Below are 72,089 nucleotides of genomic sequence, written 5' to 3'. Positions count from 1 at the left end.
ATACATGAATATATCACTGATTTAATCATTTCATTAGTACTTTGGGGTGAAAAATTGGGGAAAATAGTAGAAACTTCATAAAATGGGTTTTGAGAGTTGAATGTCGATTCGAAGTCGGATTTTGACAAATTTGGTGACGGGCCCGGACTCGGATCATCTAAATTTTATTCGGGCCATCAAATAAGACCTAAGGAACCATATTCACCTCCCCGCCATGATCGTTCCTCATTGTTTGCATTTTTCGGCTAAAATACTAGAATTCCGTACGATTCCCATATTTGCGTGTGCTATAATTGCCCACGCCTTCCCAATGGGTAGGGAATCCCGGACCCCGATCGCCTAAAATTTTTCTGAACCATCAAATACGACCTAAGAAACCATAGTCACCGCCCCGCCATGATCGTTACTCATATTTTGTATTTTTCGGCCAAAAAACTAGAATTCCGCCCGATTCCCATATTTTCGTGTGCTATAGCCCACGCCTTCCGAGTGGGCCGGGTCTCACGGACTCGAATCGCCTAAACTTTTTCCAGGCCATCAAATACGAACTAAGGAACCATAGTCACCGCCCTGCCATGATCGTTCCTCATTTTTTGCATTTTTCGGCCAAAAAACTAGAATTCCGCGCGATTCCCATATTTTCGTGTGCTATAGCCCACGCCTTCCGAGTGGTCCCAGACCCCCGGACCCCTATCGCCTAAAGTTTTTCTTGACCATCAAATACGACCTAAGGAACCATAGTCACCGCCCCGCCATGATCGTTCCTATGGTTTTGTATTTTTTGGCAAAAAACCTAGAATTCCGAGCGATTCCATATTTTCATTTGCTATAGCCCACGCCTTCCGAGTGGTCCCGGGTACACCGGACCCCGATCGCCTAAAAATTTTCCAGCCATCAAATACTACCTAAGGAACCATAGTCACCGCCCCGCCATGATCGTTCCTCGTTTTATGCAGTTTTCGGCCAAAACACTAGAATTCCGCCCGATTCCCATATTTTCGTGTGTTATAGCCCACACCTTCCAAGTGGTCCCGGGAACCCCGGACCCCGATCCCCTAATATTTTTACGGGCCATAAAATATGATTTAAGGAACCATAGTCACCGCCCTGCCATGATCGTTCCTCATTTTTTTGCGTTTTTCGGCCAAAAAACTAGAATTCCGCACGATTCCCATATTTTTGTGTGTTATAGCCCACGCCTTCCGAGTGGTCCCAGACCCCCGGACCCCTAGTGCTTAAAGTTTTTCCGGACCATCAAATACGATCTAAGGAACCATAGTCACCACCCCGCCATGATCGTTCCTATGTTTTTGTATTTTTTGGCAAAAAACCTACAATTCCGCGCGATTCCATATTTTCATTTGCTATAGCCCACGCCTTCCGAGTGGTCCCGGGAACCCCGGACCCCGATCGCCTAAAAATTTTCCAGCCATCATATACGACCGAAGGAACCATAGTCACCGCCCCGCCATGATCGTTCCTCATTTTATGCAGTTTTCGGCCAAAACACTAGAATTTCGCCCGATTACCATATTATTGTGTGCTATTGCCCACGCCTTCCGAGTGGGCCGAGCCCCCCGTACTCGGATCGCCTAAAGTTTTTTCGGGCCATAAAATAGGACCTAAGGAACCATAGTCACCACCTCGCCTTGATCGTTCCTCATTTTTTGCATTTTTCGGCCAAAAAACTAGAATTCCGCCCGGTTCCCATATTTTTGTGTGCTATAGCCCACGCTTTCCAAGTGGTCCCGGGATCCCCGGACCCCGATCGCCTAAAATTTTTCCGGGCCATCAAATACGACCTAAGGAACCATAGGAACTGCCCCGCCATGATCGTTCCTCACTTATTTTGATTTCCGGCAAAAAAAACTAGAATTCCGCCCGATTCCCATATTTTCGTGTGCTATAGCCCACACCTTCGAGTGGGCCGGGCCCCCCGGATTCGGATCATCTAAATTTTATTCGGGCCATCAAATAAAACCTAAGGAACCATATTCACCTCCCCGCCATGATCGTTCCTCATTGTTTGCATTTTTCGGCTAAAAAACTAGAATTCCGTACGATTCCCATATTTTCGTGTGCTATAATTGCCCACGCCTTCCCAATGGGTAGGGAATCCCGGACCCCGATCGAATAAAATTTTTCCGGACCATCAAATACGACCTAAGAAACCATAGTCACCGCCCCGCCATGATCGTTACTCATATTTTGTGTTTTTCGGCCAAAAAACTAGAATTCCGCCCGATTCCCATATTTTCGTGTGGGCCGGGTCTCCCGGACTCGGATCGCCTAAACTTTTTCCGAGACATCAAATACGACCTAAGGAACCATAGTCACCGTTCCGCCATGATCGTACCTCATTTTTTGCATTTTCGGCCAAAAAACTAGTTTTTTGCCCGATTTCCATATTTTCGTGTGTTATAGCACACGCCTTCCAAGTGGTCCCGGGACCCCCGGATCCAGATCGCCTAAAATATTTTCGAGCCATAAAATACGACCCAAGGAACCATAGTAACCACCCTGCCATAATCATTCCTCATTTTTTGCGTTTTTCTGCCAAAAAACTAGAATTCCGCGTGATTCCCATATTTTTGTCTACTATTGCCCATGCCTTCCGAGTGGGTCGGGCCACTAGGACTCAGATCGCCTAAAATTTTTTCGGGCCATCAAATACGACCTAAGGAACCATATTCACCGCCCCGCCATTATCGTTCCTCATTTTTTGCATTTTTCGGCCGAACACCTAGAATTCCGCTCGATTCCCATATTTTTGTGTGCTACAGCCCACGCCTTCCAAATGGTCCCGGGAACCTCGGACCCCGGTCGCCTAATATTTTTCTGGGCAATCAAATACGACCTAAGGAACCATAGTCACCGCCCCACCATGATCGGTCTTCAATTTTTGCATTTTACGTCCAAAAAACTAGAATTCCGCCCGATTCCCATATTTTCGTGTGTTATTGCCCAAGCCTTCCGAGTGGGCTGGGCCTACCAGACTCGGATCGCCTAAAATTTTTTCGGGCCATCAAATACGACCTAAGGAACCATAGTCACCACCCCACCATGATCGTTGCTTATATTTTGCATTTTTCGGCCAAAAAACTAGAATTCCGCCCGATTCCCATATTTTCGTGTGCTATAGCTCACGCCTTCCAAGTGGTCCCGGTACCCCCGGACGCCGATCGCCTAAAATTTTTTCGGGCCATCAAATACGACCGGAGGAACCATAATAACCGCCCCGCCATGATCGTTCCCCATTTTTGCATTTTTCGGCCAAAAAACTAGAATTCCGCGTGATTCCTATATTTTCGTGTGCTAAATAGCCCACGTCTTTTGAGTGGGCCGGGCCTTCCGAACTCGGATCGCCTAAAATTTTTTCGGGCCGTCAAATACGACCTAAGGAACCATATTCACCGCCCCGCAATGATCGTTCCTCATTTTTTGCATTTTTCGGCCAAAAAAATAGAATTCCGCCCGATTTCCATATTTTCGTGTGTTATAGCCCACGCCTTCCAAGTGGTCCCGGGAACCCCGGACCCCGATAGCCTAATATTTTTACGGGCCATAAAATATGATTTAATGAACCATAGTCACCGCCCTGCCATGATCGTTCCTCATTTTTTGCGTTTTTCGGCCCAAAAATAAGAATTCCGCGCGATTCCCATATTTTCGTGTGCTATAGCCCACGCCTTCCGAGTGGTCCCAGACCCCCGGGCCCCTATCACCTAAAGTTTTTCCGGACCATAAAATACAACCTAAGGAACCATAGTCACCGCCCCTCCATGATCGTTCCTATGTTTTTGTATTTTTTGGCAAAAAACCTAGAATTCCGCGCGATTCCATATTTTCATTTGCTATAGCCCACGCCTTCCGAGTGGTCCCGGGAACCCCGGACCCCGATCGCCTAAAACTTTTCCAGCCATCAAATATGACCGAAGGAACCATAGTCACCGCCCCGCCATGATCGTTCCTCATTTTATGCAGTTTTCGGCCAAAACAATAGAATTCCGCCCGATTACCATATTATTGTGTGCTATTGCCCACGCCTTCCGAGTGGGCCGAGCCCCCGTACTCGGATCACCTAAAGTTTTTTCGGGCCATAAAATAGGACCTAAGGAACCATAGTCACCACCTCGCCATGATCGTTCCTCATTTTTCGCATTTTTTGGCCAAAAAACTAGAATTTCGCCCGGTTCCCAAATTTTTATGTGCTATAGCCCACACTTTCCAAATGGTCCTGGGATCCCCGGACCCCGATCGCCTAAAATATTTCCGGGCCATCAAATACGACCTAAGGAACCATAGGAACTGCCCCGCCATGATCGTTTCTCACTTATTGCGATTTCCGGCAAAAAAAAACTAGAATTCCGCCTGATTCCCATATTTTCGTGTGCTATAGCCCACACATTCTGAGTGGGCCGGGCCCCCCAGCCTCGGATCATCTAAATTTTATTCGGGCCATCAAATAAGACCTAAAGAAACATATTCACCTCCCCGCCATGATCGTTCCTCATTGTTTGCATTTTTCGGCTAAAAAACTAGAATTCCGTACGATTCCCATATTTTCGTGTGCTATAATTGCCAACGCCTTCTCAATGGGTAGGGAATCCCGGACCCCGATCGACTAAAATTTTTCCGGACAATCAAATACGACCTAAGAAACCATAGTCACCGCCCTGGCATGATCGTTACTCATATTTTGTGTTTTTCGGCCAAAAAACTAGAATTCCGTCCGATTCCCATATTTTCATGTGCCCACGCCTTCCGAGTGGGTCGGGTCTCCCGGACTCGGATCGCCTAAACTTTTTCCGGGCCATCAAATATGACCTAAGGAACCATAGTCACCGTTCCGCCATGATCGTTCCTCAGTTTTTTGCATTTTTCGGCCAAAAAACTAGAATTCTGCCCGATTCCCATATTTTCGTGTGTTATAGCACACGCCTTCCAAGTGGTCCCGGGACCCTCGGACCCCGATCGCCTAAAATTTTTTCGGGCCATAAAATAAGATCCAAGGAACCATAGTAACCACCCCGCCATGATCGTTCCTCATTTTTTACGTTTTTCTGCCAAAAAACTAGAATTCCGCGTGATTCCCATATTTTCATCTACTATTGCCCAAGCCTTCCGAGTGGGTCGGGCCTCCAAGACTCGAATTGCCTAAAATTTTTCCGGGCCATCAAATACGACCTAAGGAACCATATTCACTGCCCCGCTATGATCGTTCCTCATTTTTTGCATTTTTCGGTCAAAAACCTAGAATTCCGCTCGATTCCCATATTTTTGTGTGCTACAGCCCACGCCTTCCAAGTGGTCCCGGAAACCTCGGACCCCGGTCACCTAATATTTTTCTGGGCCATCAAATAGGACCTAAGGAACCATAGTCACCGCCCCACCATGATCGGTCCTCATTTTTTGCATTTTACATCCAAAAAACTAGAATTCCGCCCGATTCCCATATTTTCGTGTGTTATTGCCCAAGCCTTCCGAGTGGGCCGGGCCTACCAGACTCGGATCTCCTAAAATTTTTCCGGGCCATTAAATACGACCTAAGGAACCATAGTCACTGCCCTGCCATGATCGTTGCTAATATTTTGCATTTTTCGGACAAAAAACTAGAATTCCGCCCGATTCCCATATTTTCGTGTGCTATAGCTCACGCCTTCCAAGTGGTCCCGGTACCCCCGGACCCTGATCGCCTAAAAGTTTTCCGTGCCATCAAATACGACCCAAGGAACCATAATAACCTCCCCGCCATGATCGTTCCCCATTTTTGCATTTTTTGGCCAAAAAACAAGAATTCCGCGTGATTCCCATATTTTTGTGTGTTATAGCACACGCCTTCCAAGTGGTCCCGGGAACCCCGGACCCCGATAGCCTAATATTTTTACGGGCCATAAAATATGATTTAAGGAACCATAGTCACCGCCCTGCCTTGATCGGTCCTCATTTTTTGCGTTTTTCACCCAAAAAACTAGAATTTCGCGCGATTCCCATATTTTCGTGTGCTATAGCCCATGCCTTCCGAGTTGTCCCAGACCCCCGGACCCCTATCGCCTAAAGTTTTTCCGGACCATCAAATACGACCTAAGGAACCATAGTCACCGCCCCGCCATGATCGTTCCTATGTTTTTGTATTTTTTGGCAAAAAACCTAGAATTTCGCGCGATTCCATATTTTCATTTGCTATAGCCCACGCCCTCCGAGTGGTCCCGGGAATCCCGGACCCCGATCGCCTAAAAATTTTCCAGCCATCAAATACGACCTAAGGAACCATAGTCACCGCCCCGCCATGATCGTTCCTCATTTTATGCATTTTTCGGCCAAAACACTAGAATTCCGCCCGATTACCATATTATTGTGTGCTACTGCCCATGCCTTCCGAGTGGGCCGAGCCCCCCGTACTCGGATCGCCTAAAGTTTTTTCGGGCCATAAAATAGGACCTAAGGAACCATAGTCACCACCTCGCCATGATCGTTCCTCATTTTTCGCATTTTTCGGCCAAAAAACTAGAATTCCGCTCGGTTCCCATATTTTTGTGTGCTATAGCCCACGCTTTCCAAGTGGTCCCAGGATCCCCGGACCCCGATCGCCTAAAATTTTTCCGGGCCATCAAATACGACCTAAGGAACCATAGGAACTGCCCCCGCCATGATCGTTCCTCACTTATTGCGATTTCCGGCAAAAAAACTAGAATTCCGCCCGATTCCCATATATTCGTGTGCTATAGCCCACACCTTCCGAGTGGGCCGGGCCCCCCGAACTCGGATCATCTAAATTTTATTCGGGCCATCAAATAAGACCTAAGGAACCATATTCACCTCCCCGCCATGATCGTTCCTCATTTTTTGCATTTTTCGGCCAAAAACCTAGAATTCCGCTCGATTCCCATATTTTTGTGTGCTACAGCCCACGCCTTCCGAGTGGTCCCGGGAACCTCGGACCCCGGTCGCTTAAAATTTTTCCGGGCCATCAAATACGACCTAAGGAACCATAGGAACTGCCCCCGCCATGATCGGTCCTCATGTTTTGCATTTTACGTCCAAAAAACTAGAATTCCGCCCAATTCCCATATTTTCGCGTGTTATTGCCCAAGCCTTCCGAGTGGGCCGAGCCCCCCGTACTCGGATCGCCTAAAGTTTTTTCGGGCCATAAAATAGGACCTAAGGAACCATAGTCACCACCTCGCCATGATCCTTCCTCATTTTTCGCATTTTTCGGGCTAAAAACTAGAATTCCGCTCGGTTCCCATATTTTTGTGTGCTATAGCCCACGCTTTCCAAGTGGTCCCGGGATCCCCGGACCCCGATCGCCTAAAATTTTTCCGGGCCATCAAATACGACCTAAGGAACCATAGGAACTGCCCCCGCCATGATCGTACCTCACTTATTGCGATTTCCGGCAAAAAAACTAGAATTCCGCCCGATTCCCATATTTTAGTGTGCTATAGCCCACACCTTCTGAGTGGGCCGGGCCCCCCGGACTCGGATCATCTAAATTTTATTCGGGCCATCAAATAAGACCTAAGGAACCATATTCACCTCCCCGCTATGATCGTTCCTCATTGTTTGCATTTTTGGGCTAAAAAACTAGAATTCCGTACGATTCCCATATTTTCGTGTGCTATAATTGCCCACGCCTTCCCAATGGGTAGGGAATCCCGGACCCCGATTGCCTAAAATTTTTCCGGACCATCAAATACGACCTATGAAACCATAGTCACCGCCCCGCCATGATCGTTACTCATATTTTGTGTTTTTCGGCCAAAAAACTAGAATTCCGCCCGATTCCCATATTTTCATCTGCTATAGCACACGCCTTCCGAGTGGGCCGGGTCTCCCGGACTCGGATCGCCTACACTTTTTCCGGGCCATCAAATACGACTTAAGGAACCATAGTCACCGTTCCGCCATGATCGTTCCTCATTTTTTGCATTTTTCGGCCAAAAAACTAGAATTCTGCCCGATTCCCATATTTTCGTGTGTTGCACGCCTTCCAAGTGGTCCCGGGACCCCCGGATCCCGATCGCCTAAAATTTCTTCGGGCCATAAAATACGACCCAAGGAACCATAGTAACCACCCCGCCATGATCGTTCCTCATTTTTTGCGTTTTTCTGCCAAAAAACTAGAATTCCGCGTGATTCCCATATTTTCGTCTACTATTGCCCAAGCCTTCCGAGTGGGTCAGGCCTGCAAGACTCGGATAGCCTAAAATTTTTCTGGGCCATCAAATACGACCTAAGGAACCATATTCACCGCCCCGCCATGATCGTTCCTCATTTTTTGCATTTTTCGGCCAAAAACCTAGAATTCCGCTCGATTCCCATATTTTTGTGTGCTACAGCCCACGCCTTCCAAGTGGTCCCGGGAACCTCGGACCCCGGTCGCCTAATATTTTTCTGGGCCATCAAATACGACCTAAGGAACCACAGTCACCGCCCCACCATGATCGGTCCTCATTTTTTGCATTTTACGTCCAAAAAACTAGAATTCCGCCCGATTCCCATATTTTCTTGTGTTATTGCCCAAGCCTTCCGAGTGGGCGGGGCCTACCAGACTCGGATCGCGTAAAATTTTTCCGGGCCATTAAATACAACCTAAGGAACCATAGTCACCACCCCGCCATGATCGTTGCTAATATTTTGCATTTTTCGGCCAAAAAACTAGAATTTCGCCCGATTCCCATATTTTCGTGTGCTATAGCTCACGCCTTCCAAGTGGTCCCGGTACCCCCGGACCCCGATCGCCTAAAATTTTTCCGGGCCATCAAATATGACCCAAGGAACCATAATAACCGCCCCGCCATGATCGTTCCCCATTTTTGCATTTTTCGGCCAAAAAACTAGAATTCCGCGTGATTCCCTTATTTTCGTGTGCTAAATAGCCCACGTCTTCCGAGTGGGCCGGGCCTTCCGGACTCGGATCGCCTAAAATTTTTTCGGGCCGTCAAATACGATCTAATGAACCATAGTCACCACCCTGCAATGATCGTTCCTCATTTTTTACATTTTTCGGCCAAAAAACTAGAATTCCGCCCGATTCCTATATTTTCGTGTGTTATAGCCCACGCCTTCCCAGTGGTCCCGGGAACCCCGGACCCCGATCGCCTAATATATTTACGGGCCATAAAATATTATTTAAGGAACCATAGTCATTGCCCCGCCATGATCGTTCCTCATTTTTTGCATTTTTCGGCCAAAAACCTAGAATTCCGCTCGATTCCCATATTTTTGTGTGCTACAGCCCACGCCTTCCGAGTGGTCGCGGGAACCTCGGACCCCGGTCGCTTAAAATTTTTCCGGGCAATCAAATACGACCTAAGGAACCATAGGAACTGCCCCCGCCATGATCGTTCCTCACTTATTGCGATTTCCGGCAAAAAAACTAGAATTCCGCCCGATTCCCATATATTCGTGTGCTATAGCCCACACCTTCCGAGTGGGCCGGGCCCCCCGAACTCGGATCATCTAAATTTTATTCGGGCCATCAAATAAGACCTAAGGAACCATATTCACCTCCCCGCCATGATCGTTCCTCATTTTTTGCATTTTTCGGCCAAAAACCTAGAATTCCGCTCGATTCCCATATTTTTGTGTGCTACAGCCCACGCCTTCCGAGTGGTCCCGGGAACCTCGGACCCCGGTCGCTTAAAATTTTTCCGGGCCATCAAATACGACCTAAGGAACCATAGGAACTGCCCCCGCCATGATCGGTCCTCATGTTTTGCATTTTACGTCCAAAAAACTAGAATTCCGCCCAATTCCCATATTTTCGCGTGTTATTGCCCAAGCCTTCCGAGTGGGCCGAGCCCCCCGTACTCGGATCGCCAAAAGTTTTTTCGGGCCATAAAATAGGACCTAAGGAACCATAGTCACCACCTCGCCATGATCCTTCCTCATTTTTCGCATTTTTCGGGCTAAAAACTAGAATTCCGCTCGGTTCCCATATTTTTGTGTGCTATAGCCCACGCTTTCCAAGTGGTCCCGGGATCCCCGGACCCCGATCGCCTAAAATTTTTCCGGGCCATCAAATACGACCTAAGGAACCATAGGAACTACCCCGCCATGATCGTTCCTCATTTATTGCGATTTTCGGCAAAAAAAACTAGAATTCCGCCCGATTCCCATATTTTCGTGTGCTATAGCCCACACCTTCCGAGTGGGTCGGGCCCCCCGGACTCGGATCATCTAAATTTTATTCGGGCCATCAAATAAGACCTAAGGAACCATATTCACCTCCCCGCCATGATCGTTCCTCATTGTTTGCATTTTTCGGCTAAATAACTAGAATTCCGTACGATTCCCATATTTTCGTATGCTATAATTGCCCACGCATTCCCAATGGGTAGGGAATCACGGACCCCGATCGCCTAAAAATTTTCTGGACCATCAAATACGATCTAAGAAACCATAGTCACCGCCCCGCCATGATCGCTACTCATATTTTGTGTTTTTCGGCAAAAAAAACTAGAATTCCGCCCGATTCCCATATTTTCGTGTGCTATAGCCCACGCCTTCCGAGTGGGCCGGGTATCCCGGACTCGGATCGCCTAAACTTTTTCCGGGCCATCAAATACGACCTAAGGAACCATTGTCACCGTTCCGCCATGATCGTTCCTCATTTTTTGCATTTTTTGGCCAAAAAACTAGAATTCTGCCCGATTCCCATATTTTCGTGTGTTATAGCACACGCCTTCCAAGTGGTCCCGGGACCCCCGGACCCCGATCGCCTAAAAATTTACCAGCCATCAAATACAACCTAAGGAACCATAGTCACCGCCCCGCCATGATCGTTCCTCATTTTATGCAGTTTTCGGCCAAAACACTAGAATTCTACCCGATTACCATATTATTGTGTGCTAATGACCACGCCTTCCGAGTGGGCCGAGCCCCACGTACTTGGATCGCCTAAAGTTTTTACGGGCCATAAAATAGGACCTAAGGAACCATAGTCACCACCTCGCCATGATCGTTACTCATATTTTGTGTTTTTCGGCCAAAAAACTAGAATTCCGCCCGATTCCCATATTTTCGTGTGCTATAGCCCACGCCTTCCGAGTGGGCCGGGTCTCCCGGATTTGGATCGCCTAAACTTTTTTTGGGCCATCAAATACGACCTAAGGAACCATAGTCACTGCCCCGCAATGATCGTTCCTCATTTTTTGCATTTTTCGGTAAAAAAACTAGAATTCCGCCCGATTCCCATATTTTCGTGTGTTATAGCCCACGCCTTCTAAGTGGTCCCGGGAACCCCGGACCCCGATCGCATAATATTTTTACTGGCCATAAAATATGATTTAAGGAACCATAGTTACCTCCCTGCCATGATCGTTCCTCATTTTTTGCGTTTTTCGGCCAAAAAACTAGAATTTCGCGCGATTCCCATATTTTCGTGTGCTATAGCCCACGTCTTCCGAGTGGTCCCAGACCCCCGGACCCCTATCGCCTAAAGTTTTTTTGGACCATCAAATACGACCTAAGGAACCATAGTCACCGCCCCGCCATGATCGTTCCTCATTTTATGCAGTTTTCGGCCAAAACACTAGAATTCCGCCCGATTACCATATTATTGTGTGCTATTGCCCACGCCTTCCGAGTGGGCCGATCCCCCCGTACTCGTTTCGCCTAAAGTTTTTTCAGGCCATAAAATAGGACCTAAGGAACCATAGTCACCACCTTGCCATGATCGTTCCTCATTTTTCGCATTTTTCGGCCAAAAAACTAGAATTCCTCCCGGTTCCCATATTTTTGTGTGCTATAGCCCATGCTTTCTAAGTGGTCCGGGGATCCCCGGACCCCGATCGCCTAAAAAATTTTCGGGCCATCAAATACGACCTAAGGAACCATAGGAACTGCCCCGCCATGATCGTTCCTCACTTATTGCGATTTCCGGCAAAAAAACTAGAATTCCGCCCGATTCCCATATTTCCGTGTGCTATAGCCCACACCTTCCGAGTGGGCCGGGCCCCCCGGACTCGGATCATCTAAATTTTATTCGGGCCATCAAATAAGACCTAAGGAACCATATTCACCTCCCCCCCCCCATGATCGTTCCTCATTGTTTGCATTTTTCAGCTAAAAAATGAGAATTCCGTACGATTCCCATATTTTCATGTGCTATAATTGCCCACGCCTTCCGAATGGGTAGGGAATCCCGGACCCCGATCGCCTAAAATTTTTCCGGACCATCAAATACGACCTAAGAAACCATAGTCACCGCCTCGCCATGATCGTTACTCATATTTTGTGTTTTTCGGCCAAAAAACTAGAATTCCGCCTGATTCCCATATTTTCGTGTGCTTATAGCCCATGCCTTCCGAGTGGGCCGGGTATCCCGGACTCGGATCGCCTAAACTTTTTCCGGGCCATCAAATACGACCTAAGGAACCATAGTCACCATTCCGCCATGATCGTTCCTCATTTTTTGCATTTTTCGCCCAAAAAACTAGAATTCTGCCCGATTCCCATATTTTCGTGTGTTATAGCACACGCCTTCCAAGTGGTCCCGGGACCCCCGGACCCCGATCACCTAAAATTTTTTCGGGCCATAAAATAAGACCCAAGGAACCATAGTAACCACCCCGCCATGATCGTTCCTCATTGTTTGCGTTTTTCTGCCAAAAAACTAGAATTCCGCGTGATTCCCATATTTTCGTCTACTATTGTCCACGCCTTCCGAGTGGGTCGGGCCTCCAGGACTCAGATCGCCTAAAATTTTTCCGGGCCTTCAAATACGACCTAAAGAACCATATTCACCGCCCCGCCATGATCGTTCCTCATTTTTTGCATTTTTTCGGCCAAAAACCTAGAATTCCGCTCGATTCCCATATTTTTGTGTGCTACAGCCCACGCCTTCCAAGTGGTCCCGGGAACCTCGGACCCCGGTCGCCTAATATTTTTCTGGGCCATCAAATACGACCTAAGGAACCATAGTCACCGCCCCACCATGATCGGTCCTCATTTTTTGCATTTTACGTCCAAAAAACTAGAATTCCGCCCGATTCCCATATTTTCGTGTGTTATTGCCCAAGCCTTCCGAGTGGGCCGGGCCTACCAGACTCGGATCGCCTAAAATTTTTCCGGGCCATCAAATACGACCTAAGGAACCATAGTCACCGCCCCGCCATGATCGTTGCTAATATTTTGCATTTTTCGGCCAAAAAACTAGAATTCCGCCCGATTCCCATATTTTCGTGTGCTATAGCTCACGCCTTCCAAGTGGTCCCGGTACCGCCGGACCCCGATCGCCTAAAATTTTTCCGGGCCATCAAATACGACCCAAGGAACCATAATAACAGCCCCGCCATGATCGTTCCCCATTTTTGCATTTTTCGGCCAAAAAACTAGAATTCCGCGTGATTCCCATATTTTCGTGTGCTAAATAGCCTACGTCTTCCGAGTGGGCCGGGCCTTCCGGACTCGGATCGCTTAAAATTTTTTCGGGCCATCAAATACGACCTAAGGAACCATAGTCACCACCCCGCAATGATCGTTCCTCATTTTTTGCATTTTTCGACCAAAAAACTAGAATTCCGCCCGATTCCCATATTTTCGTGTGTTATAGCCCACGCCTTCCAAGTGGTCCCGGGAACCCCGGACCCTGATCGCCTAATATTTTTACGGGCCATAAAATATGATTTAAGGAACCATAGTCACCTCCCTACCATCATCGTTCCTCATATTTTGTGTTTTCTGGCAAAAAACCTAGAATTCCGCGCGATTCCATATTTTCATTCGCTATAACCCACGCCTTCCGAGTGGTCCCGGGAACCCCGGACCCCGATCGCCTAAAAATTTTCCAGCCATGAAATACGATCGAAGGAACCATAGTCACTGCCCCGCCATGATCGTTCCTCATTTTATGCAGTTTTCGGCCAAAACACTAGAATTCCGCCCGATTACCATATTATTGTGTGCTATTGCCCACGCCTTCCGAGTGGGCCGAGCCCCCCGTACTCGGATCGCCTAAAATTTTTTCGGGCCATAAAATAGGACCTAAGGAACCATAGTCACCAACTCGCCATGATCGTTCCTCATTTTTCGCTTTTTCGGCCAAAAAACTAGAATTCCGCCCGGTTCCCATATTTTTATGTGCTATAGCCCACGCTTTCCAAGTGGTCCCGTGTTCCCCGGACCCCGATCGCCTAAAATTTTTCCGGGCCATCAAATACGACCTAAGGAACCATAGGAACTGCCCTTCCATGATCGTTCCTCACTTATTGCGATTTCCGGCAAAAAAACTAGAATTCCGCCCGATTCCCATATTTTCGTGTGCTATAGCCCACACCTTCCGAGTGGGCCGGGCCCCCCGGACTCGGATCATACAAATTTTATTCGGGCCATCAAATAAGACCTAAGGAACCATATTCACCTCCCCGCCATGATCGTTCCTCATTGTTTGCATTTTTCGGCTAAAAAACTAGAATTCCGTACGATTCCCATATTTTTGTGTGCTATAATTGCCCACGCCTTCCCAATGGGTAGGGAATCCCGGACCCCGATCGCCTAAAAATTTTTCGGACCATCAAATACGACCTAAGAAACCATAGTCACTGCCCCGCCATGATCGTTACTCATATTTTGTGTTTTTCGGCCAAAAAACTAGAATTCCGCCCGATTCCCATATTTTCATGTGCTATAGCTCACGCCTTCCAAGTGGTCCCAGTACCCCCGGACCCCGATCGCCTAAAATATTTCCGGGCAATCAAATACGACCCAAGGAACCATAATAACCGCCCCGCCATGATCGTTCCCCATTTTTGCGTTTATCGTCCAAAAAAGTTAATTCCGCGTGATTCCCATATTTTCGTGTGCTAAATAGCCCACGTCTTCTGAGTGGGCCGGGCCTTCTGGACTCGGATCGCTTAAAATTTTTTCGGGCCGCCAAATACGACCTAAAGAACCATAGTCACCGCCCCGCCATGATCTTTCCTATGTTTTTGTATTTTTTGGAAAAAAAACCTAGAATTCCGCGCGATTCCATATTTTCATTCGCTATAACCCACGCCTTCCGAGTGGTCCAGGGAACCCCGGACCCCGATCGCCTAATATTTTTACGGGCCATAAAATATGATTTAAGGAACCATAGTCACCGCTCTGCCATGATCGTTCCTCATTTTTGCGTTTTTCGGCCAAAAAACTAGAATTCCGCGCGATTCTCATATTTTCGTGTGCTATAGCCCACGCCTTCCGAGGGGTCCCAGACCCCCGGACCCCTATCGCCTAAAGTTTTTCCGGACTATCAAATACAACCTAAGGAACCATAGTCACCGCCCCGCCATGATCGTTCCTATGTTTTTGTAGTTTTTGGAAAAAAAACATAGAATTCCGCGTGGTCCCGGGAACCCCTATCGCCTAAAAATTTTCCAGCCATCAAATACGACCGAAGGAACCATAGTTACCGCGCCGCCATGATCGTTCCTCATTTTATGTTGTTTTCGGCCAAAACACTAGAATTCCGCCCGATTCCCATATTTTCGTGTGTTATAGCCCACGCCTTCCAAGTGGTCCCGGGAACCCCGGACCCTGATCGCCTAATATTTTTACGGGCCATAAAATATGATTTAAGGAACCATAGTCACCTCCCTACCATCATCGTTCCTCATATTTTGTGTTTTCTGGCAAAAAACCTAGAATTCCGCGCGATTCCATATTTTCATTCGCTATAACCCATGCCTTCCGAGTGGTCCCGGGAACCCCTATCGCCTAAAAATTTTCCAGCCATCAAATACGACCGAAGGAACCATAGTTACCGCGCCGCCATGATCGTTCCTCATTTTATGTTGTTTTCGGCCAAAACACTAGAATTCCGTCCGATTACCATATTATTGTGTGCTATTGCCCACGCCTTCCGAGTGGGCCGAGCCCCCGTACTCGGATCGCCTAAAGATTTTTCGGGCCATAAAATAGGACCTAAGGAACCATAGTCACCACCTCGCCATAATCGTTCCTCAGTTTTCGCATTTTTCGGCCAAAAAACTAGAATTCCGCCTGGTTCCCATATTTTTATGTGCTATAGCCCACGCTTTCCAAGTGGTCCCGGGATCCCCGGACCCCGATCGCCTAAACTTTATCCGGGCCATCAAATACGACCTAAGGAACCATAGGAATTGCCCCGCCATGATCGTTCCTCACTTATTGCGATTTCCGGCAAAAAAACTAGAATTCCGCTCGATTCCCATTTTTCATGTGCTATAGCCCACGCCTTCCGAGTGGGCCGGGCCCCCCAGACTCGGATCATCTAAATTTTATTCGGGCCATCAAATAAGACCTAAAGAACCATATTCACCTCCCCGCCATGATCGTTCCTCATTGTTTGCATTTTTCGGCTAAAAACTAGAATTCCGTATGATTCCCATATTTTCGTGTGCTATAATTGCCCACGCCTTCCCAATGGGTACGGAATCCCGGACCCCGATCGTATAAAAATTTTCCGGACCATCAAATACGACCTAAGAAACCATAGTCACCGCCCCGCCATGATCGTTACTCATATTTTGTGTTTTTCGGCCAAAAAACTAATATTCCGCCTGATTCCCATATTTTTGTGTGCTATAGCCCACGCCTTCCGAGTGGGCCGGGTCTCCCGGACTCGGATCGCCTAAACTTTTTCCGGGCCATCAAATACGACCTAAGGATCCATAGTCACCGTTCTGCCATGATCGTTCCTCATTTTTTGCATTTTTCGGCCAAAAAACTAGAATTCTGCCCGATTCTTATATTTTCGTGTGTTATAGCACACGCCTTCCAAGTGGTCCCGGGACCCCCAGACCCCGATCGCCTAAAACATTTTCGGGCCATAAAATAAGACCCAAGGAACCATAGTAACCACCCCGCCATGATCGTTCCTCATTTTTTGCGTTTTTCTGCCAAAAAACTAGAATTCCGCGTGATTCCCATATTTTCGTCTACTATTGCCCACGCCTTCCGAGTGGGTCGGGCCTCCAGGACTCGGATCGCCTAAAATTTTTCCGGGCCATCAAATACGACCTAAGGAATCATATTCACCGCCCCGCCATGATTGTTCCTCATGTTTTGCATTTTTCGGCCAAAAACCTAGAATTCCGCTCGATTCCCATATTTTTGTGTGCTACAGCCCACGCCTTCCAAGTGGTCCCGGGACCCTCAGATCCCGATCGCCTAAAAATTTTCCTGGCCAAGAAATACGACCTAAGGAACCATAGTCACCGCCCCGCCATGATCGTTGCTAATATTTTGCATTTTTCGGCCAGAAATCTAGAATTCTGCACGATTCCCATATTTTCATGTGCTATAGCTCACGCCTTCCAAGTGGTCCCGGTACCCCCGGACCCCGATCGCCTAAAAGTTTTTCGGGCCATCAAATACGAACCAAGGAACCATAATAACTGCCCCGCCATGATCGTTCCCCATTTTTGCATTTTTCGGCCAAAAAACTAGAATTTCGCGTGATTCCCATATTTTCGTGTGCTAAATAGCCCACGCCTTCCAAGTGGTCCCGGGAACCTCGGACTCGGATCGCCTAAAATTTTTTCGGCCGTCAAATACGACCTAAGTAACCATAGTCACCGCCCCGCAATGATCGTTCCTCATTTTTTGCATTTTTCGGCCAAAAAACTAGAATTTCGCCCGATTCCCATATTTTCGTGTGTTATAGCCCACGCCTTCCAAGTGGTCACGGGAACCACGGACCCCGATCGCCTAATATTTTTACGGGCCATAAAATATGATTTAAGGAACCATAGTCACCGCCCTGCCATGATCGTTCCTCATTTTTTGCGTTTTTCGGCCAAAAAACTAGAATTCCGAGCGATTCCCATATTTTCGTGTGCTATAGCCCACGCCTTCCGAGTGGTCCCAGACCCCCGGACCCCTATCGCATAAAGTGTTTTCGGACCATCAAATACGACCTAAGGAACCATAGTCACCGCCCCGCCATGATCGTTTCTATGTTTTTGTATTTTTTGGCAAAAAACCTAGAATTCCGCGCGATTCCATATTTTCATTTGCTATAGACCACGCCTTCCGAGTGGTCACGGGAACCCCGGACCCCGATCGCCTAAAACTTTTCCAGCCATCAAATACGACCTAAGGAACCATAGTCACTGCCCCTCCATGATCGTTCCTCATTTTATGCAGTTTTCGGCCAAAACACTAGAATTCCGCCCGATTACCATATTATTGTGTGCTATTGCCCACGCCTTCCGAGTGGGCCGAGCCCCCCGTACTCGGATTGCCTAAAGTTTTTTCGGGCCATAAAATAGGACCTAAGGAACCATAGTCACCACCTCGCCATGATCGTTCCTCATTTTTCTCATTTTTCGGCCAAAAAACTAGAATTTCGCCCGGTTCCCATATTTTTGTGTGCTATAGCCCACGCTTTCCAAGTGGTCCCGGGATCCCCGGACCCCGATCGCCTAAAATTTTTCCGGGCCATCAAATACGACATAAGGAACCATAGGAACTGCCCCGCCATGATCGTTCCTCACTTATTGCGATTTCCGGTAAAAAAACTAGAATTCCGCCCGATTCCCATATTTTCGTGTGCTATAGCCCATACCTTCCGAGTGGGTCGGGCCGCCCGGACTCGGATCATCTAAATTTTATTCGGGCCATCAAATAAGACGTAAGGAACCATATTAACCTCCCCGCCATGATCGTTCCTCATTGTTTGCATTTTTCGGCTAAATAACTAGAATTCCGTACGATTCCCATGTTTTCGTGAGCTATAATTGCCCACGCCTTCCCAATGGGTAGGGAATCCCGGACCCCGATCGCCTAAAATTTTTCCGGACCATCAAATACGACCTAAGAAACCATAGTCACCGCCCCGCCATGATCGTTACTCGTATTTTGTGTTTTTCGGCCAAAAAACTAGAATTCCGCCCGATTCCCATATTTTCGTGTCCTATAGCCCACGCCTTCCGAGTGGGCCGGGTCTCCCGGACTCGGATCGCCTAAACTTTTTTCGGGCCATCAAATACGACCTAAGGAACCATTGTCACCGTTCCGCCGTGATCGTTCCTCATTTTTTGCATTTTTTGGCCAAAAAACTAGAATTCTGCCCGATTCCCATATTTTCGTATGTTATAGCACACGCCTTCCAAGTGGTCCCGGGACCCCCGGACCCCGATCGCCTAAAAAATTTTCGAGCCATAAAATAAGACCCAAGGAACCATAGTAACCACCCCGCCATGATCGTTCTTCATTTTTTTCGTTTTTCTGCCAAAAAACTCGAATTCCGTGGGATTCTCATATTTTCGTCTACTATTGCCCACACCTTCGAGTGGGTCGGGCCTCCAGGACTCGGATCGCCTAAATTTTTTCCGGGCCATCAAATACGACCTAAGGAACCATATTCACCGCCCTGCCATGATCGTTCCTCATTTTTTTGTATTTTTCGGCCAAAAACCTAGAATTCCCCTCGATTCACATATTTTTGTGTGCTACAGCCCACGCCTTCCAAGTGGTCCCGGGAACCTCGGACCCCGGTCGCCTAATATTTTTCTGGGCCATCAAATACGACCTAAGGAACCATAGTCACCGCCCCACCATGATCGGTCCTCAATTTTTGCATTTTACGTCCAAAAAATAAGAATTCCGCCCGATTCTCATATTTTCGTGTGTTATTGCCCAAGCCTTCCGAATGGGCCGGGCCTACCAGACTCGGATCGCCTAAAAAATTTTCGGGCCATCAAATACGACCTAAGGAACCATAGTCACCGCCCCGCCAAGATCGTTGCTAATATTTTGCATTTTTCGGCCAAAAAACTAGAATTCCGCCCGATTCCCATATTTTTGTGTGCTATAGCTCACGCCTTCCAAGTGGTCCCGGTAACCCCGGACCCCGATCGCCTAAAATTTTTACGGGCCATCAAATACGACCCAAGGAACCATAATAAACGCCCCGCCATGATCGTTCCCCATTATTGCATTTTTCGGCCAAAAAAGTAGAATTCCGCGTGATTCCCATATTTTCATGTGCTAAATAGCCCACGCCTTCCGAATGGGCCGGGCCATCCGGACTCGGATCGCCTAAAATTTTTCCAGACCATCAAATAAGACCTAAGAAACCATAGTCACCGCCCCGCCATGATCGTTCCTCATATTTTGCATTTTTCGGCCAAAAAACTAGAATTCCGCCCGATTCCCATATTTTCGTGTGCTATAGCTCACGCCTTCCAAGTGGTCCCGGTACCCCCGGACCCCGATCGCCTAAAATTTTTCCGGGCCATCAAATACGACCCAAGGAACCATAATAACCGCCCCGCCATGATCGTTCCCCATTTTTGCATTTTTCGGCCAAAAAACTAGAATTCCGCGTGATTCCCATATTTTCGTGTGCTAAATAGCCCACGTCTTCCGAGTGGGCCGGGCCTTCCGGACTCGGATCGCCTAAAATTTTTTCGGGCCATCAAATACAAGCTAAGGAACCATAGTCACCACCCCGCAATGATCGTTCCTCATTTTTCGCATTTTTCGGCCAAAAAACTAGAATTCCGCCCGATTCCCATATTTTCGTATGCTATAGCCCACGCCTTCTGAGTGGTCCCAGACCCCCGGACCCCTATCGCCTAAAGTTTTTCCGGACCATCAAATACGACCTAAGGAACCATAGTCACCACCCCGCCATGATCGTTCCTATGTTTTTGTATTTTTTGGCAAAAAACCTAGAATTCCGCGCGATTCCATATTTTCATTTGCTATAGCCCACGCCTTCCGAGTGGTCCCGGGAACCCCGGACCCCGATTGCCTAAAATTTTTCCAGCCATCAAATACGACCTAAGGAACCATAGTCACCGCCCCGCCATGATCGTTCCTCATATTATGCAGTTTTTGGCCAAAATACTAGAATTCCGCCCGATTACCATATTATTGTGTGCTATTGCCCACGCCTTCCGAGTGGGCCGAGCACCCCGTACTCGTTTCGCCTAAAGTTTTTTCGGGCCATAATATAGGACCTAAGGAACCATAGTCACCACCTCGCCATGATCGTTCCTCATTTTTCGCATTTTTCGGCCAAAAAACTATAATTCCGCCCGGTTCCCATATTTTTATGTGCTATAGCCCATGCTTTCCAAGTGGTCCCGGGATCCTCGGACCCCGATCGCCTAAAAATTTTCCGGGCCATCAAATACGACCTAAGGAACCATAGGAACTGCCCCGCCATGATCGTTCCTCACTTATTGCGATTTCCGGCAAAAAAACTAGAATTCCGCCCGATTCCCATATTTTCGTGTGCTATAGCCCACACCTTCCGAGTGGGCCGGGCCCCCGGACTCGGATCATCTAAATTTTATTCGGGCCATCAAATAAGACCTAAGGAACCATATTCACCTCCCCGCCATGATCGTTCCTCATTGTTTGCATTTTTGGCTAAAAAACTAGAATTCCGTACGATTCCCATATTTTCGTGTGCTATAATTGCCCACGCCTTCCCAATGGGTAGGGAATCCCGGACCCCGATCGCCTAAAACTTTTTCGGACCATCAAATACGACCTAAGAAACAATAGTCACCGCCCCTCCATGATCGTTACTCATATTTTGTGTTTTTCGGCCAAAAAACTAGAATTCTGCCCGATTCCCATATTTTCATGCGCTATAGCCCACGCCTTCCGAGTGGGCCGGGTATCCCGGACTCGGATCGCCTAAACTTTTTCCAGGCCATCAAATACGACCTAAGGAACCATATTCACCGTTCCGCCATGATCGTTCCTCAATTTTTGAATTTTTCGGCCAAAAAACTAGAATTCTACCCGATTCCCATATTTTCGTGTGTTATAACACACGCCTTCCAAGTGGTCCAGGGACCCCCGGACCCCAATCGCCTAAAAATTTTTCGGGCCATAAAATAAGACCCAAGGAACCATAGTAACCACCCCGCCATGATCGTTCCTCATATTTTGCATTTTTCTGCCAAAAAACTAGAATTCCGCGTGATTCCCATATTTTCGTCTACTATTGCCCACGCCTTCCGAGTGGGTCAGGCCTCCAAGACTCGGATCGCCTAAAATTTTTACGGGCCATCAAATACGACATAAGGAACCATATTCACCGCCCCGACATGATCGTTCCTCATTTTTTGCATTTTTCGGCCAAAAACCTAGAATTCCGCTCGATTACCATATTTTTGTGTGCTACAGCCCACGCCTTCCAAGTGGTCCCGGGAACCTAGGACTCATGTCGCCTAATATTTTTCTGGGCCATCAAATACGACCTAAGGAACCATAGTCACCGCCCCACCATGATCGGTCCTCATTTTTTGCAGTTTACGTCCAAAAAACTAGAATTCCGCCCGATTCCCATATTTTCGTGTGTTATTGCCCAAGCCTTCCGAGTGGGCCGGGCCTACCAGACTCGGATAGCCTAAAATATTTCCTGGCCATCAAATACGATCTAAGGAACCATAGTCACCGCCCTGCCATGACCGTTGCTAATATTTTTCATTTTTCGGCCAAAAAACTAGAATTCCGCCCGATTCCCATATTTTCATGTGCTATAGCTCACGCCTTCCAAGTGGTCCCGGTACCCCCGGACCCCGATCGCCTAAAATTTTTGCGGGCCATCAAATACAACCCAAGGAACCATAATAAATGCCCCGCCATGATCGTTCCCCATTTTTGCATTTTTCGGCCAAAAAGGTAGAATTCCGCGTGATTCCCATATTTTCGTGTGCTAAATAGCCCACGTCTTCCGAGTGGGCCGGGCCTCCCGGACTCGGATCGCCTAAAATTTTTTCGGGCCGTCAAATACGACCTAAGGAACCATAGTCACCGCCCCGCAATGATCGTTCCTCATTTTTCGCATTTTTCGGCCAAAAAACTAGAATTCCGCCCGATTCCCATATTTTCGTGTGTTATAGCCCACGCCTTCCAAGTGGTCCCGGGAACCCCGGACCCCGATCGCCTAATATTTTTACGGGCCATAAAATATGATTTAAGGAACCATAGTCACCGCCCCGCCATGATCGTTCCTCATTTTATGCAGTTTTCGGCCAAAACACTAGAATTCCGCCCGATTACCATATTATTGTGTGCTATTGCCCACGCCTTCCGAGTGGGCCGAGCCCCCCGTACTCGTTTCGCCTAAAGTTTTTTCGGGCCATAAAATAGGACCTAAGGAACCATAGTCACCACCTCGCCATGATCGTTCCTCATTTTTCGCATTTTTCGGCCAAAAAACTAGAATTCCGCCCGGTTCCCATATTTTTGTGTGCTATAGCCCACGCTTTCCAAGTGGTCCCGAGATCCCCGGACCCCGATCGCCTAAAATTTTTCCGGGCCATCAAATACGACCTAAGGAACCATAGGAACTGCCCCGCCATGATCGTTCCTCACTTATTGCGATTTCCGGCAAAAAAACTAGAATTCTGCCCGATTTCCATATTTTCGTGTGTTATAGCCCACACCATCCGAGTGGGCCGGGCCCCCCGGACTCGGATCATCTAAATTTTATTCGGGCCATCAAATAAGACCTAAGGAACCATATTCACCTCCCCGCCATGATCGTTCCTCATTGTTTGCATTTTTCGGCTAAAAAACTAGAATTCCGTACGATTCCCATATTTTCGTGTGCTATAATTGCCCACGCCTTCCCAATGGGTAGGGAATCCCGGACCCCGATCGCCTAAAATTTTTCCGGACCATCAAATACGACCTAAGAAACCATAGTCACCGCCCCGCCATGATCGTTACTCATATTTTGTGTTTTTCGGCCAAAAAACTAGAATTCCGCCCGATTCCCATATTTTCATGTGCTATAGCCCACGCCTTCCGAGTGGGCCGGGTATCCCGAACTCAGATCGCCTAAACTTTTTCCGGGCCATCAAATACGACCTAAGGAACCATATTCACCGTTCCGCCATGATCGTTCCTCAATTTTTGAATTTTTCGGCCAAAAAACTAGAATTCTGCCCGATTCCCATATTTTCGTGTGTTATAACACACGCCTTCCAAGTGGTCCCGGGACCCCCGGACCCCGATCGCCTAAAAATTTTTCGAGCCATAAAATAAGACCCAAGGAACCATAGTAACCATCCCTCCATGATCGTTCCTCATTTTTGCGTTTTTCTGCCAAAAAACTAGAATTCCGCGTGATTCCCATATTTTTGTCTACTATTGCCCACGCCTTCCGAGTGGGTCAGGCCTCCAAGACTCGGATCGCCTAAAATTTTTACGGGCCATCAAATACGACCTAAGGTACCATATTCACCGCCCCGCCATGATCGTTCCTCATTTTTTGCATTTTTCGGCCAAAAACCTAGAATTCTGCTCGATTACCATATTTTTGTGTGCTACAGCCCACGCCTTCCAAGTGGTCCCGGATACCTCGGACTCCGGTCGCCTAATATTTTTCTGGGCCATCAAATACGACCTAAGGAACCATAGTCACCGCCCCACCATGATCGGTCCTCATTTTTTGCAGTTTACGTCCAAAAAACTAGAATTCCGCCCGATTCCCATATTTTCGTGTGTTATTGCCCAAGCCTTCCGAGTGGGCCGGGCCTACCAGACTCGGATCGCCTAAAATATTTCCTGGCCATCAAATACGACCTAAGGAACCATAGTCACCGCCCTGCCATGATCGTTGCTAATATTTTGCATTTTTCGGCCAAAAAACTAGAATTCCGCCTGATTCCCATATTTTCATGTGCTATAGCTCACGCCTTCCAAGTGGTCCCGGTAACCCCGGACCCCGATCGCCTAAAATTTTTACGGGCCATCAAATACGACCCAAGGAACCATAATAAACGCCCCGCCATGATCGTTCCCCATTATTGCATTTTTCGGCCAAAAAAGTAGAATTCCGCGTGATTCCCATATTTTCATGTGCTAAATAGCCCACGTCTTCTGAGTGGGCCGGGCCTTCCGGACTCGGATCGCCTAAAATTTTTCCAGACCATCAAATACGACCTAAGAAACCATAGTCACCGCCCCGCCATGATTGTTACTCATATTTTGTGTTTTTCGTCCAAAAAACTAGAATTCCGCCCGATTCCCATATTTTCAGTGCTATAGCTCACGCCTTCCAAGTGGTCCCGGTACCCCGGACCCCGATCGCCTAAAATTTTTCCGGGCCATCAAATACGACCCAAGGAACCATAATAACCGCCCCGCCATGATCGTTCCCCATTTTTGCATATTTCGGCCAAAAAACTAGAATTCCGCGTGATTCCCATATTTTCGTGTGCTAAATAGCCCACGTCATCCGAGTGGGCCGGGCCTTCCGGACTCGGATCGCCTAAAATTTTTTTGGGCCGTCAAATACAAGCTAAGGAACCATAGTCACCGCCCCGCAATGATCGTTCCTCATTTTTCGCATTTTTCGGCCAAAAAACTAGAATTCCGCCCGATTCCCATATTTTCGTGTGTTATAGCCCACGCCTTCTAATTGGTCCCGGGAACCCCGGACCCCGATCGCCTAATGTTTTTACGGGCCATAAAATATGATTTAAGGCACCATAGTCACCGCTCTGCCATGATCGTTCCTCATTTTTTGCGTTTTTCGGCCAAAAACTAGAATTCCGCGAGATTCCCATATTTTCGTGTGCTATAGCCCACGTCTTCCGAGTGGTCCCAGACCCCCGGACCCCTATCGCCTAAAGTTTTTCCGGACCATCAAATACAACCTAAGGAACCATAGTCACTGCCCCGCCATGATCGTTCCTATGTTTTTGTAATTTTTGGAAAAAAAACCTAGAATTCCGCGCGATTCCATATTTTCATTCGCTATGGCCCACGCCTTCCGAGTGGTCCCGTGAACCCCGGACCCCGATCGCCTAAAAATTTTCCAGCCATCAAATACGACCGAAGGAACCATAGTCACCGCCCCGCAATGATCGTTCCTCATTTTATGCAGTTTTCGGCCAAAACACTAGAATTCCGCCCGATTACCATATTATTGTGTCCTATTGCCCACGCCTTCCGAGTGGGCCGAGTCCCCCGTACTCGGATCGCCTAAAGTTTTTTCGGGCCATAAAATAGGACCTAAGGAACCATAGTCACCACCTCGCCATGATCGTTCCTCATTTTTCGCATTTTTCGGCCAAAAAACTATAATTCCGCCCGGTTCCCATATTTTTATGTGCTATAGCCCACGCTTTCCAAGTGGTCCCGGGATCCTCGGACCCCGATCGCCTAAAAATTTTCCGGGCCATCAAATACGACCTAAGGAACCATAGGAACTGCCCCGCCATGATCGTTCCTCACTTATTGCGATTTCCGGCAAAAAAACCAGAATTCCGCCCGATTCCCATATTTTCGTGTGCTATAGCCCACGCCTTCCGAGTGAGCCGGGCCCCCCGGACTCGGATCATCTAAATTTTATTCGGGCCATCAAATAAGACCTAAGAAACCATATTCACCTCCCCGCCATGATCGTTCCTCATTGTTTGCATTTTCGGCTAAAAAACTAGAATTCCGTACGATTCCCATATTTTCGTGTGCTATAATTGCCCACGCCTTCCCAATGGGTAGGGAATCCCGGACCCCGATCGCCTAAAATTTTTCCGGACCATCAAATACGACCTAAGAAACCATAGTCACCGCCCCGCCATGATCGTTACTCATATTTTGTGTTTTTCGGCCAAAAAACTAATATTCCGCCCGATTCCCATATTTTCGTGTGCTATAGCCCACGCCTTCCGAGTGGGCCGGGTCTCCCGGACTCGGATCGCCTAAACTTTTTCCGGGCCATCAAATACGACCTAAGGAACCATAGTCACCGTTCCGCCATGATCGTTCCTCATTTTTTGCATTTTTCGGCCAAAAAACTAGAATTCTGCCCGATTCCCATATTTTCGTGTGTTATAGCACACGCCTTCCAAGTGGTCCCGGGACCCCCGGACCCCGATCGCCTAAAAATTTTTTGGGCAATAAAATAAGACCCAAGGAACCATAGTAACCACTCTGCCATGATCGTTCCTCATTTTTTGCGTTTTTCTGCCAAAAAACTAGAATTCCGCGTGATTCCCATATTTTCGTGTACTATTGCCCACGCCTTCCGAGTGGGTCGGGCCTCAAGGACTCGGATCGCCTAAAATTTTTCCGGGCCATCAAATACGACCTAAGGAACCATTTTCACCGCCCCGCCATGATCGTTCCTCATTTTTGCATTTTTCGGCCAAAAACCTAGAATTCCGCTCGATTCCCATATTTTTGTGTGCTACAGCCCACGCCTTCCAAGTGGTCCCGGGAACCTCGGACCCCGGTCGCCTAATATTTTTCTGGGCCATCAAATACGACCTAAGGAACCATAGTCACTGCCCCCACCATGATCGGTCCTCATTTTTTGCATTTTACGTACAAAAAACTAGAATTCCGCCTGATTCCCATATTTTCGTGTGTTATTGCCCAAGCCTTCCGAGTGGGTCGGGACTACCAGACTCGGATCGCCCAAAAATTTTTCGGGCCATCAAATAAGACCTAAGGAACCATAGTCACCGCCCTGCCATGAACATTGCTAATATTTTGCATTTTTCGGCCAAAAAACTAGAATTCCGCACGATTCCCATATTTTCGTGTGCTATAGCTCACGCCTTCCAAGTGGTCCCGGTACCCCCGGACCCCGATCGCCTAAAAGTTTTTCGGGCCATCAAATACGACCCGAGGAACCATAATAACCGCCCCGCCATGATCGTTCCCCATTTTTGCATTTTTCGGCCAAAAAACTAGAATTCCGCGTGATTCCCATATTTTCGTATGCTAAATAGCCCACGTCTTCCGAGTGGGCTGGGCCTTCCGGACTCGGATCGCCTAAAAATATTTTGGGCCGTCAAATACGACCTAAGGAACCATAGTCACCGCCCCGCAATGATCGTTCCTAATTTTTTGCATTTTTTGGCCAAAAAACTAGAATTCCGCCCGATTCCCATATTTTTGTGTGCTACAGCCCACGCCTTCCAAGTCCCCGCCATGATCGTTCCCCATTGTTTGCATTTTTCGGCTAAAAAACTAGAATTCTGTACGATTCCCATATTTTCGTATGCTATATTTTCCCACGCCTTCCCAATGGGTAGGGAATCCCGGACCCCGATCGCCTAAAATTTTTCCGGACCATCAAATACGACCTAAGAAACCATAGTCACCGCCCCGCCATGATCGTTACTCATATTTTGTGTTTTTCGGCCAAAAAACTAGAATTCCGCCCGATTCCCATATTTTCGTGTGCTATAGCCCACGCCTTCCGAGTGGCCCGGGTCTCCCGGACTCGGATCGCCTAAACTTTTTCCGGGCCATCAAATACGACCTAAGGAACCATAGTCACCGTTCCGCCATGATCGTTCCTCATTTTTTGCATTTTTCGGCCAAAAAACTAGAATTCTGCCCGATTCCCATATTTTCGTGTGTTTAGCACACGCCTTCCAAGTGGTCCCGGGACCCCCGGACCCCGATCGCCTAAAAATTTTTTGGGACATAAAATAAGACCCAAGGAACCATAGTAACCACTCCGCCATGATCGTTCCTCATTTTTTGCATTTTTCAGCCAAAAAACTAGAATTCCGCGTGATTCCCATATTTTCATGTGCTATAGCCCACGCCTTCCGAGTGAGCCGTCCCCCCCGGACTCGGATCATCTAAATTTTATTCGGGCCATCAAATAAGACCTAAGGAACCATATTCACCTCCCCGCCATGATCGTTCCTCATTGTTTGCATTTTTCGGCAAAAAAACTAGAATTCCGTACGATTCCCATATTTTCGTGTGCTATAATTGCCCACGCCTTCCCAATGGGTAGGGAATCCCGGACCCCGATCGCCTAAAATTTTTCCGGACCATCAAATACGACCTAAGAAACCATAGTCACCGCCCCTCCACGATCGTTACTCATATTTTGTGTTTTTCGGCCAAAAAACTAATATTCCGCCCGATTCCCATATTTTCGTGTGCTATAGCCCACGCCTTCCGAGTGGGCCGGGTCTCCCGGACTCGGATCGCCTAAACTTTTTCCGGGCCATCAAATACGACCTAAGGAACCATAGTCACCGTTCCGCCATGATCGTTCCTCATTTTTTGCATTTTTCGGCCAAAAAACTAGAATTCTGCCCGATTCCCATATTTTCGTGTGTTATAGCACACGCCTTCCAAGTGGTCCCGGGACCCCCGGACCCCGATCGCCTAAAAATTTTTTGGGCCATAAAATAAGATCCAAGGAACCATAGTAACCACTCCGCCATGATCGATCCTCATTTTCTGCGTTTTTCTTCCAAAAAAACTAGAATTCCGCGTGATTCCCATATTTTCGTGTACTATTGCCCACGCCTTCCGAGTGGGTCGGGCCTCCAGGACTCGGATTGCCTAAAAATATTTCGGGCCATCAAATACGATCTAAGGAACCATATTCACCGCCCCGCCATGATCGTTCCTCATTTTTTGCATTTTTTGGCCAAAAACCTAGAATTCCGCTCGATTCCCAGATTTTTGTGTGCTACAGCCCACGCCTTCCAAGTGGTCCCGGGAACCTCGGACCCCGGTCGCCTAATATTTTTTTGGGCCATCAAATACAACCTAAGGAACCATAGTCACTGCCCCCACCATGATCGGTCCTCATTTTTTGCATTTTACGTCCAAAAAACTAGAATTCCGCCTGATTCCCATATTTTCGTGTGTTATTGCCCAAGCCTTCCGAGTGGGCCAGGCCTACCAGACTCGGATCGCCTAAAAATTTTTCGGGCCATCAAATACAACCTAAGGAACCATAGTCACCGCCCCGCCATGATCGTTGCTAATATTTTGCATTTTTCAGCCAAAACTCTAGAATTCCGCACGATTCCCATATTTTCGTGTGCTATAGCTCACGCCTTCCAAGTGGTCCCGGTACCCCCGGACCCCGATCGCCTAAAAGTTTTTTGGGCCATCAAATACGACCCAAGGAACCATAATAACCGCCCCGCCATGATCGTTCCCCATTTTTGTATTTTTCGGCCAAAAAACTAGAATTCCGCGTGATTCCCATATTTTCGTGTGCTAAATAGCCCACGTCTTCCGAGTGGGCTGGGCCTTCCGGACTCGGATCGCCTAAAAAATTTTTGGGCCGTCAAATACGACCTAAGGAACTATAGTCACCGCCCCACAATGATCGTTCCTCATTTTTTGCATTTTTCACCCAAATAACTAGAATTCCGCCCGATTCCCATATTTTCGTGTGTTATAGCCCACGCCTTCCAAGTGGTCCCGGAAACCCCGGACCCCGATCGCCTAATATTTTTACGGGCCATAAAATATGATTTAAGGATTCATAGTCACCGCCCTGCCATGATCGTTCCTCAATTTTTGCGTTTTTCGGCCAAAAAACTAGAATTCCGCGCGATTCCCATATTTTCGTTTGCTATAGCCCCCGACTTCCGAGTGGTCCCAGACCCCCGGACCCCTATCGCCTAAAGTTTTTTCGGACTATCAAATACGACCTAAGTAACCATTAGTCACCGCCCCGCCATGATCGTTCCTATGTTTTTGTATTTTTTGGCAAAAAACCTTGAATTCCGCGCGATTCCATATTTTCATTTTGCTATAGCCCACGCCTTCCGAGTGGTCACGGGAACCCCGGACCCCGATCGCCTAAAACTTTTCCAATCATCAAATACGACCTAAGGAACCATAGTCACCGCCCCGCCATGATCGTTCCTAATTTTATGCAGTTTTCGGCCAAAACACTAGAATTCCGCCCGATTACCATATTATTGTGAGCTATTGCCCACGCCTTCCGAGTGGGCCAAGCCCCCCGTACTCGGATCGCCTAAAGTTTTTTTGGGCCATAATATAGTACCTAAGGAACCAGAGTCACCACCTCGCCATGATCGTTCCTCATTTTTCTCATTTTTCGGCCAAAAAACTAGAATTCCGCCCGGTTCCCATATATTTGTGTGCTATAGCCCACGCTTTCCAAGTGGTCCCGGGATCCCCGGACCCCGATCGCCTAAAATTTTTTCGGGCCATCATATAAGACCTAAGGAACCATAGGAACTGCCCTGCCATGATCGTTCCTCACTTATTGCGATTTCCGGCAAAAAAACTAGAATTCCGCCCGATTCCCATATTTTCGTGTGCTATAGACCACACCTTCCGAGTGGGCCGGGCCCCCCGGACTCGGATCATCTAAAATTTATTCGGGCCATCAAATAAGACCTAAGGAACCATATTCACCTCCCCGCCATGATCGTTCCTCATTGTTTGCATTTTTCGGCTAAAAAACTAGAATTCCGTACGATTCCCATATTTTCGTGTGCTATAATTGCCCACGCCTTCCCAATGGGTAGGGAATCCCGGACCCCGATCGCCTAAAATTTTTCCGGACCATCAAATACGACCTAAGAAACCATAGTCACCGCCCCGCCATGATCGTTACTCATATTTTGTTTTTTTCGGTCAAAAAACTAGAATTCCGCCCGATTCCCATATTTTCGTGTTCTATAGCCCACGCCTTCCGAGTGGGCCGGGTCTCCCGGACTCGGATCGCCTAAACTTTTTTTGGGCCATCAAATACGACCTAAGGAACCATTTTCACCGTTCCGCCATGATCGTTCCTCATTTTTTGCATTTTTTGGCCAAAAAACTAGAATTTTGCCCGATTCCCATATTTTCGTGTGTTATAGCACACGCCTTCCAAGTGGTACCGGGACCCCCGGACCCCGATCGCCTAAAAAAATTTTGAGCCATAAAATAAGACCCAAGGAACCATAGTAACCACCCCGCCATGATCGTTCCCCATTTTTTGCGTTTTTCTGCCAAAAAACTCGAATTCCGTGGGATTGCCATATTTTTGTCTACTATTGCCCACACCTTCCGATTGGGTCGGGCCTCCAGGACTCGGATTGCCTAATATTTTTCTGGACCATCAAATACAACCTAAGGAACCATAGTCACCGCCCCACCATGATCGGTCCTCATTTTTTGCATTTTACGTCCAAAAAACAAGAATTCCGCCCGATTCCCATATTTTCGTGTGTTATTGCCCAAGCCTTCCGAGTGGGCAGGGCCTACCAGACTCGGATCGCCTAAAATTTTTTTGGGCCATCAAATACGACCTAAGGAACCATAGTCACCGCCCTGCCATGATCGTTGCTAATATTTTGCATTTTTCGGCCAAAAAACTAGAATTCCGCCCGATTCCCATATTTTCGTGTGCTATAGCTCACGCCTTCCAAGTGGTCTCGGTACCCCCGGACCCCGATCGCCTAAAATTTTTCCGGGCCATCAAATACGACCGAAGGAACCATAATAACTGCCCCACCATGATCGTTCCCCATTTTTGCATTTTTTGGCCAAAAATCTAGAATTCCGCGTGATTCCCATATTTTCGTGTGCGAAATAACCCACGTCTTCGGAGTGGGCCGGGCCTTCCGGACTCGTATCGCCTAAAATTTTTTCGAGCCGTCAAATACGACCTAAGGAACCATAGTCACCGCCCCGCAATGATCGTTCCTCATTTTTCGCATTTTTCGGCCAAAAAACTAGAATTCCGCCCGATTTCCATATTTTCGTGTGTTATAGCCCACGCCTTCCAAGTGGTTCCGGGAACCCCGGACCCCGATCGCCTAATATTTTTACGGGCCATAAAATATGATTTAAGGAACCATAGTCACCGCCCTCCCATCATCGTTCCTCATTTTTTGCGTTTTTCGGCCAAAAAACTAGAATTCCGCGCGATTCCCATATTTTCGTGTGCTATAGCCCACGCCTTCCGAGTGGTCCCAGACCCCCGGACCCCTATCGCCTAAAGTTTTTCCGGACCATCAAATACGACCTAAGGAACCATAGTCACCGCCCCGCCATGATCGTTCCTATGTTTTTGTATTTTTTGGCAAAAAACCTAGAATTCCGCGCGATTCCATATTTTCATTTTCTATAGCCCACGCCTTCCGAGTGGTTCCGGGAACCCCGGACCCCGATCGCCTAAAATTTTTCCAGCCATCAAATACGACCAAAGGAACCATAATCACCGCCCCGCCATGATCGTTCCTCATTTTATCCAGTTTTCGGCCAAAACACTAGAATTCCGCCCGATTACCATATTATTGTGTGCTATTGCCCACGCCTTCCGAGTGGGCCGAGCCCCCCGTACTCGTTTCGCCTAAAGTTTTTTCGGGCCATAAAATAGGACCTAAGGAACCATAGTCACCACCTTGCCATGATCGTTCCTCATTTTTCACATTTTTCGGCCAAAAAACTAGAATTCCGCCCGGTTCCCATATTTTTGTGTGCTATTGCCCACGCTTTCCAAGTGGTCCCGAGATCCCCGGACCCCGATCGCCTAAAATTTTTCCGAGCCATCAAATACGACCTAAGGAACCATAGGAACTGCCCCGCCATGATCGTTCCTCATTTATTGCGATTTCCGGCAAAAAAACTAGAATTCCGCCCGATTCCCATATTTTCGTGTGCTATAGCCCACACCATCCGAGTGGGCCGGGCCCCCCGGACTCGGATCATCTAAATTTTATTCGGGCCATCAAATAAGACCTAAGGAACCATATTCACCTCCCCGCCATGATTGTTCCTCATTGTTTGCATTTTTCGGCTAAAAAACTAGAATTCCGTACGATTCCCATATTTTCGTGTGCTATAATTGCCCACGCCTTCCCAATGGGTAGGGAATCCCGGACCCCGATTGCCTAAAATTTTTCTGGACCATGAAATACGACCTAAGAAACCATAGTCACCGCCCCGCCATGATCGTTACTCATATTTTGTGTTTTTCGGCCAAAAAACTAGAATTCGGCCCGATTCCCATATTTTCATGTGCTATAGCCCATTCCTTCCGAGTGGGCCGGGTATCCCGGACTCGGATTGCCTAAACTTTTTCCGGGCCATCAAATACGACCTAAGGAACCATATTCACCGTTCCGCCATGATCGTTCCTCAATTTTTGCATTTCTCGGCCAAAAAACTAGAATTCTGCCCGATTCCTATATTTTCGTGTGTTATAACACACGCCTTCCAAGTGGTCCCGGGACCCCCGGACCCCGATCGCCTAAAAACTTTTCGGGCCATAAAATAAGACCCAAGGAACAATAGTAACCACCCCGCCATGATCGTTCCTCATTTTTTGAATTTTTCGGCCAAAAAAGTAGAATTCCGCGTGATTCCCATATTTTCATGTGCTAAATAGCCCACGTCTTCCGAGTGGGCCGGGCCTTCCGGACTCGGATCGCCTAAAATTTTTCCGGACCATCAAATACGACCTAAGAAACCATAGTCACCGCCCCGCCATGATCGTTACTCATATTTTGTGTTTTTCGGCCAAAAAACTAATATTCCGCCCGATTCCCATATTTTCATGTGCTATAGCCCACGCCTTCCAAGTGGGCCAGGTCTCCCCGGACCCCGATCGCCTAAAATTTTTTCGGGCCATCAAATACGACCCAAAGAACCATAATAACCGCCCCGCCATGATCGTTCCCCATTTTTGCATTTTTTGGCCAAAAAAATAGAATTCCGCGTGATTCCTATATTTTCGTCTGCTAAATAGCCCACGTCTTCCGAGTGGGCCGGGCCTTCCGGACTCGGATCGCCTAAAAATTTTTTGGGCCGTCAAATACAACCTAAGGAACCATAGTCACCGCCCCGCAATGATCGTTCCTCATTTTTCTCATTTTTCGGCCAAAAAACTAGAATTCCGCCCTATTCCCATATTTTTGTGTGCTACGGCCCACGCCTTCCAAGTGGTCCCGGGAACCTCGGACCCCGGTCGCCTAATATTTTTCTGGGCCATCAAATACGACCTAAGGAACCATAGTCACCGCCCCACCATGATCGGTCCTCATTTTTTGCATTTTACGTCCAAAAAACTAGAATTCCGCCCGATTCCCATATTTTCGTGTGTTATTGCCCAAGCCTTCCGAGTGGGCCGGGCCTACCAGACTCGGATCGCCTAAAAATTTTCCTGGCCATCAAATATGACCTAAGGAACCATAGTCACCGCCCCGCCATGATCGTTGCTAATATATTGCATTTTTCGGCCAAAAAACTAGAATTTCGCCCGATTCCCATATTTTCGTGTGCTATAGCTCACGCCTTCCAAGTGGTCCCGGTACCCCCGTACCCCGATCGCCTAAAATTTTTCCGGGCCATCAAATACGACCCAAGGAACCATAATAACCGCACCGCTATGATCATTCCCCATTTTTGCATTTTTCGGCCAAAAAAGTAGAATTCCGCGTGATTCCCATATTTTCGTGTGCTAAATTTGCCCACGTCTTCCGAGTGGGCCGGGCCTTCCGGACTCGGATCGCCTAAAAATTTTTCGGGCCATCAAATACGACCTAAGGAACCATAGTCACCGCCCCACCATGATCGTTCCTCATTTTTTGCATTTTTCGGCCAAAAAACTAGAATTCCGCCCGATTCCCATATTTTCGTGTGTTATAGCCCACGCCTTCCAAGTGGTCCCGGGAACCCCGGACCCCGATCGCCTAATATTTTTACGGGCCATAAAATATGATTTAAGGAACCATAGTCACCGCCCTGCCATGATCGTTCCTCATTTTTTGGATTTTTCGGCCAAAAAACTAGAATTCCGCGCAATTCCAATATTTTTTTGTGCTATAGCCCACGCCTTCTGAGTGGTCCCAGACCCCCGGACCCCTATCGCCTAAAGTTTTTCCGGACCATCAAATACGACCTAAGGAACCATAGTCACCGCCCCGCCATGATCGTTCCTATGTTTTTGTATTTTTTGGCAAAAAACCTAGAATCCCGCGCGATTCTATATTTTCATTTGCTATAGCCCACGCCTTCCGAGTGGTCCCGGGAACCCCGGACCCCGATCGCCTAAAAATTTTCCAGCCATCAAATACGACCTAAGGAACCATAGTCACTGCCCCGCCATTATCGTTCCTCATTTTATGCAGTTTTCGGCCAAAACACTATAATTCCGCCCGATTACCATATTATTGTGTGCTATTGCCCACGCCTTCCGAGTGGGCCGAGCCCCCCGTACTCGGATCGCCTAAAGTTTTTTCTGGCCATAAAATAGGACATAAGGAACCATAGTCACCACCTCGCCATGATCGTTCCTCATTTTTCGCATTTTTCGGCCAAAAAATTAGAATTCCGCCCGGATTCCCATATTTTCGTTTGCTATAGCCCACGCCTCCAAGTGGTCCCGGGATCCCCGGACCCCGATCGCCTAAAATTTTTTCCGGGCCATCAAATACGACCTAAGGAACCATAGGAACTGCCCCGCCATGATCGTTCCTCACTTATTGCGATTTCCGGCAAAAAAACTAGAATTCCGCCCGATTCCCATATTTTCGTGTGCAGCCCACACCTTCCGAGTGGGCCGGGCCCCCCGGACTCGGATCATCTAAATTTTATTCGGGCCATCAAATAAGACCTAAGGAACCATATTCACCTCCCCGCCATGATCGTTCCTCATTGTTTGCATTTTTTGGCTAAAAAACTAGAATTTCGTACGATTCCCATATTTTCGTGTGCTATAATTGCCCACGCCTTCCCAATGGGTAGGGAATCCCGGACACCGATTGCCTAAAATTTTTCCAGACCATCAAATACGACCTAAGAAACCATAGTCACCGCCCCGCCATGATCGTTACTCATATTTTGTGTTTTTCGGCCAAAAAACTAGAATTCCGCCCGATTCCCATATTTTCGTGTGCTATAGCCCACGCCTTCCGAGTGGGCCAGACTCAGATCGCCTAAACTTTTTTCGGGCCATCAAATACGACCTAAGGAACCATAGTCACTGTTCCGCCATGATCGTTCCTCATTTTTGGCATTTTTCGGCCAAAAAACTAGAATTCTGCCCGATTCCCATATTTTCGTATGTTATAGCACACGCCTTCCAAGTGGTCCCGGGACCCCCGGATCCCGATCGCCTAAAATTTTTTCGGGCCATAAAATAAGACCCAAGGAACCATAGAAACCACCCCGCCATGATCGTTCCTCATTTTTTGCATTTTTCTGCCAAAAAACTAGAATTCCGCGTGATTCTCATATTTTCGTCTACTATTGCCCACGCCTTCCGAGTGGGTCGGGCCTCCAGGACTCGGATCGCCTAAAATTTTTCCGGGCCATCAAATACGACCTAAGGAACCATATTCACCGCCCCTCCATGATTGTACCTCATTTTTTGCATTTTTCGGCCAAAACCTAGAATTCCGCTCGATTACCATTTTTTTGTGTGCTACAGCCCATGCCTTCCAAGTGGTCCCGGGAACCTCGGACCCCGGTCGCCTATTATTTTTCTGGGCCATCAAATATGACCTAAGGAACCATAGTCACTGCCCCACCATGATCGGTCCTCATTTTTTGCATTTTACGTCCAAAAAACTAGAATTCCGCCCGATTCCCATATTTTCGTGTGTTATTGCCCAAGCCTTCCGAGTGGGCCGGGCCTGCCAGACTCGGATCGCATAAAAATTTTTCGGGCCATCAAATACGATCTAAGGAACCATAATAACCGCCCCGCCATGATCGTTCCCCATTTTTTGCATTTTTCGGCCAAAAAACTAGAATTCTGCCCGATTCCCATATTTTCGTGTGTTATAGCACACGCCTTCCAAGTGGTCCCGGGACCCCCGGACCCCGATCGCCTAAAATTATTTCGGGCCATACAATAAGACCCAAGGAACCATAGAAACCACCCCGCCATGATCGTTCCTCATTTTTTGCATTTTTCTGCCAAAAAACTAGAATTCCGCGTGATTCCCATATTTTCGTCTACTATTGCCCACGCCTTCCGAGTGGGTCGGGCCTCCAGGACTCGGATCGCCTAAAAAAATTTTGGGCCATCAAATACGACCTAAGGAACCATAGTCACCGCCCCGCAATGATCGTTCCTCATTTTTTGCATTTTTCGGCCAAAAACCTAGAATTCCGCTCGATTCCCATATTTTTGTGTGCTACAGCCCACGCCTTCCAAGTGGTCCCGGGAACCTCGGACCCCGGTCGCCTAATATTTTTCTGGGCCATCAAATACGACCTAAGGAACCATAGTCACCGCCCCACCATGATCGGTCCTCATTTTTTGCATTTTACGTCCAAAAAACTAGAATTCCGCCCGATTCCCATATTTTCGTGTGTTATTGCCCAAGCCTTCCGAGTGGGCCGGGCCTACCAGACTCGGATCGCCTAAAATTTTTTCGGGCCATCAAATATGACCTAAGGAACCATAGTCACCGCCCCGCCATAATCGTTGCTAATATTTTTCATTTTTCGGCCAAAAAACTAGAATTCCGCCCGATTCCCATATTTTCGTGTGCTATAGCTCACGCCTTCCAAGTGGTCCCGGTACCCCCGGACCCCGATCGCCTAAAAGTTTTCCGGGCCATCAAATACGACCCAAGGAACCATAATACCCGCCCCGCCATGATCGTTCCCCATTTTTGTGTTTTTCGGCGCGAAAACTAGAATTCCGCGTGATTCCCATATTTTCGTGAGCTAAATAGCCCACGCCTTCCGAGTGGGCCGGGTCTTCCGGATTTGGATCACCTAAACTTTTTCCGGGCCATCAAATACGACCTAAGGAACCATAGTCACCATTCCGCCATGACCATTCCTCATTTGTTGCATTTTTCGGCCAAAAAAACTAGAATTCTGCCCGATTCCCATATTTTCGTGTGTTATAGCACACGCCTTCCAAGTGGTCCCGGGACCCCGGACCCCGATCGCCTAAAAATATTTGGGCCATAAAATACGACCCAAGGAACCATATTAACCACCCCGCCATTATCGTTCCTCTTTTTTTGCATTTTTCTGCCAAAAAACTAGAATTCCGCGTGATTCCCATATTTTCGTCTACTATTGCCCACGCCTTCCGAGTGGGTCGGGCCTCCAGGACTCGGATAGCCTAAAATTTTTCTGGGCCATCAAATACAACCTAAGGAACCATATTCACCTACCCGCCATGATCTTTCCTCATTTTTTGCATTTTTCGGACAAAAACCTAGAATTCCGCTCGATTCCCATATTTTTGTGTGCTACAGCCCACGCCTTCCCAGTGGTCCCGGGAACCTCGGACCCCGGTTGCCTAATATTTTTCTGGGCCATCAAATACGACCTAAGGAACCATAGTCACCGCCCCATCATGATCGGTCCTCATTTTTTGCATTTTACGTCCAAAACTCGAATTCCGCCCGATTCCCATATTTTAGTGTGTTATTGCCCAAGCCTTCCGAGTGGGCCGGGCCTACCAGACTCGGATCACCTAAAATTTTTCCGGGCCATGAAATACGACCTAAGGAACCATAGTCACCGCCCCGCCATGATCGTTGCTAATATTTTGCATTTTTCGGCCAAAAAAACTAGAATTCCGCCCGATTCTCATATTTTCGTGTGCTATAGCTCACGCCTTCCAAGTGGTCCCGGTACCCCCGGACCCCGATCCCCTAAAATTTTTCCGGGCCATCAAATACGACCCAAGGAACCATAATAACTGCCCTGCCATGATCGTTCCCCATATTTGCGTTTTTCGGCCAAAAAACTAGAATTCCGCGTGATTCCCATATTTTCGTGTGCTAAATAGCCCACGTCTTTCGAGTGGGCCGGGCCTTCAGGACTCGGATCGCCTAAAATTTTTTCGGTCCGTCAAATATGACCTAAGGAACCATAGTCATCGCCCCGCAATGATCGTTCCTCATTTTTTGTATTTTTCGGCAAAAAAACTAGAATTCCGCCCGATTCCATATTTTCGTGTGTTATAGCCTACGCCTTCCAAGTGGTCCCGGGAACCCCGGACCCCGATCGCCTAATATTTTTACGGGCCATAAAATATGATTTAAGGAACCATAGTCACCACCCTGCCATGATCGTTCCTCATTTTTTGCGTTTTTCGGCCAAAATATTAGTATTCTGCGCGATTCCCATATTTTCGTGTGCTATAGCCCACGCCTTCCGAGTGGTCCCAGACCCCCGGACCCCTATCGCCTAAAGTTTTTCCGGACCATCAAATACGACCTAAGGAACCATAGTCACCGCCCCGCCATGATCGTTCCTATGTTTTTGTATTTTTTGGCAAAAAACCTAGAATTCCGCGCGATTCCATATTTTCATTTGCTATAGCCCACGCCTTCCGAGTGGTCCCGGGAACCCCGGACCCCGATCGCCTAAAAATTTTCCAGCCATCAAATACGACCTAAGGAACCATAGTCACCGCCCCGCCATGATCGTTCCTCATTTTATGCAGTTTTCGGCCAAAACACTAGAATTCCACCCGATTACCATATTATTGTGTGCTATTGCCCACGCCTTCCGAGTGGGCCGAGCCCCCCATATTCGGATCGCCTAAAGTTTTTTCGGGCCATAAAATAGGTCCTAAGGAACCATAGTCACCGCCTCGCCATGATCGTTCCTCATTTTTCGCATTTTTTGGCCAAAAAACTAGAATTCCGCCTGGTTCCCATATTTTTGTGTGCTATAGCCCACGCTTTCCAAGTGGTCCCGGGATCCCCGGACCCCGATCGCCTAAAAATTTTCCGGGCCATCAAATATGACCTAAGGAACCATAGGAACTGCCCCGCCATGATCGTTCCTCACTTGTTGCGATTTCAAACAAACTAGAATTCCGCCCGATTCCCATATTTTCTTGTGCTATAGCCCACACCTTCCGAGTGGGCCGGGCCCCCCAGACTCGGATCATCTAAATTTTATTCGGGCCATCAAATAAGACCTAAGGAACCATAGTCACCGCCTCGCCATGATCGTTACTCATATTTTGTGTTTTTCGGCCAAAAAACTAGAATTCCGCCCGATTTCCATATTTTCGTGTGCTATAGCCCACGCCTTCCGAGTGGGCCGGGTCTCCCGGACTCGGATAGCCTAAACTTTTTCCGGGCCATCAAATACGACATAAGGAATCATAGTCACTGTTCCGCCTTGATTATTCCTCATGTTTTGCATTTTTCGGCAAAAAAACTAGAATTCTACCCGATTCCCATATTTTCGTATGTTATATCACACGCCTTCCAAGTGGTCCCGGGACCCCCGGACCACGATCGCCTAAAAAATTTTCGGCCCATAAAATACGACCCAAGGAACCATAGTAACCACCCCGCCATGATCGTTCCTCATTTTTTGCATTTTTCTGCCAAAAAATTAGAATTCCGCGTGATTCCCATATTTTCGTCTACTATTGCCCACGCCTTCCGAGTGGGTCGAGCCTCCAGAACTCGGATAGCCTAAAATTTTTCCGGGCCATCAAATACGAGCTAAGGAACCATATTCACCGCCCCGCCATGATCGTTCCTCATTTTTTGAATTTTTCGGCCAAAAACCTAGAATTCCGCTCGATTCCCATATTTTTGTATGCTACAGCCCACGCCTTCCAAGTGGTCCCGGGAACCTCGGACCCCGGTCGCCTAATATTTTTCTGGGCCATCAAATACGACCTAAGGAACCATAGTCACCACCCCACCATGATCGGTCCTCATTTTTTGCATTTTACGTCCAAAAAACTAGAATTCCGCCCGATTCCCATATTTTCGTGTGTTATTGCCCAAGCCTTCCGAGTGGGCCGGGCCTACCAGACTCGGATTGCCTAAAATTTTTCCAGGCCATCAAATACAACCTAAGGAACCATAGTCACCGCCCCGCCATGATCGTTGCTCATTTTTTGCATTTTTCGGCCAAAACACTAGAATTCCGTGCGATTCCCATATTTTCGTGTGCTATATAGCCCACGCCTTCCGAGTAGTACCAGACCCCCGGACCCCTATCGCCTAATGTTTTTCCGGACCATCAAGTAGGACCTAAGGAACCATAGTCACCGCCCCGCCATGATGGTTCCTATGTTTTTGTATTTTTTGGCAAAAAACCTTGTATTCCGCGTGATTCCATATTTTCATTTGCTATAGCCCACGCCTTCCGAGTGGTCCCGGGAACCCCGGACCCCGATCGCCTAAAAATTTTCCAGCCATCAAATACGACCTAAGGAACCATAGTCACCGCCCCGCAATGATCGTTCCTCATTTTATGCAGTTTTCGGCCAAAACACTAGAATTTCGCCCCAATTACTATATTATTGTGTGCTATTGCCCACGCCTTCCGAGTGGGCCGAGCCCCCCGTACTCGGATCGCCTAAAGTTTTTTCGGGCCATAAAATAGGATCTAAGGAACCATAGTCACCACCTCGCCATGATCGTTCCTCATTTTTCGCATTTTCGGCCAAAAAACTAGAATTCCGCCCGGTTCCCATATTTTTGTGTGCTATAGCCCACGCTTTCCAATTGGTCCCGGGATCCCCGGACCCCGATCGCCTAAAATTTTTCCGGGCCATCAAATACGACCTAAGGAACCATAGGAACTGCCCCGCCATGATCGTTCCTCACTTATTGCGATTTACGGCAAAAAAACTAGAATTCCGCCCGATTCCCTTATTTTCGTGTGCTATAGCCCACACATTCCGAGTGGGTCGGGCCCCCCGGACTCAAATCATCTCAATTTTATTCGGGCCATCAAATAAGACCTAAGGAACCATATTCACCTCCCCGCATGATCGTTCCTCATTGTTTGCATTTTTCCGCTAAAAAATTAGAATTCCGTACGATTCCCATATTTTCGAGTGCTATAATTGCCCACGCCTTCCCAATGGGTAGGGAATCCCGGACCCCGATCGCGTAAAATTTTTTCGGACCATCAAATACGACCTAAGAAACCATAGTCACCGCCCCGCCATGATCGTTACTCATATTTTGTGTTTTTCGGCCAAAAAACTAGAATTCCGCCGGATTCCCATATTTTCGTGTGCTATAGCCCACGCCTTCCGAGTGGGTCGGGTCTCCCGGACTCGGATCACCTAAAATTTTTCCGGGCCATCAAATACGACCTAAGGAACCATAGTCACCGTTCCGCCATGATCGTTCCTCATTTTTTGCATTTTTCGGCCAAAAAACTAGAATTCTGCCCGATTCCCATATTTTCGTGTGTTATAGCACACGCCTTCCAAGTGGTCCCGGGAACCACGGACCCCGATCGCCTAAAACTTTTTCGGGCCATAAAATACGACCCAAAGAACCATAGTAAGCACCCCGCCATGATCGTTCCTCATTTTTTGCATTTTTCTGCCAAAATACTAGAATTTCGCGTGATTCCCATATTTTTGTCTACTATTGCCCACGCCTTCCGAGTGGGTCGGGCCTCCAGGACTCGGATAGCCTAAAATTTTTCCGGGCCATCAAATACAACCTAAGGAACCATAGTCACCACCCCGCCATGATCGTTACTCATATTTTGTGTTTTTCGGCCAAAAAACTAGAATTCCGCCCGATTCCCATATTTTCGTGTGCTACATACAGCCCACGCCTTCCAAGTGGTCCCGGGAACCTCGGACCCCGGTCGCCTAATATTTTTCTGGGCCATCAAATACGACCTAAGGAACCATAGTCACCGCCCCACCATGATCGGTCCTCATTTTTTGCATTTTACGTCCAAAAAACTAGAATTCTGCCCGATTCCCATATTTTCGTGTGTTATTGCCCAAGCCTTCCGAGTGGGCCGGGCCTACCAGACTCGGATCGCCTAAAATTTTTCCGGGCCATCAAGTACGACCTAAGGAACCATAGTCACCGCCCCACCATGATCGTTTCTAATATTTTGCATTTTCGGCCAAAAACCTAGAATTCCGCCTGATTCCTATATTTTCGTGTGCAATAGCTCACGCCTTCCAAGTGGTCCCGGTACCCCCGGACCCCGATCGCCTAAAATTTTTCCGGGCCATCAAATACGACCAAAGGAACCATAATAACCACCCCGCCATGATCGTTCCCCATTTTTGCATTTTTCGGCCAACAAATTAGAATTCCGCGCGATTCCCATATTTTCGTGTGCTATAGCCCACGCCTTCCGAGTGGTCCCAGACCCCCGGACCCCTATCGCCTAAAGTTTTTCCGGACCATCAAATACGACCTAAGGAACCATAGTCACCGCCCCGCCATGATCGTTCCTATGTTTTTGTATTTTTTGGCAAAAAACCTAGAATTCCGCGCGATTCCATATTTTCATTTGCTATAGCCCACGCCTTCCGAGTGGTCCCGGGAACCCCGGACCCCGATCGCCTAAAAATTTTCCAGCCATCAAATACGACCTAAGGAACCATAGTCACCGCCCCGCCATGATCGTTCCTCATTTTATGCAGTTTTCGGCCAAAACACTAGAATTCCGACCGATTACCATATTATTGTGTGCTATTACCCATGCCTTCCGAGTGGGCCGAGCCCCCCGAACTCGGATCGCCTAAAGTTTTTTCAGGCCATAAAATAGGACTTGAGGAACCATAGTCACCACCTCGCCATGATCGTTTCTCATTTTTCGCATTTTTCGGCAAAAAAACTAGAATTCCGCCCGGTTCCCATATTTTTGTGTGCTATAGACCACGCTTTCCAAGTGGTCCCGGGATCCCCGGACCTCGATCGCCTAAAATTTTTCCGGACCATCAAATACGACCTAAGAAACCATAGTCACCGCCCCACCATGATCGTTACTCATATTTTGTGTTTTTCTGCCAAAAAACTAGAATTCCGCCCGATTCCCATATTTTCGTGTGCTATAGCCCACGCCTTCCGAGTGGGCCGGGTCTCCCGGACTTGGATCACCTAAACTTTTTCCGGGCCATCAAATACGACCTAAGGAACCATAGTCACCATTCCGCCATGACCATTCCTCATTTTTTGCATTTTTCGGCCAAAAAACTAGAATTCTGCCCGATTCCCATATTTTCGTGTGTTATAGCACACGCCTTCCAAGTGGTCCCGGGACCCCGGACCCCGATCGCCTAAAAAATTTTTGGGCCATAAAATACGACCCAAGGAACCATATTAACCACCCCGCCATTATCGTTCCTCTTTTTTTGCATTTTTCTGCCAAAAAACTAGAATTCCGCGTGATTCCCATATTTTCGTCTACTATTGCCCACGCCTTCCGAGTGGGTCGGGCCTCTAGGACTCGGATAGCCTAAAATTTTTCTGGGCCATCAAATACAACCTAAGGAACCATATTCACCGACCCGCCATGATCTTTCCTCATTTTTTGCATTTTTCGGACAAAAACCTAGAATTCCGCTCGATTCCTATATTTTTGTGTGCTACAGCCCACGCCTTCCCAGTGGTCCCGGGAACCTCGGACCCCGGTTGCCTAATATTTTTCTGGGCCATCAAATACGACCTAAGGAACCATAGTCACCGCCCCATCATGATCGGTCCTCATTTTTTGCATTTTACGTCCAAAACTCGAATTCCGCCCGATTCCCATATTTTAGTGTGTTATTGCCCAAGCCTTCCGAGTGGGCCGGGCCTACCAGACTCGGATCACCTAAAATTTTTCCGGGCCATGAAATACGACCTAAGGAACCATAGTCACCGCCCCGCCATGATCGTTGCTAATATTTTGCATTTTTCGGCCAAAAAAACTAGAATTCCGCCCGATTCTCATATTTTCGTGTGCTATAGCTCACGCCTTCCAAGTGGTCCCGGTACCCCCGGACCCCGATCCCCTAAAATTTTTCCGGGCCATCAAATACGACCCAAGGAACCATAATAACTGCCCTGCCATGATCGTTCCCCATATTAGCGTTTTTCGGCCAAAAAACTAGAATTCCGCGTGATTCCCATATTTTCGTGTGCTAAATAGCCCACGTCTTTCGAGTGGGCCGGGCCTTCAGGACTCGGATCGCCTAAAATTTTTTCGGTCCGTCAAATATGACCTAAGGAACCATAGTCATCGCCCCGCAATGATCGTTCCTCATTTTTTGTATTTTTCGGCAAAAAAACTAGAATTCCGCCCGATTCCATATTTTCGTGTGTTATAGCCTACGCCTTCCAAGTGGTCCCGGGAACCCCGGACCCCGATCGCCTAATATTTTTACGGGCCATAAAATATGATTTAAGGAACCATAGTCACCACCCTGCCATGATCGTTCCTCATTTTTTGCGTTTTTCGGCCAAAATATTAGTATTCCGCGCGATTCCCATATTTTCGTGTGCTATAGCCCACGCCTTCCGAGTGGTCCCAGACCCCCGGACCCCTACCACCTAAAGTTTTTCCGGACCATCAAATACGACCTAAGGAACCATAGTCACCGCCCCGCCATGATCGTTCCTATGTTTTTGTATTTTTTGGCAAAAAACCTAGAATTCCGCGCGATTCCATATTTTCATTTGCTATAGCCCACGCCTTCCGAGTGGTCCCGGGAACCCCGGACCCCGATCGCCTAAAAATTTTCCAGCCATCAAATACGACCTAAGGAACCATAGTCACCGCCCCGCCATGATCGTTCCTCATTTTATGCAGTTTTCGGCCAAAACACTAGAATTCCGCCCGATTACCATATTATTGTGTGCTATTGCCCACGCCTTCCGAGTGGGCCGAGCCCCCCATACTCGGATCGCCTAAAGTTTTTTCGGGCCATAAAATAGGTCCTAAGGAACCATAGTCACCGCCTCGCCATGATCGTTCCTCATTTTTCGCATTTTTTGGCCAAAAAACTAGAATTCCGCCTGGTTCCCATATTTTTGTGTGCTATAGCCCACGCTTTCCAAGTGGTCCCGGGATCCCCGGACCCCGATCGCCTAAAAATTTTCCGGCCCATCAAATATGACCTAAGGAACCATAGGAACTGCCCTGCCATGATCGTTCCTCACTTATTGCGATTTCAAACAAACTAGAATTCCGCCCGATTCCCATATTTTCTTGTGCTATAGCCCACACCTTCCGAGTGGGCCGGGCCCCCCGGACTCGGATCATCTAAATTTTATTCGGGCCATCAAATAAGACCTAAGGAACCATAGTCACCGCCCCGCCATGATCGTTACTCATATTTTGTGTTTTTCGGCCAAAAAACTAGAATTCCGCCCGATTTCCATATTTTCGTGTGCTATAGCCCACGCCTTCCGAGTGGGCCGGGTCTCCCGGACTCGGATAGCCTAAACTTTTTCCGGGCCATCAAATACGACATAAGGAACCATAGTCACTGTTCCGCCTTGATTATTCCTCATGTTTTGCATTTTTCGGCCAAAAAACTAGAATTCTACCCGATTCCCATATTTTCGTGTGTTATAGCACACGCCTTCCAAGTGGTCCCGGGACCCCCGGACCACGATCGCCTAAAAATTTTTCGGCCCATAAAATACGACCCAAGGAACCATAGTAACCACCCCGCCATGATCGTTCCTCATTTTTTGCATTTTTCTGCCAAAAAATTAGAATTTCGCGTGATTCCCATATTTTCGTTTACTATTGCCCACGCCTTCCGAGTGGGTCGAGCCTCCAGAACTCGGATAGCCTAAAATTTTTCCGGGCCATCAAATACGAGCTAAGGAACCATATTCACCGCCCCGCCATGATCGTTCCTCATTTTTTGAATTTTTCGGCCAAAAACCTAGAATTCCGCTCGATTCCCATATTTTTGTGTGCTACAGCCCACGCCTTCCAAGTGGTCCCGGGAACCTCGGACCCCGGTCGCCTAATATTTTTCTGGGCCATCAAATACGACCTAAGGAACCATAGTCACCGCCCCACCATGATCGGTCCTCATTTTTTGCATTTTACGTCCAAAAAACTAGAATTCCGCCCGATTCCCATATTTTCGTGTGTTATTGCCCTAGCCTTCCGAGTGGGCCGGGCCTACCAGACTCGGATTGCCTAAAATTTTTCCAGGCCATCAAATACAACCTAAGGAACCATAGTCACCGCCCCGCCATGATCGTTGCTCATTTTTTGCATTTTTCGGCCAAAACACTAGAATTCCGTGCGATTCCCATATTTTCGTGTGCTATATAGCCCACGCCTTCCGAGTAGTACCAGACCCCCGGACCCCTATCGCCTAATGTTTTTCCGGACCATCAAGTAGGACCTAAGGAACCATAGTCACCGCCCCGCCATGATGGTTCCTATGTTTTTGTATTTTTTGGCAAAAAACCTTGAATTCCGCGTGATTCCATATTTTCATTTGCTATAGCCCACGCCTTCCGAGTGGTCCCGGGAACCCCGGACCCCGATCGCCTAAAAATTTTCCAGCCATCAAATACGACCTAAGGAACCATAGTCACCGCCCCGCAATGATCGTTCCTCATTTTATGCAGTTTTCGGCCAAAACACTAGAATTTCGCCCCAATTACTATATTATTGTGTGTTGTTGCCCACGCCTTCCGAGTGGGCCGAGACCCCGTACTCGGATCGCCTAAAGTTTTTTCGAGCCATAAAATAGGACCTAAGGAACCATAGTCACCACCTCGCCATGATCGTTCCTCATTTTTCGCATTTTCGGCCAAAAAACTAGAATTCCGCCCGGTTCCCATATTTTTGTGTGCTATAGCCCACGCTTTCCAATTGGTCCCGGGATCCCCGGACCCCGATCGCCTAAAATTTTTCCGGGCCATCAAATACGACCTAAGGAACCATAGGAACTGCCCCGCCATGATCGTTCCTCACTTATTGCGATTTACGGCAAAAAAACTAGAATTCCGCCCGATTCCCTTATTTTCGTGTGCTATAGCCCACACATTCCGAGTGGGTCGGGCCCCCCGGACTCAAATCATCTCAATTTTATTCGGGCCATCAAATAAGACCTAAGGAACCATATTCACCTCCCCGCATGATCGTTCCTCATTGTTTGCATTTTTGCGCTAAAAAACTAGAATTCCGTACGATTCCCATATTTTCGAGTGCTATAATTGCCCACGCCTTCCCAATGGGTAGGGAATCCCGGACCCCGATCGCGTAAAATTTTTTCGGACCATCAAATACGACCTAAGAAACCATAGTCACCGCCCCGCCATGATCGTTACTCATATTTTGTGTTTTTCGGCCAAAAAACTAGAATTCCGCCGGATTCCCATATTTTCGTGTGCTATAGCCCACGCCTTCCGAGTGGGTCGGGTCTCCCGGACTCGGATCACCTAAAATTTTTCCGGGCCATCAAATACGACCTAAGGAACCATAGTCACCGTTCCGCCATGATCGTTCCTCATTTTTTGCATTTTTCGGCCAAAAAACTAGAATTCTGCCCGATTCCCATATTTTTGTGTGTTATAGCACACGCCTTCCAAGTGGTCCCGGGAACCCCGGACCCCGATCGCCTAAAAATTTTTCGGGCCATAAAATACGACCCAAAGAACCATAGTAAGCACCCCGCCATGATCGTTCCTCATTTTTTGCATTTTTCTGCCAAAATACTAGAATTTCGCGTGATTCCCATATTTTTGTCTACTATTGCCCACGCCTTCCGAGTGGGTCGGGCCTCCAGGACTCGGATAGCCTAAAATTTTTCCGGGCCATCAAATACAACCTAAGGAACCATAGTCACCACCCCGCCATGATCGTTACTCATATTTTGTGTTTTTCGGCCAAAAAACTAGAATTCCGCCCGATTCCCATATTTTCGTGTGCTATAGCCCACGCCTTCCGAGTGGGCCGGGTCTCCCGGACTCGGATCGCCTAAACTTTTTCCGGGCCATCAAATACGACCTAAGGAACCATAGTCACCGTTCCGCCATGATCGTTCCTCATTTTTTGCATTTTTTGGCCAAAAAACTAGAATTCTACCCGATTCCCATATTTTCGTGTGTTATAGCACACGCCTTCCAAGTGGTCCCGGGACCCCCGGACCCCGATCGCCTAAAATTTTTTTGGCCCATAAAATACGACCCAAGGAACCATAGTAACCACCCCGCCATGATCGTTCCTCATTTTTTGCATTTTTCTGCCAAAAAACTAGAATTCCGCGTGATTCCCATATTTTCGTCTACTATTGCCCACGCCTTCCGAGTGGGTCGAGCCTCCAGAACTCGGATAGCCTAAAACTTTTCCGGGCCATCAAATACGAGCTAAGGAACCATATTCACCGCCCCGCCATGATCGTTCCTCATTTTTTGAATTTTTCGGCCAAAAACCTAGAATTCCGCTCGATTCCCATATTTTTGTGTGCTACAGCCCACGCCTTCCAAGTGGTCCCGGGAACCTCGGACCCCGGTCGCCTAATATTTTTCTGGGCCATCAAATACGATCTAATGAACCATAGTCACCGCTCCACCATGATCGGTCCTCATTTTTTGCATTTTACGTCCAATAAACTAGAATTCCGCCCGATTCCCATATTTTCGTGTGTTATTGCCCAAGTCTTCCGGGTGGGCCGGGCCTACCAGACTCGGATTGCCTAAAATTTTTCCGGGCCATCAAATACAACCTAAGGAACCATAGTCACCGCCCCGCCATGATCGTTGCTCATTTTTTGTGTTTTTCAGCCAAAACACTAGAATTTCGTGCGATTCCCATATTTTCGTGTGCTATATAGCCCACGCCTTCCGAGTAGTACCAGACCCCCGGACCCCTATCGCCTAAAGTTTTTCAGGACCATCAAATACGACCTAAGGAACCATAGTCACCGCCCCACCATGATCGTTCCTATGTTTTTGTATTTTTTGGCAAAAAACCTAGAATTCCCCGTGATTCCATATTTTCATTTGCTATAGCCCACGCCTTCCGAGTGGTCCCGGGAACCCCGGACCCCGATCGCCTAAAAATTTTCCAGCCATCAAATACGACCTAAGGAACCATAGTCACCGCCCCGCAATGATCGTTCCTCATTTTATACAGTTTTCGGCCAAAACACTAGAATTTCGCCCCAATTACTATATTATTGTGTGCTGTTGCCCACGCCTTCCGAGTGGGTCAAGCCCCCCGTACTCGGATCGCCTAAAGTTTTTTCGGGCCATAAAATAGGACCTAAGGAACCATAGTCACCACCTCGCCATGATCGTTCCTCATTTTTCACATTTTCAGCCAAAAAACTAGAATTTCTCCCGGTTCCCATATTTTTGTGTGCTATAGCCCACGCTTTCCAAGTGGTCCCGGGATCCCCGGACCCCGATCGCCTAAAATTTTTCCGGGCCATCAAATACGACCTAAGGAACCATAGGAACTGCCCCGCCATGATCGTTCCTCACTTATTGCGATTTACGGCAAAAAAACTAGAATTCCGCCCGATTCCCTTATTTTCGTGTGCTATAGCCCACACCTTCCGAGTGGGCCGGGCCCCTCGGACTCGGATCATCTAAATTTTATTCGGGCCATCAAATAAGACCTAAGGAACCATATTCACCTCCCCGCCATGATCGTTCCTCATTGTTTGCATTTTTCGGCTAAAAAACTAGAATTCCGTACGATTCCCATATTTTCGAGTGCTATAATTGCCCACGCCTTCCCAATGGGTAGGGAATCCCGGACCCCGATCGCGTAAAATTTTTTCGGACCATCAAATACGACCTAAGAAACCATAGTCACCGCCCCGCCATGATCGTTACTCATATTTTGTGTTTTTCGGCCAAAAAACTAGAATTCCGCCCGATTCCCATATTTTCGTGTGCTACGCCTTCCGAGTGGGCCGGGTCTCCCGGACTCGGATCTCCTAAACTTTTTCCCGGCCATCAAATATGACCTAAGAAACCATAGTCACCGTTCCGCCATGATCGTTCCTCATTTTTTGCATTTTTCGGCCAAAAAACTAGAATTCTGCCCGATTCCCATATTTACGTGTGTTATAGCACACGCCTTCCAAGTGGTCCCGGGAACCCCGGACCCCGATCGCCTAAAATTTTTTCGGGCCATAAAATACGACCCAAGGAACCATAGTAACCACCCCGCCATGATCGTTCCTCATTTTTTGCATTTTTCTGCCAAAATACTAGAATTTCGCGTGATTCCCATATTTTCGTCTACTATTGCCCATGCCTTCCGAGTGGGTCGGGCCTCCAGGACTCGGATAGCCTAAAATTTTTCCGGGCCATCAAATACGACCTAAGGAACCTTATTCACCGCCCTGCCATGATCGTTATTCATTTTTTGCATTTTTCGGCCAAAAACCTTGAATTCCGCTCGATTCCCATATTTTTGTGTGCTACATCCCACGCCTTCCAAGTGGTCCCGGGAACGTCGGACCCAGGTCGCCTAATATTTTTCTGGGCCATCAAATACGACCTAAGGAACCATTGTCACCGCCCCACCATGATCGGTCCTCATTTTTTGCATTTTACGTCCAAAAAACGAGAATTCCGCCCGATTCCCATATTTTCGTGTGTTATTGCCCAAGCCTTCCGAGTAGGCCGGGCCTACCAGACTCGGATCGCCTAAAACTTTTTCGGGCCATCAAATACGACCTAAGGAACCATAGTCACCGCCCCGCCATGATCGTTGCTAATATTTTGCATTTTTCGGCCAAAAAACTAGAATTCCGCCCGATTCCCATATTTTTGTGTGCTATAGCCCACGCTTTCCAAGTGGTCCCGGGATCCCCGGACCCCGATCGCCTAAACTTTTTCCGGGCCATCAAATACGGCCCAAGGTACCATAATAACTGCCCCGCCATGATCGTTCCCCATTTTTGCATTTTTCGGCCAAAAAACTAGAATTCCGCGTGATTCCCATATTTTCCTGTGCGAAATAGCCCACGTCTTCCAAGTGGGCCAGGCCTTCCGGACTCGGATCGCCTAAAAATTTTTCGGGCCGTCAAATACGACATAAGGAACCAAAGTCACCGCCCCGCAATGATCGTTCCTCATTTTTTGCATTTTGTGGCCAAAAAACTAGAATTCCGCCCGATTCCCATATTTTAGTGTGTTATAGCCCACGCCTTCCAAGTGGTCCCGGGAAACCCGGACCCCGATTGCCTAATATTTTTACGGGCCATAAAATATGATTTAAGGAACCATAGTCACCGCCCTGCCATGATCGTTCCTCATTTTTTGCGTTTTTTGGCCAAAAAACTAGAATTCCGCGCGATTTCCATATTTTCGTGTGCTATAGAACACGCCTTCCGAGTGGTCCCAGACCCCCGGACCCCTATCGCCTAAATTTTTTCCTGACCTTCAAATACGACTTAAGGAACCATAGTCACTGCCCCGCCATGATCGTTCCTATGTTTTTGTATTTTTTGGCAAAAAACCTAGAATTCCGCGCGATTCCATATTTTCATTTGCTATAGCCCACGCCTTCCGAGTGATCCAGGGAACCCCGGACCCCGATCGAATACGACCTAAGGAACCATAGTCTCCGCCCCGCCATGATCGTTCCTCATTTTATGCAGTTTTCGGCCAAAACACTAGAATTTCGCCCGATTACCATATTATTGTGTGCTATTGCCCACGCCTTCCGAGTGGGCCGAGCCCCCCATACTCGTATCGCCTAAACTTTTTTCGGGCCATAAAATAGGACCTAAGGAACCATAGTCACCACCTCGCCATGATCGTTCCTCATTTTTCGCATTTTTCGGCCAAAAAACTAGAATTCCGCCCGGTTCCCATATTTTTGTGTGCTATAGCCCACGCTTTCCAAGTGGTCCCGGGATCCCCGGACCCCGATCACCTAAAAATTTTCCGGGCCATCAAATACGACCTAAGGAACCATAGGTACTGCCCCACCATGATCGTTCCTCACTTATTGCGATTTCCGGCAAAAAAACTAGAATTCCGCCCGATTCCCATATTTTCGTGTGCTATAGCCCACACCTTCCGAGTGGGCCGGACCCCCCGGATTCGGATCATCTATATTTTATTCGAGCATCAAATAAGACCTAAGGAACCATATTCACCGTTCCGCCATGATCGTTCCTCATTTTTTTCATTTTTCGGCCAAAAAACTAGAATTCTACCCGATTCCCATATTTTCGTGTGTTATAGCACATGCCTTCCAAGTGGTCCCGGGACCCCCGGACCCCGATCGCCTAAAAAAATTTCGGGCCGTAAAATACGACCCAAGGAACCAGAGTAACCACCCCGCCATAATCGTTCCTCATTTTTTGCATTTTTCTGCCAAAAAACTAGAATTCCGCGTGATTCCCATATTTTCGTCTACTATTGCCCACGCCTTCCGAGTGGGTCGGGCCTCCAAGACTCGGATCGCCTAAAATTTTTCCGGGCCATCAAATACGACCTAAGGAACCATATTCACCGCCCTGCCATGATCGTTCCTCATTTTTTGCAATTTTCGGCCAAAAACCTAGAATTCCGCTCGATTCCCATATTTTTGTGTGCTACAGCCCACGCCTTCCAAGTGGTCCCGGGAAACTCGGACCCCGGTCGCCTAATATTTTTCTGGGCCATCAAATACGACCTAAGGAACCAAAGTCACCGCCCCGCAATGATCGTTCCTCATTTTTTGCATTTTGTGGCCAAAAAACTAGAATTCCGACTGATTCCCATATTTTAGTGTGTTATAGCCCACGCCTTCCAAGTGGTCCCGGTAACCCCGGACCCCGATTGCCTAATATTTTTACGGGCCATAAAATATGATTTAAGGAACCATAGTCACCGCCCTGCCATGATCGTTCCTCATTTTTTGCGTTTTTCGCCAAAAAACTAGAATTTCGCGCGATTTCCATATTTTCGTGTGCTATAGAACACGCCTTCCGAGTGGTCCCAGACCCCCGGACCCCTATCGCCTAAAGTTTTTCCTGACCTTCAAATACGACTTAAGGAACCATAGTCACTGCCCCGCCATGATCGTTCCCCATTTTTGCATTTTTCGGCCAAAAACCTAGAATTCCGCGTGATTCCCATATTTTCTTGTGCTAAATAGCCCACGTCTTCCGAGTGGGCCTTCCGGACTCGGATCGCCTAAAATTTTTTCGGGCCATCAAATACGACATAAGGAACCATAGTCACCGCCCCGCAATGATCGTTCCTCATTTTTTACATTTTTCGGCCAAAAAACTAGAATTCCGCCCGATTCCCATATTTTCATGTGCTATAGCCCACGCCTTCCGAGTGGTCCCAGACCCCCGGACCCCTATCGCCTAAAGTTTTTCCGGACCATCAAATCCGACCTAAGGAACCATAGTCACCGCCCGCCATGATCGTTCCTATGTTTTTGTATTTTTTGGCAAAAAACCTGGAATTCTGCGCGATTCCATATTTTCATTTGCTATAGCCCACGCCTTCCGAGTGGTCCCGGGAACCCCGGACCCCGATCGCCTAAAAATTTTCCAGCCATCAAATACGACCTAAGGAACCATAGTCACCGCCCCGCCATGATCGTTCCTCATTTTATGCAGTTTTCGGCCAAAACACTAGAATTCCGCGCGATTACCATATTATTGTGTGCTATTGCCCACGCCTTCCGAGTGGGCCGAGCCCCCCGTACTCGGATCGCCTAAAGTTTTTTTGGGCCATAAAATAGGACCTAAGGAACCATAGTCACCACCTCGCCATGATCGTTTCTCATTTTTCGCATTTTTCGGCCAAAAAAGTAGAATTCCGCCCATTTCCCATATTTTTGTGTGCTATAGCCCACGCTTTTCAAGTGGTCCCGGGATCCCCGGACCCCGATCGCCTAAAAATTTTCCGGGCCATCAAATACTACCTATGGAACCATAGGAACTGCCCCGCCATGATCGTTCCTCACTTATTGCGATATCCGGCAAAAAAACTAGAATTCCGCCCGATTCCCATATTTTCGTGTGCTATAGCCCACACCTTCCGAGTGGGCCGGGCCCCCCGGACTCGGATCATCTAAATTTTATTCGGGCCATCAAATAAGACCTAAGGAACCATATTCACCTCCCCGCCATGATCGTTCCTCATTGTTTGCATTTTTCGGCTAAAAAACTAGAATTCCGTACGATTCCCATATTTTCGTGTGCTATAGCCCACGCCTTCCAAGTGGGCCGGGTCTCCCGGACTCGGATCGCCTAAACTTTTTCCGGGCCATCAAATACGACCTAAGGAACCATAGTCACCGTTCCACCATGATCGTTCCTCAATTTTTGCATTTTTCGGCCAAAAACCTAGAATTCCGCTCGATTCCCATATTTTTGTGTACTACAGCCCACGCCTTCCAAGTGGTCCCGGGAACCTCGGACCCCGGTCGCCTAATATTTTTTTGGGCAATCAAATATGACCTAAGGAACCATAGTCACCGCCCCACCATGATCGATCCTCATTTTTTGCATTTTACGTCCAAAAAACTTGAATTCCGCCCGATTCCCATATTTTCATGTGTTATTGTCCAAGCCTTCCGAGTGGGCCGGGCCTACCAGACTCGGATCGCCTAAAACTTTTCCGGGCCATCAAATACGACCTAAGGAACCATAGTCACCGCCCCGCCATGATTGTTGCTAATATTTTGCATTTTTCAGCCAAAAAACTAGAATTCCGCCCGATTCCCATATTTTCGTGTGCTATAGCTCACGCCTTCCAAGTGGTCCCAGTACCCCCGGACCCCGATCGCCTAAAAATTTTCCGGGCCATCAAATACGACCGAAGGAACCATAATAACCGCCCCTCCATGATCGTTCCCCATTTTTGCGTTTTTTGGCCAAAAAACAAGAATTCCGCATGATTCCCATATTTTCGTGTGCTAAATAGCCCACGTCTTTCGAGTGGGCCTTCCGGACTCGGATCGCCTAAAAATTTTTCGGGCCGTCAAATACGACATAAGGTACCATAGTCACCGCCCCGCCATGATCGTTCCTATGTTTTTGTATTTTTTGGCAAAAAACCTAGAATTCTGCGCGATTCCATATTTTCATTTGCTATAGCCCACGCCTTCCGAGTGGTCCCGGGAACCCCGGACCCCGATCGCCTAAAAATTTTCAAGCCATCAAATACGACCTAAGGAACCATAGTCATCGCCCCGCCATGATCGTTCCTCATTTTATGCAGTTTTCGGCCAAAACACTAGAATTCCGCCCGATTACCATATTATTGTGTGCTATTGCCCACGCCTTCCGAGTGGGCCGAGCCCCCCGTACTCGGATCGCCTAAACTTTTATCGAGCCATAAAATAGGACCTAAGGAACCATAGTCACCACCTCGCCATGATCGTTCCTCATTTTTCACATTTTTCGGCCAAAATACTTGAATTCCGCCCGGTTCCCATATTTTTGTGTGCTATAGCCCACGCTTTCAAAGTGGTCCCGGGATCCCCGGACCCCGATCGCCTAAAAATTTTACGGGCCATCAAGTACGACCTAAGGAACCATAGGAACTGCCCCTCCATGATCGTTCCACACTTATTGCGATTTCCGGCAAAAAAACTAGAATTCCGCCCGATTCCCATATTTTCGTGTGCTATAGCCCACACCTTCCGAGTGGGCCGGGCCCCCCGGACTCGGATCATCTAAATTTTATTCGGGCAATCAAATAAGGCCTAAGGAACCATATTCACCTCCCCACCATGATCATTCCTCATTGTTTGCATTTTTCGGCTAAAAAACTAGAATTCCGTACGATTTCCATATTTTCGTGTGCTATAATTGCCCACGCCTTCCCAATGGGTAGGGAATCCCGGACCCCGATCGCCTACAATTTTTTCGGACCATCAAATATGACCTAAGAAACCATAGTCACCGGCCCGCCATGATCAATACTCATATTTTGTGTTTTTCGGCCAAAAAACTAGAATTCCGCCCGATTCCCATATTTTCGTGTGCTATAGCCCACGCCTTCCAAGTGGGCCGGGTCTCCCGGACTCGGATCGCCTAAACTTTTTCCGGGCCATCAAATACGACCTAAGGAACCATAGTCACCGTTCCGCCATGATCGTTTCTCATTTTTTGCATTTTTCGGCCAAAAAACAAGAATTCTACCCGATTCCCATATTTTCGTGTGTTATAGCACACGCCTCCCAAGTGGTCCCGGGACCCCCGGATCTCGATCGCCTAAAATATTTTTGGGCCATAAAATACGACCCAAGGAACCATAGTAACCACCCCGCCATGATAGTTCCTCATTGTTATGCATTTTTCTGCCAAAAAACTCGAATTCCGCGTGATTCCCATATTTTCGTCTACTATTGCCCACGCCTTCTGAGTGGGTCGGGCCTCCAGGACTCGGATACCCTAAAATTTTTCCGGGCCATCAAATACGACCTAAGGAACCATATTCACCGCCCCGCCATGATCGTTCCTCATTTTTTGCATTTTTCGGCCAAAAACCTAGAATTTCGCTTGATTCCCATATTTTTGTGTGCTACAGCCCACGCCTTCCAAGTGGTCCCGGGAACCTCGGACCCCGGTCGCCTAATATTTTTCTGGGCCATCAAATACGACCTAAGGAACCATAGTCACCGCCCCACCATGATCGGTCCTCATTTTTTGCATTTTACGTCCAAAAAATTAGAATTCCGCCCGATTCCCATATTTTCCTGTGTTATTGCCCAAGCCTTCCGAGTGGGCCGGGCCTACCAGACTCGGATCGCCTAAAATTTTTCCGGGCCATCAAATACGACCTAAGGAACCATAGTCACCGCCCCGCCATGATCGTTGCTAATATTTTGCATTTTTCGGGTAAAAAACTAGAATTTCGCCCGATTCCCATATTTTCGTGTGCTATAGCTCACGCCTTCCAAGTGGTCCCGGTACCCCCGGGCCCCGATCGCCTAAAATCTTTCCGGGCCATCAAATACGACCCAAGGAACCATAATAACCGCCCCGCCATGATCGTTCCCCATTTTTGCGTTTTTGGGCCAAAAAACTAGAATTCCGTGTGATTCCCATATTTTCGTGTGCTAAATAGCCCACGTCTTCCGAGTGGGCCTTCCGGACTCGGATCGCCTAAAAATTTTTCGGGCCATCAAATATGACATAAGGAACCATAGTCACCGCCCCACCATGATCGTTCCTATGTTTTTGTATTTTTTGGCAAAAAACCTAGAATTCTGCGCGATTCCATATTTTCATTTGCTAAAGCCCACGCCTTCCAAGTGGTCCCGTGAACCCCGGACCTTGATCGCCTAAAAATTTTCCAGCCATCAAATACGACCTAAGGAACCATAGTCACCGCCCCGCCATGATCGTTCCTCATTTTATGCAGTTTTCGGCCAAAACACTAGAATTCTGCCCCGATTACCATATTATTGTGTGCTATTGCCCACGCCTTCTGAGTGGGCCGAGCCCCCCGTACTCGGATCGCCTAAACTTTTTTCGGGCCATAAAATAGGACCTAAGGAACCATAGTCACCACCTCGCCATGATCGTTCCTCATTTTCCGCATTTTTCGGCCAAAAAACTAGAATTCCGCCCGGTTCCCATATTTTTGTGTGCTATAGCCCACGCTTTCCAAGTGGTCCCGGGATCCCCGGACCCCGATCGCCTAAAAATTTTCCGGGCCATCAAATACAACCTAAGGAACCATAGGAACTACCCCGCCATGATCGTTCCTGACTTATTGCGATTTCCGGCAAAAAAACTAGAATTCCGCCCGATTCCCATATTTTCGTGTGCTATAGCCCACACCTTCCGAGTGGGCCGGGCCCCCGGACTCGGATCATCTAAATTTTATTCGGGCCATCAAATAAGACCTAAGGAACCATATTCACCTCCCCGCCATGATCGTTCCTCATTGTTTGCATTTTTCGGCTAAAAAACTAGAATTCCGTACGATTCCCATATTTTCATGTGCTATAATTGCCCACGCCTTTCCAACCCCGATCGCCTAAAATTTTTTCGGACCATCAAATACGACCTAAGAAACCATAGTCACCGGCCCGCCATGATCGTTACTCATATTTTGTGTTTTTCGGCCAAAAAACTAGAATTTCGCCCGATTCCCATATTTTCGTGTGCTATAGCCCACGCCTTCCAAGTGGGCCGGGTCTCCCGGACTCGGATCGCCTAAACTTTTTCCGGGCCATCAAATACGACCTAAGGAACCATAGTCACCGTTCCGCCATGATCGTTTCTCATTTTTTTGCATTTTTCGGCCAAAAAACTAGAATTCTACCCGATTCCCATATTTTCGTGTGTTATAGCACACGCCTCCCAAATGGTCCCGGGACCCCCGGACCCCGATCGCCTAAAATATTTTTGGGCCATAACATACGTCCCAAGGAACCATAGTAACCACCCCGCCATGATCGTTCCTCATTTTTTTGCATTTTTCTGCCAAAAAACTAGAATTCCGCGTGATTCCCATATTTTCGTCTACTATTGCCCACACCTTCTGAGTGGGTCGGGCCTCCAGGACTCGGATCCCCTAAAATTTTTCCGGGCCATCAAATACGACCTAAGGAACCATATTCACCGCCCCGCCATGATCGTTCCTCATTTTTTGCATTTTTCGGTCAAAAACCTAGAATTTCGCTTGATTCCCATATTTTTGTGTGCTACAGCCCATGCCCTCCAAGTGGTCCCGGGAACCTCGGACCCCGGTCGCCTAATATTTTTCTGGGCCATCAAATACGACCTAAGGAACCATAGTCACCGCCCCACCATGATCGGTCCTCATTTTTTGCATTTTACGTCCAAAAAATTAGAATTCCGCCCGATTCCCATATTTTCCTGTGTTATTGCCCAAGCCTTCCGAGTGGGCCGGGCCTACCAGACTCGGATCGCCTAAAATTTTTCCGGGCCATCAAATACGACCTAAGGAACCATAGTCACCGCCCCGCCATGATCGTTGCTAATATTTTGCATTTTTCGGGTAAAAAACTAGAATTTCGCCCGATTCCCATATTTTCGTGTGCTATAGCTCACGCCTTCCAAGTGGTCCCGGTACCCCCGGGCCCCGATCGCCTAAAATCTTTCCGGGCCATCAAATACGACCCAAGGAACCATAATAACCGCCCCGCCATGATCGTTCCCCATTTTTGCGTTTTTGGGCCAAAAAACTAGAATTCCGTGTGATTCCCATATTTTCGTGTGCTAAATAGCCCACGTCTTCCGAGTGGGCCTTCCGGACTCGGATCGCCTAAAAATTTTTCGGGCCATCAAATATGACATAAGGAACCATAGTCACCACCCCACCATGATCGTTCCTATGTTTTTGTATTTTTTGGCAAAAAACCTAGAATTCTGCGCGATTCCATATTTTCATTTTCTAAAGCCCACGCCTTCCAAGTGGTCCCGTGAACCCCGGACCTTGATCGCCTAAAAATTTTCCAGCCATCAAATACGACCTAAGGAACCATAGTCACCGCCCCGCCATGATCGTTCCTCATTTTATGCAGTTTTCGGCCAAAACACTAGAATTCTGCCCCGATTACCATATTATTGTGTGCTATTGCCCACGCCTTCTGAGTGGGCCGAGCCCCCCGTACTCGGATCGCCTAAACTTTTTTCGGGCCATAAAATAGGACCTAAGGAACCATAGTCACCACCTCGCCATGATCGTTCCTCATTTTCCGCATTTTTCGGCCAAAAAACTAGAATTCCGCCCGGTTCCCATATTTTTGTGTGCTATAGCCCACGCTTTCCAAGTGGTCCCGGGATCCCCGGACCCCGATCGCCTAAAATTTTTCCGGGCCATCAAATACGACCTAAGGAACCATAGGTACTGCCCCGCCATGATCGTTCCTCACTTGTTGCGATTTCCGGCAAAAAAACTAGAATTCCGCCCGATTCCCATATTTTCGTGTGCTATAGCCCACACCTTCCGAGTGGGCCGGGCCCCCCGGACTCGGATCATCTAAATTTTAATCGGGCCATCAAATAAGACCTAAGGAACCATATTCACCTCCCCGCCATGATCGTTCCTCATTGTTTGCATTTTTCGACTAAAAAACTAGAATTCCGTACGATTCCCATATTTTCGTGTGCTATAATTGCCCACGCCTTTCCAATGGGTAGGGAATCCCGGACCCCGATCGCCTAAAATTTTTTCGGACCATCAAATATGACCTAAGAAACCATAGTCACCGGCCCTCCATGATCGTTACTCATATTTTGTGTTTTTCGGCCAAAAAACTAGAATTCCGCCCGATTCCTATATTTTCGTGTGCTATATCCCACACCTTCCGAGTGGTCCGGGTCTCCCGGACTCGGATCGCCTAAACTTTTTTCGGGCCATCAAATACAACCTAAGGAACCATAGTCACCGTTCCGCCATGATCGTTCCTCATTTTTTGCATTTTTCGGCCAAAAAACTAGAATTCTACCCGATTCCCATATTTTCGTGTGTTATAGCACACGCCTTCCAAGTGGTCCCGGGACCCCCGGTCCCCGATCGCCTAAAAAGTTTTCGGGCCATAAAATAAGACCCAAGGAACCATAGTAACCACCCCGCCATGATCGTTCCTCATTTTTTGCATTTTTCTGCCAAAAAACTAGAATTCCGCGTGATTCCCATATTTTCGTCGACTATTGCCCACGCCTTCCGAGTGGGTCAAGCCTCCAAGACTCGGATTGCCTAAAATTTTTCGGGGCCATCAAATACGACCTAAGGAACCATATTCACTGCCCCTTCATGATCGTTCCTCATTTTTTGCATTTTTCGGCCAAATACCTAGAATTCCGCTCGATTCCCATATTTTTGTGTGCTACGGCCCACGCCTTCCAAGTGGTCCCGGGAACCTCGGACCCCGGTCGCCTAAGATTTTTCTGGGCCATCAAATACGACCTAAGGAACCATAGTCACCGTTCCGCCATGATCGGTCCTCATTTTTTGCATTTTACGTCCAAAAAACTAGAATTCTGCCCGATTCCCATATTTTCGTGTGTTATTGCCCAAGCCTTCCGAGTGGGCCGGGCCTACCAGACTCAGATCGCCTAAAATTTTTCCGGGCCATCAAATACGACATAAGGAACCATAGTCACCGCCCCGCCTTGATCGTTGCTAATTGTTTGCATTTTTCGGCCAAAAAACTCGAATTCCGCCCATTTCCCATATTTTCGTGTGCTATAGCTCACGCCTTCCAAGTGGTCCCGGTACACCCGGACCCCGATCGCCTAAAATTTTTCCGGGCCATCAAATACGACCCAAGGAACCATAACAACCACCCCGCCATGATCGTTCCCCATTTTTGCATTTTTCGGCCAAAAAACTAGAATTCCGCGTGATTCCCATATTTTCGTGTGCTAAATAGCCCACGTCTTCCGAGTGGGCCTTCCGGACTCGGATCGCCTAAAATTTTTTCGGGCCGTCAAATACGACTTAAAGATCCATAGTCACCGCCCTGCCATGATCGTTCCTATGTTTTTGTATTTTTTGGCAAAAAACCTAGAATTCTGCGCGATTCCATATTTTTATTTGCTATAGCCCACACCTTCCGAGTGGTCCCGGGAACCCCGGACCCCGATCGCCTAAAACTTTTCCAGCCATCAAATACGACCTAAGGAACCATAGTCACCGCCCCGCCATGATCGTTCCTCATTTTATGCAGTTTTCGGCCAAAACACTAGAATTCCGCCCGATTACCATATTATTGTGTGCTATTGCCCACGCCTTCCGAGTGGGCCGAGCCCCCCGTACTCGGATCGCCTAAAGTTTTTTCGGGCCATAAAATAGGACCTAAGGAACCATAGTCACCACCTCGCCATGATCGTTCCTCATTTTTCGCATTTTTCGGCCAAAAAACTAGAATTCCGCCCGGTTCCCATATTTTTGTGTGCTATAGCCCACGCTTTCCAAGTGGTCCTGGGATCCCCGGACCCCGATCGCCTAAAAATTTTGCGGGCCATCAAATACGACCTAAGGAACCATAGGAACTGCCCCGCCATGATCGTTCCTCACTTATTGTGATTTCCGGCAAAAAAACTAGAATTCCGCCCGATTCCCATATTTTCGTGTGCTATAGCCCACACCTTCCGAGTGGGCCGGGCCCCCCGTACTCGGATCATCTAAATTTTATTCGGGCCATCAAATAAGACCTAAGGAACCATATTCACCTCCCCGCCATGATCGTTCCTCATTGTTTGCATTTTTAGGGTAAAATACTAGAATTCCGTACGATTCCCATATTTTCGTGAGCTATAATTGCCCACGCCTTTCCAATGGGTGGGGAATCCCGGACCCCGATCGCCTAAAAATTTTCCGGACCATCAAATACGACCTAAGAAATCATAGTCACCGGCCCTCCATGATCGTTACTCATATTTTGTGTTTTTCGGCCAAAAAACTAGAATTCCGCCCGATTCCCATATTTTCGTGTGCTATGCCTTCCGAGTGGGCCGGGTCTCCCGGACTCAGATCGCCTAAACTTTTTCCGGGCCATCAAATATGACCTAAGGAACCATAGTCACCGTTCTGCCATGATCGTTCATCATTTTTTGCATTTTTCGGCCAAAAAACTAGAATTCTACCCGATTCCCATATTTTCGTGTGTTATAGCACACGCCTTCCAAGTGGTCCTGGGACCCCCGGACCCCGATCGTCTAAAATTTTTTCGGGCCATAAAATACGACCCAAGGAACCATAGTAACCACCCCGCCATGATGATTCCTCATTTTTTGCATTTTTCTGCCAAAAAACTAGAATTCCGCGTGATTCCCATATTTTCGTCTACTATTGCCCACGCCTTCCGAGTGGGTCGGTACTACAAGACTCGGATCGCCTAAAATGTTTCCGGGCCATCAAATACGACCTAAGGAACCATATTCACCGCCCTGCCATGATCGTTCCTCATTTTTTGCATTTTTCGGCCAAAAACCTAGAATTCCGCTCCATTCCCATATTTTTGTGTGCTACAGCCCACGCCTTCCAAGTGGTCCCGGGAACCTCGGACCCCGGTCGCCTAATATTTTTCTGGGCCATCAAATATGACCTAAGGAACCATAGTCACCGCCCCACCATGATCGGTCCTCATTTTTTGCATTTTACGTCCAAAAAACTAGAATTCCTCCCGATTCCCATATTTTCGTGTGTTATTGCCCAAGCCTTCCGAGTGGGCCGGGCCTACCAGACTCGGATCGCCTAAAATTTTTCCGGGCCATCAAATATGACATAAGGAACCATAGCCACCGCCCCGCCATGATCGTTGCTAATATTTTTCATTTTTCGGACAAAAAACTAGAATTCCGCCCGATTCCCATATTTTCGTGTGCTATAGCTCACGCCTTCCAAGTGGTCCCGGTACCCCCGGACCCCGATCGCCTAAAATTTTTCGGGGCCATCAAATACTACCCAAGGAACCATAATAACCGCCCCGCCATGATCGTTCCCCATTTTTGAGTTTTTCTGCCAAAAAACTAGAATTCCGCGTGATTCCCATATTTTCGTGTACTATTGCCCACGTCTTCCGAGTGGGCCGGGCCTTACGGACTCGGATCGCCTAAAATTTTTTCGGGCCATCAAATACGACCCAAGGAACCATAATAACCGCCCCGGCATGATCGTTCCCCACTTTTGCGTTTTTCGGCCAAAAAACTAGAATTCCGCGTGATTCCCATATTTTCGTGTGCTATTGCCCACATCTTCCGAGTGGGCCGGGCCTTCCGGACTCGGATCGCCTAAAAAATTTTTGGGCCGTCAAATATGACCTAAGGAACCATAGTCACCATCCCGCAATGATCGTTCCTCATTATTTGCATTTTTCGGCCAAAAAACTAGAATTCCGCCCGATTCCCATATTTTCGAGTGTTATAGCCCACGCCTTCCAAGTGATCCCGGGAACTCCGGACCCCGATCGCCTAATATTTTTACGGGCCATAAAATATGATTTAAGGAACCATAGTCACCACCCTGCCATGATTGTTCCTCATGTTTTGCATTTTTCGGCGAAAAAACTAGAATTTCTCGTGATTCCCATATTTTTGTGTGCTATAGCCCACGCCTTCCGAGTGCTCCCAGACCCCCGGACCCCGATCGCCTAAAGTTTTTCCGGACCATCAAATACGACCTAAGGAACCATAGTCACCACCCCTCCATGATCGTTCTTCATTTTTTGCGTTTTTCGGCCAAAAACCTAGAATTTCGCCTGATTCCCATATTTTCGAATGTTCTATCCCACGCGTTCCGAGTGGGCCGGCCCCCAAGACTCGGATCACCTAAAAGATTTTCGGGCAATCAAATACAACCTAAGGAACCATAGTCACTGCCCCACCATGATCGTTCCTCATTTTTTGCATTTTTCGGCCAAAACAATAGAATTCCGCTCGATTACCATATTATTGTGTGCTATTGCCCACGCCTTCCGAGTGGGCCGAGCACCCCGTACTCTGATCGCCTAAAGTTTTTTCAGGCCGTAAAATAGGACCTAAGGAACCATAGTCACCACCTCGCCATGATCGTTCCTCATTTTCCGCATTTTTCGGCCAAAAAATTAGAATTCCGCCCGGTTCCCATATTTTTGTGTGATATAGCCCACGCTTTCCAAGTGGTCCCGGGATCCCCGGACCCCGATCGCCTAAAATTTTTCCGGGCCATCAAATACGACCTAAGGAACCATAGGAACCGCCCCGCCATGAACGTTCCTCACTTATTGCGATTTCCGGCAAAAAAACTAGAATTCCGCCCGATTCCCATATTTTCGTGTGCTATAGCCCACACCTTCCGAGTGGGCCGGGCCCCCCGTACTCGGATCATCAAAATTTTATTCGGGCCATCAAATAAGACCTAAGGAACCATATTCACCTCCCCGCCATGATCGTTCCTCATTGTTTGCATTTTTCGGCTAAAAAACTAGAATTCCGTACGATTCCCATATTTTCGTGTGCTATAATTGCCCACGCCTTTCCAATGGGTAGGGAATCCCGGACCCCGATCGCCTAAAATTTTTTCGGACCATCAAATACGACCTAAGAAACCATAGTCACCGGCCCGCCATGATCGTTACTCATATTTTGTGTTTTTCGGCCAAAAAACTAGAATTCCGTCCGATTCCCATATTTTCATGAGCTATGCCTTCCGAGTGGGCCGGGTCTCCCGGACTCGGATCGCCTAAACTTTTTCCGGGCCATCAAATATGACCTAAGGAACCATAGTCACCATTCTGCCACGATCATTCTTCATTTTTTGCATTTTTCGGCCAAAAAACTAGAATTCTACCCGATTCCCATATTTTCGTGTGTTATAGCACACGCCTTCCAAGTGGTCCCGGGACCCCCGGACCCCGATCGCCTAAAATTTTTTCGGGCAATAAAATACGACCCAAGGAACCATAGTAACCACCCCGCCATGATAGTTCCTCATTTTTTGCATTTTTCTGCCAAAAAACTAGAATTCCGCGTGATTCCCATATTTTCGTCTACTATTGCCCACGCCTTCCGAGTGGGTCGGTACTACAAGACTCGGATCGCCTAAAATGTTTCCGGGCCATCAAATACGACCTAAGGAACCATATTCACCGCCCTGCCATGATCGTTCCTCATTTTTTGCATTTTTCGGCCAAAAACCTAGAATTCCGCTCCATTCCCATATTTTTGTGTGCTACAGCCCACGCCTTCCAAGTGGTCCCGGGAACCTCGGACCCCGCTCGCCTAATATTTTTCTGGCCATCAAATACGACCTAAGGAACCATAGTTACTGCCCCACCATGATCGGTCCTCATTTTTTGCATTTTACGTCCAAAAAACTAGAATTCCGCCCGATTCCCATATTTTCGTGTGTTATTGCCCAAGCCTTCCGAGTGGGCCGGGCCTACCAGACTCGGATCGCCTAAAATTTTTCCGGGCCATCAAATACGACATAAGGAACCATAGTCACCGCCCCGCCATGATCATTGCTAATATTTTTCATTTTTCGGATAAAAAACTAGAATTCCGCCCGATTCCCATATTTTCGTGTGCTATAGCTCACGCCTTCCAAGTGGTCCCGGTACCCCCGGACCACGATCGCCTAAAATTTTTTGGGGCCATCAAATACGACCCAAGGAACCATAATAACCGCCCCGCCATGATCGTTCCCCATTTTTGAGTTTTTCTGCCAAAAAACTAGAATTCCGCGTGATTCCCATATTTTCGTGTGCTATTGCCCACGTCTTCCGAGTGGGCCGGGCCTTACGGACTCGGATCGCCTAAAAATTTTTCGGGCCATCAAATACGACCCAAGGAACCATAATAACCGCCCCGACATTATCGTTCCCCATTTTTGCATTTTTCGGCCAAAAAACTAGAATTCCGCGTGATTCCCATATTTTCGTGTGCTATTGCCCACGTCTTCCGAGTGGGCCGGGCCTTCCGGACTCGGATCGCCTAAAAAATTTTTGGGCCATCAAATATGACCTAAGGAACCATAGTCACCACCCAGCAATGATCGTTCCTCATTATTTGCATTTTTCGGCCAAAAAACTAGAATTCCGCCTGATTCCCATATTTTCGAGTGTTATAGCCCACGCCTTCCAAGTGGTCCCGGGAACCCCGGACCCCGATCGCCTAATATTTTTACGGGCCATAAAATATGATTTAAGGAACCATAGTCACCACCCTGCCATGATTGTTCCTCATGTTTTGCATTTTTCGGCGAAAAAACTTGAATTCCGCGCGATTCCCATATTTTCGTGTGCTAGCCCACGCCTTCCGAGTGCTCCCAGACCCCCGGACCCCGATCGCCTAAAGTTTTTCCTGGACCATCAAATACGACCTAAGGAACCATAGTCACCGCCCCTCCATGATCGTTCTTCATTTTTTGCGTTTTTCGGCCAAAAACCTAGAATTTCGCCCGATTCCCATATTTTCGAGTGTTCTATCCCACGCCTTCCGAGTGGGCCGGCCCCCCAGACTCGGATCACCTAAAAGATTTTCGGGCAATGAAATACAACCTAAGGAACCATAGTCACTGCCCCGCCATGATCGTTCCTCATTTTTTGCATTTTTTGGCCAAAACAATAGAATTCCGCCCGATTACCATATTATTGTGTGCTATTGCCCACGCCTTCCGAGTGGGCCGAGCCCCCCGTACTCGGATCGCCTAAAGTTTTTTCGGGCCATAAAATAGGACCTAAGGAACCATAGTCACCACCTCGCCATGATCGTTCCTCATTTTCCGCATTTTTCGGCCAAAAAATTAGAATTCCGCCCGGTTCCCATATTTTTGTGTGATATAGCCCACGCTTTCCAAGTGGTCCCGGGATCCCCGGACCCCGGTCGCCTAAAAATTTTTCGGGCCATCAAATATGACCTAAGGAACCATAGGAACCGCCCCGCCATGAACGTTCCTCACTTATTGCGATTTCCGGCAAAAAAACTAGAATTCCGCCCGATTCCCATATTTTCGTATGCTATAGCCCACACCTTCCGAGTGGGCCGGGTCTCCCGGACTCGGATCGCCTAAACTTTTTCCGGACCATCAAATTCGACCTAAGGAACCATAGTCACCGCCCCTCTATGATCGTTCTTCATTTTTTGCGATTTCCGGCAAAAAAACTAGAATTCTGCCCGATTCCCATATTTTCGTGTGCTATAGCCCACACCTTCCGAGTGGGCCGGGCCTACCAGACTCGGATCGCCTAAAATTTTTCGGGGCCATCAAATACGACCTAAGGAACCATATTCACCTCCCCGCCATGAACGGTCCTCATTTCATGCATTTTACGGCGAAAAAACTAGAATTCTGCCCGATTCCCTTATTTTCGTGTGCTATAATTGCCCACGCCTTCCCAATGGGTAGGGAATCCTGGACCCCGATCGCCTAAAATTTTTCCAGACCATCAAATGCGACCTAAGAAACCATAGTCACCGCCCCGCCATGATCGTTCCTCTTATTTTGTGTTTTTCGGCCAAAAAACTAGAATTTCGCCCGATTCCCATATTTTCGTCTACTATTGCTCACGGCTTCCGAGTGGGTCGGGCCTTCAGGACTCGGATCGCCTAAAATTTTTCTGGGCCATCAAATACGACCTAAGGAAGCATATTCACCGCCCCGCCATGATCGTTCCTCATTTTTTGCATTTTTAGGCCAAAAACCTAGAATTCCGCTCGATTCCCATATTTTTGGGTGCTACAGCCCACGCCTTCCAAGTGGTCCTGGGAACCCGGACCCCGGTCGCCTAATATTTTTCCGGGCCATCACATACGACCTAAGGAACCATAGTCACCGCCCCACTATGATAGGTCCTCAGTTTTTGCATTTTACGTCCAAAAAATTAGAATTCCGCCCGATTCCCATATTTTCGTGTGTTATTGCCCAAGCCTTCCGAGTGGGCCGGGCCTACCAGACTCGGATCGCCTAAAAAGTTTCTGGGCCATCAAATACGACCTAAGGAACCATAGTCACCACCCCGCCATGATCATTGCTAATATTTTGCATTTTTCGCCAAAAAAACTAGAATTCCGCCCGATTTCCATATTTTCGTGTGCTAGCTCACGCCTTCCAAGTGGTCCCGGTACCCCCGGACCCCGATCGCCTAAAATTTTTCCGGGATATCAAATACGACCCAAGTAACCATAATAACCGCCCCGCCATGATCGTTCCCCATTTTTGCGTGTTTCAGGTAAAAAACTAGAATTCCGCGTGATTCCCATATTTTCGTGTGCTATTGTCCACGTCTTCCGAGTGGGCTGGGCCTTCCGGACTCGGATCGCCTAAATATTTTTCGGGCCGTCAAATACGACCTAAGGAACCATAGTCACCGCCCCGCAATGATCGTTCCTCATTTTTTGCATTTTTCGGCGAAAAAACTAGAATTCCGCCCGATTCCCATATTTTCGTGTGTTATAGCCCACGCCTTCCAAGTGGTCCCGGGAACCCTGGACCCCGATCGCCTAATATTTTTACGGGCCATAAAATATGATTTAAGGAACCATAGTCACCGCCCTGCCATGATCGTTCCTCATTCTTTGCGTTTTTTGGCCAAAAAACTAGAATTCCGCGCGATTTCCATATTTTCGTGTGCCATAGCCCACGCCTTCCGAGAGGTCCCAGACCCCCGGACCCCTATCGCCTAAAGTTTTTCCGGACCATCAAATACGACCTAAGGAACCATAGTCACTGCCCCGCCATGATCGTTCCTCATTTATTGCGATTTCCGGCAAAAAAAACTAGAATTCCGCCTGATTATCATCTTTTCGTGTGCTATAGCCCACGCCTTCCGAGTGGGCCAGGCCCCCCGGACTCGGATCATCTAAATTTTATTCGGGCCATCAAATAAGACCTAAGGACCATAGTCACCTCCCCGCCATGATCGTTCCTCATTGTTTGCATTTTTCGGCTAAAAAACTAGAATTCCGTCCGATTCCCATATTTTCCTGTGCTATAATTGCCCATGCCTTCCCAATGGGTAGGCACCCCCGGACCCCGATCGCCTAAAATTTTTCCGGACCATCAAATACGACCTAAGGAACCATAGTCACCGTTCCGCCATGAATTTTCCTAGTTGTTTGCGTTTTTCAGCGAAAAAACTAGAATTCCGCCCGATTCCCAAATTTTCGTGTGCTGTAGCTCACACATTCCGAGTGGGCCGGTCCCCCCTGACTCGGAACGTCTAAAATTTTTCCAGGCCATTAAATACGACCTAAGGAACCATAGTCACCGCCCCGCCATGATCGTTCCTCAAGTTTTGCATTTTTCGGCCAAAAAATTAGAATTCCGCCCGATTCCCATATTTTCGTGTGCTATAGCTTAGGCCATCAAAGTGGTCCCAGGACCCCCAGACCACGATCGCCTAAAAATTTTCAAGGCCATCAAATATGACCTAAGAAACCATTGTCATCGCCCCGCCCTGATCATTCCTCATATTTTGCATTTTTCGGCCAAAAAACTAGAATTCCTCCCGATTCCCATATTTTCGTGTGCTACAGCCCACGCTTTCCGAGTGGACCGGGCCTCCCGAACTCAGATCACCTAAATTTTTTTCGGGCCATCAAATAAGACCTAAGAAACCATAGTCACCTCCCCGCCAAGATTGTTCCTCATTTTTTACATTTTTCGGCCAAAAAACTAGAATTCCGCACGATTCCCATATTTTCATGTGCTATAATAGCCCACGCCTTCCCAATGTGTAGGGCCCCTCGGAGCCGGATCGCCTAAAATTTTTCCTAGCCATCAAATACGAGCTAAGGAACCAAAGTCACAGCCCCTCCATGACCTTTCCTCCTATTTTGCATTTTATGGCCAAAAAACTAGAATTCCGCCCGATTCCCATATTTTCGTGTGTTATAGCCCATGCCTTCCAAGTGGACCCGGGACTCCCGGACCCCGATCGCCTAAGGAACCATAGTCACCGCCCCGCCATGAACGGTCCTCATTTCATGCAATGATCGTGTGCTATGTTTTTACGGCGAAAAAACTAGAATTCTGCCCGATTCCCTTATTTTCGTGTGCTATAACCCACGCCTTCCAAGTGGTCCCGGGACCCTTGAACCCCGATCTCCTAAAATATTTCCGTACCATCAAATACGACCTAAGGAACCATAGTCGCCGCCCCGCAATGATCGTTCCTCATTTTTTGCATTTTTCGGCGAAAAAACTAGAATTCTGCTCGATTCCCATATTTTCGTGTGTTATTGCCCACGCCTTCCAAGTGGTCTCGGGAACGCTGGAACCCGATCGCCTATTATTTTTCCGGGCCATCAAATACGATTTAAGGAA

The sequence above is a fragment of the Nicotiana tabacum genome, chromosome 19 (genome assembly GCF_000715075.1).
Source record: "Nicotiana tabacum cultivar K326 chromosome 19, ASM71507v2, whole genome shotgun sequence".
NCBI classification, from domain to species: Eukaryota; Viridiplantae; Streptophyta; class Magnoliopsida; order Solanales; family Solanaceae; genus Nicotiana; species Nicotiana tabacum.
Note: the sequence above shows the minus strand (reverse complement) of the source record.